The following is a 72,089-nucleotide window of genomic DNA, read 5'->3' as shown; positions in this document are numbered from 1 at the left end:
TGTCCCTGGCGTGTGTGAGTGTGTGTGTGCACGTCTGTGTTAAAGAAGCTGTGAATGCAGATAAACTGAGGCCCTGGTGTGACCCCACACATAACACCCAGCAGAGTACCAGGCCACTTGGAGGGGGTGGGGCACAGCAAATGTCTCTGCCCTCCTATTCTTTTATTTTTTTTCGTGAGACAGGGTCTCACCATAGAGCCATGTTAACCTGAAAATCACTGACTGAACCAGGCTGGCCTCAAACCCACAGAGACCCACTTGCCTCGGCATCTGCCTTCTTGGTACTGGAATTAAGGCCTGTGCTACCATGCCAGGCCTCTGTGTTTTTCTATGGCTGTGGATCAAAGGCTACCATAGTGGTATTCTCTTGGGGCAAGAAAGATGGCTGAGTGGTTAAATGAACCCACCGCTCTTCCAGAGGACCTAGTTGGTTGCCAACATGCGCTGGGTGGTTTACAACTCTCCGAACCTTCAGTTCCAGGGGACCCAACATCCTCTTCTGACCTCCAAGGGAACTGCATACATGTGGTATGCATGCATATATTTAGGAAAAATATTTATGCATATAAAATTAAAATAAAACTTTTTTTAAATTATTCATTCTCTTATAGTTTATAGGAGTCTGAAGTCCCAAGACAAGGCATGGGCAGGGCTGCCTCCTTCTGGCTTTTGACTCTTCCCAGTGTCCCTTGGTTTGTAGCTAAATCATTCCACCTCTGCCTGACTTCCTGAGGTGCCTGTCTCTTCTCCATCTCTGAGGGCCTACACTAACTCAGATAACTTCCTGTCAGAAGCTATCTATATGAACCTATGTGACACCTACAGGCTTGCTTTCCAGATTGGCTCCCATTTGGGGTTCTGATAGGCATATCAGAGGACATAAGTCAGTCCACTATGTGCTATAACCAGGTGTTGGGGGATATTGGATCACACTGTGAACCCTGAATTAGCATTTGAGTTAGTGAAATAAACTTTGCATCTGGAGGCTGAGTTAGCAAGCAACCAGTTGACAGAAAGTAATCATAGAGCATCAGAGGGCATCTGGAAAAGATAGGGGGACACACTGGGAGTAGAAAGGGAGGGATTTGGAGTGGTACAGCTTTTTTGCTTTAGTGGCGCATGAGGACGTGTTGTTTGGGAGACTCCAGCAAGGAGAGAAGGTTAGCTAATTGCTACCCAACCTCTCTGAGCTAGCAGGTTTTCACCCCAGCCTTGAATCTCGAGTTTTATTTATAAATAGAATGACAGAGATTTAGCTAAAGCGATCTTTAGTGGCTGCAGCTGAGCCAGTGCCTGCGGAACAGAATTCCCACCAGGCCATGACCTGAGTGACTGGGCTGCTGCCAGAGAGGCAGCCCCATAATTGCAGAGTCTCAATTGCTGCCTGAAATAGCAACAGATTAAGGCACAGTCACTGTGCCCAAAGATAAAACACTTGGTACTCCAACACGTGGCACCAACACATGGACAGAGAAGTCACGCCAGCTGGTTCTGCAGCAGTTGCTGGGACTCCGGAAAACAGGTTCTTGTTTGGAAATTGTGGGTGGGGCTTGGATTCACAACCAACACCACAGACAAACTGAGAAGTCAGCAGATTTCTAAGACACCTAAGAAGTCCTTTAGGAGAGTGTTAAATAATACTAAAAGGAAAAATCTTTCCCACATTAAGAATGGGGAGCATTGCCAGGTGGTGGTGGCATATGCCTTTGGTCCCAGCACTCCGGAGGCAGAAGCAGGAAGATCTCTGTGAGTTCAAGGCCAGCATGGTCTACAAGAGCTAGTTCACAGAGAAACTCTACCTCGAAAAACCGGAGAAAATAAAAAAAGAGTGGAGAACATCATGATACAGGATGCTAGGACTCTCTACAGTGCTACTATGGACGGTTTGAAAATGGAAAATTTAAATGAAAAGATAATGACATCTCAATTATTTTCAGTTTGATAGTTAATATTTTATCCTTAAAAAGTAGTTTGATAACTGTGCCAAATATGATAATTTAACTGGTAAGATGCAAGCTTTAGAAAGATTTACTATTGATAAGATACAGCTTTAGAAAGACTCATTACTGATAAGATACAAAAGTTAAAAAGACTCACCAATGAAAATAAGAAAAATATGATTGATAATTATAAAAGCCTTAGAAAGACTTATTCATGAAAATAAAAATCTGAAGAATAAGATGCAAGTCTTAGACAGACTTACTACTGAAAGGATACAAGTGTTAGAAAGACCTATGAATGAAAATAAGAAAAATACTCAGATACAGACAGAGGGATTTAGAGCAGGACCTACCATTCCATTGAAACTGACAAGAAGCAGTCTAAAGTTATTAGAACACCGACCTTAATTTATTCAGTTACCATTTAAGAATGACCACCAGATGACAGGCACCCCCGAGGCTATACAGAAGTTAATTGGAATCCTGTAGACATGTTAGATTTGAAGAGATTTAAGGAAGTGGTCCTTTCATATGGTATGCATTCACCCTTTGTGAAGCAGATGTTAAATTCATGGGCAACTAGGAACAGAATTATTTCACAAGACTGGAGAGATTTAGCTAAAGTAATATTAGAATCTGGTCCTCAGTTACAATGGAAAACCTGCAGAGAGGAAGCTAGGGTCAGAGAGCAACAAAGAAGGTGAGAGGTATGGAAATTTCCCAAAATCAGCTTTTCAATGAGGCTCAGTATGCTGATTCTTTTTTTTAATTTTTAAAAGATTTTTATTTATTATGTATATAGGGTTCTTCCTGCATGTATCCTGCAATACAGAAGAGGACACCAGATCTTATTATAGATGGTAGTGAGCCACCATGCGGTTGCTGGGAATTGAACTCGGGACCTCTGGAAGAGAAGCCAGTGTTCTTAACCTCTAAATTATCTCTCCAGCCTGTCTTCATTGATTTTCAAGAAAGATTGATTTCAGTGATAAATAGAATATCAGATCCAGAAGTTAGACAAATATTAACTGAATTTTTGGCTTTTGAAAATGTTAATTTAGAATGCAAAAGGTAATTAGGCCTTTAAAGGCAAGATCAGCACCCATAGACGAATGGGTCTGAATTACAGCTAATATTTGATCTCACACTTACGATGATACTTGGATAGGAGAAGTGGTTTCTAAAAATTTTAAGAAAAATCAAAGGTCAAATGCTTTAATTATGGTAAACAAGGTCATCTGAAATGGATTGTAGGCAAGGTGTTCCTATAAACAATATTTTTTAATATTTATTTATTTATTTATTTTGTATACAAAATTCTGCGGGCCAGAAGAAGGCACCTCATTAAAGATGGTTGTGAGCCACCATGTGGTTGTCGGGAAATGAACTCAGGACCTCTTTTTGGAAGAGCAGGCAATGCTCTTAACCACTGAGCCATCTCTCGAGCCCCCACAATATGTTTTTTCGAGAGAAATATCCAAAGAGAAGGCCCCAGTCTTCTGGAATATGCAGAAGGTGTGGCAAAGGCTGACATTGAACTAATGATTGCAAATCAACAAGGGACAGGCAAGGTAACCTTTTGACATTGGGAAATGCCCTGGGCGGGGGGGCTCTCAAAGGCTTTTGCTTCAGATTTGGTTCAATCATTCCCTATCAGCATGGGGAAAACCCCTCCACAGAGCAATTAAAAGCCTGTTGTTAAAGAACATACTGGTCTGGATTTCAGAGCAGCTTCAGTAGATAAAACAAAATTCTCAGGGGATACCATAAAAACAAGAATTTTGACAAACTTCTATAAATGATCAAAGACCAAAGCTAAAAATACAAATAAATGGCATTGAAATTGAGGGTTTGGTAGATACAGGTACAGATGTAACAATAATTTCACCAAAATCTTCAGCATCCAGATTGGCCTCTTCATGGGGTAAATGTTCAGCTCCTAGGGATTGGAATTTTATCTTGGGTAAAATAAAGTGCAAGATGGGTTAAGCACATGGGGCCAGAAGGACAGATAGAAAAATTAGAACCATATGTGGCTAATATAGCAATGAATTTATGGGGACATGATTTGTTGTAACAGTGGAAAACACAGATTAACATCCCACCAATCTCAGAATCAAACCATAAATTAAATATTCAAAGGTGTTATCAAGACAAGTCATAGACTGTTCAAGGTGTATATAAGCAGGGCATAACAGTGGTTGATTTTTCAAAGGTATCAACAGTCCTACCTTTAAAATGGTTACCTGCCAAACTTGTGTGGGTGGTACAATGGCCTTTGACATTAGAAAAATTATAAGCATTAGAACAACTGGTACAGGAGCAGTTAAATGCTCAACATATTAATGAATCATCCAATCCTTAAAATTCTCCTATTTTTTATTTTAAAAATAAATAGAAAATGGAAAATATTAACAGATTTAAGAGCCATAAATAAGGTGATTCAGTCAATGGGTTCTTTACAACCTGCAATTCTCTTGCCTTCTCTATTACCTAATAGATGGTCTATTTTAATGATTTATTTAAAAGACTGCTTTTCTACTATACCATCACAAGAGAAGGATAAAGATAAACTCTCCTTCACAGTGACTGCTTATAATAATTCCCAGCCTGCTAACAGGTTCCACTGGAAAATTCTTCCACAAGGAATATTAAACAGCCCTATCTTGGGTCATTATTTTATACAACAGTCATTAGAACTAATCTGTAAATTGTTTCCTCAATCTATAATTTACCATTATATGGATGATATCTTATTGGCTGATTTAGACATAGATATTTTAGAAAAAAAAGTTTGATGAAGTAAAGAGAAATTTGCCTTATGGGGAATTGCAATTTGCTCCTGAAAAAAAACACAAAGATGAGATTCTATTAATTATTTAGGATGTAAGATAGGTTTAGAGAAATCACAAATCAGGAGACATCAATTATGAACTCTTAATGATTTTCAAAAATTGCTGGGAGATATTAACTGGCTACAGCTCTCAATTGGATTAACAATTTAAGAACTAAGTAATTCATTTCAAACCTGATGAGGTAATAACGAATTAATAAACCAAGAAAACTATCAGCTGAGGCTGAGAGAGAATTGACTCTGATAGAAAAGAAATTACAGGATGCACATGTAGATCGCTTAGATCCAGAGTTTAACTGCATTCTGGTTATTTTTCCTTCTACCCATTTTCCCACAGGGATTCATATGCAGAGAAAAGATAACATCTTAGAATGGATATTTTTGCCACACAAACAGAGTGAAAAAATTAAAGACCTATATAGAAAAGATTTCTGAATTGATTGTGAAAGGAAAATTGAGACTTCATCATAGAAATTGTGGTACTTTTTATTAATGCTGAAATTGCCTCATTATGGGCAGAAAATGAATATTGGCAAAGAGCTTGCAGTATTTTTTTTGAAAGATTACAAACAAATATCCCAAAAGCAAGAGACTTCAGTTTATTAAAATAATTAAATTGGCTTCTCTTTCATATAATAAAGGGAACTCCAATGTCTGGAGCCCCTACATTCCGTACTGATACAAATAAATCAATAAAGGTAGGTTATAAGTCAGGAAAAATAAGTAAAGTGACTCAAAGCCCTTATGATTCAGTTCAGAAATCAGAATCATATGCTATTCTCATGGTATTGTTAAATTTTCCAAAACCTTTTAATATAATTACTGACCCTCAACATGTAGAGAGAGTTGTTTTGTGTATTGAAACTACTGAACTTATTCCGGGTGGTTTAGAATTGAATGAGTTATTTATTCCACTACAACAAGTAATCAAGAAATCATCAACAAGTAATCACCCTTTGTATGTACACATATCAGGTCCCAACAGGTCTACCAGGCCCTATAGCACAATGTAATGATGTAATTGATCAGCTATTGGTAGGAAAAGTACTAGGAACCTCAGAATTTCATAAGGAACAAGATGTTAACAGCAAATGTTTGAAGGAAGTTTTTTTGAGTTTTTTTGTTTTTTTGTTTTGTTTTGTTTTTGTTTTTTTTGTTTTTTTTTTTTTAGTTTTTGGAGACAGGGTTTCTCTGTAGCTTTGGAGCCTGTCCTGGAACTAGCTCTTGTAGACCAGGCTGGCCTCGAACACACAGAGATCCACCTGCCTCTGCCTCCCGAGTGCTGGGATTAAAGGCATGCGCCACCACTTCCCAGCCTAAGAAAGATTTTTTTTTTCAATCACTTGGCAGCAATTATAAGGAAATGTCCTACTTATTCTTGTATAATCAAGCTCCATTACCTGCAGAAAGTAACCCAAAAGGTACCCAAAGAAATGAAATTTGGCAAATGCATGTATTTCATTCTGCAGAGTTTGGAAAACTAAAGTATGTGCGTCACAGCATAGATACACAGTCCGGATTTCACCGTAGATACATAGACCGGATTTCACCGTAGATACATAGTCCGGATTTCAATGCACAACTGCTTTAAGTTCTGAAAAGGCTGATTCTGTAATTGCACATTTATTAGAAGCCATGGCCATTATGTCTATACCTGTACAAATTAAGACTGTCGATGCTTCAGCATATGTCTCTGATAAAATGAAACTGTTTTTTTTACATATTACAACATAAAGCATATTACAGGTATACCACTCAATCCTACAGGACAAGCAGTTATAGAAAGATCCAGTCACACTTCAAAAGACACGCTTAGTGAACAGAAAGGGGTAACAAAGATCCCAGAGGTAGATCACACAGTGCTTTGTTCACTTTGAATTTTTTAAATACTAATGAAAAGGAACAATGGCTGCAAAAAGACAATGAATAATAGAAAAAAAACTGCTGAATTAAATCAGCCTACATATTTTCAAGATGACCTCAGAAACCAGGATATGTGCTACATTAGAGAAGAGGTTTTGCTTTTGTGTTCCCAGGAGAATAAAAACTCTGGATACCGTCAAGACTGATAAAGATTAGATTCAAACCAGAGAGATCTCTTTATTAGGAGAGGTGATGCTTCATCAAACAGCTTGGTCATTCAATTCAAACTAACTTCTAAACCGACTCCTAAGACTAACAAATACCTTTTATTTAATCAGGTATGATAAAAACAACAATTTTTACTATTAAGAGATTAAAATTCTTCTTTTTGTTTAAAGACTTATTTATTTATTATGTACACAGTGTTTTACCTGCATGTATGTCTGCACATCAGAAGAGGGCACCAGATCTCATTGTAGATGATTGTGAGTCACCATGAGGTTGCTAGTAATTGAACTCAGGACTTCTGGAAGAATAGCCAGTGCTCTTAACCTCTGAGCCATCTCTCCAGCCCCAAGATAATACTTTTTCTGTTGCCAAAAAACATTTTGTCTTAACAAATATATAGCCTCACAAAAAAGGAAATCCCCAAAGTTAGGGTTGGGGTAGGGTTTTATTTTTGTCTTTCTAGGAGAATAAAAACATCCAACTAAGGAATCTGAAGACTACTGGACAAATGAGACACCAGAAGAAGAAGAAGAAGAAGAAGAAGAAGAAGAAGAAGAAGAAGAAGAGGAGGAGGAGGAGGAGGAGGAGGAGGAGGAGGAGGAGGAGGAGGACGGAGGAGGAGGAGGAGGAGGAGGAGGAGGAGGAGGAAGAAGAAGAAGAAGAAGAAGAAGAAGAAGAAGAAGAAGAAGAAGAAGAAGAAGAAGAAGAAGAAGAAGAAGAAGAAGGAAGAGGAGGAGGAGGAGGAGGAGAAGGAATCATTAAGAGAAACTGTCCCAAGAAAAAGAGTAATTTGGCCTAATGGTATAGCACATTCCAATAGGATAAAATTTCATAAGTCTTCCCAAGTATTTGTTGCTGCTCTCTGCAGACACAAAAGGCAATGTTGTGGAATAATCATTTTGTACACTGTGAAGATGTGTCTCTCAGACTGGCTTAAGAAAAGGCTGAATGGTGAACAGCTAGGCAGGATTTTCAGGTCAGAGAAGGTGCTGGTAACAAAGCCTTCAGTCCCAGCAGCCAGGAGGCAGAGACTATGAATCTGAGTTCCAGGGCAACCTGGTCAACAATAGTGAATTGAGGGTCGCAGAGAATTACATATCTTTTTAAAAAAATAAAAATAAAAAGAGCCAGGTGGTGGTGACACACGCCTTTAATCCGAGCACTCGGGAGGCAGAAGCAGGTGGATCTCTATGAGTCTGAGGCCAGCCTGGTCTACAGAGTGAGTTCCAGAACAGACTCCAAAGCTACAGAGAAACCCTGTCTCAGAAAGAAAGGAAGGAAGGAAGGGAAGGAAGAAGGGAGGGAGGAAGGGAGGGAGGGAGGGAGGGAGGGATGGAAAAAGAATAATAAATGATAAATAAATAAATAAAAAGAAATCTTGGATTTTAGTGGTTATAAAAGACAACCATCGCAGTTCCTAGCCTTGTAACCAAGCAGGAACTTAATGGCCCACTAAAGATGGCTACAGATTGCTGTGTATTTGCTGTGTGATCTGAGGGAACCGCAGGGTACTAGCTCCCACCCCGCCACATTCCCCACCTCGTTTGTTGAGACGTGGTCTTCTGTAGACCAGGCTATACAGCCAAGGATGGCCCTGAAATTCTCTTCTCCCATTGTTGGGTGTGGCACCAAGGCTTGTGCAGTACTGGGGTTGAACTCAGGACCTCCTGCATGCTAGGCAAGCACTCTACCATTGAGCTACACCCCTCCACCCACTTTTAAGACAGCATTTCGGGGAACAGACCTGGCTGAACTGGCACGGGCCACCACACCCAGCTTCAACATCCTCAACCTTTCTGTGTGCCGACCCACTGTTAACAACGTTTCCTTTGGAAAAGCTGAGGTCCCCTTTCAAGTCCCATTCTCTGTCTTTTTTCACTGAGAATGTCATACATGTCCACAATATGTTTTGATCAAAACTGCCTCCTACTTCTTCCAGCTCCTCCCACACTCCCCATGCCTCCCTCCCAACTTTCTGTTCGCTTCTTCTTAGCTCACAGAGTCTACTTAGAGGTGCCAAGATCGCCCGCCGTCATAGTCTCTTTTAAGTTGAGGGGCCCCTGGGAAGAAAACTGAGGACATGGCCGGACTCTGGCAGTATCTGTGAATGAGAATGTCTGATTTCTTTTTTTGTTTTGTTTTGTTTTGTTTTTTGTTTTTTAAAATATTTATTTATTATGTATACAATATTCTGTCTGTGTGTATGCCTGCAGGCCAGAAGAGTGCACCAGACCTCATTACAGATGGTTGTGAGCCACCATGTGGTTGCTGGGAATTGAACTCAGGACCTTTGGAAGAGCAGGCAATGCTCTTAACCGCTGAGCCATCTCTCCAGCCCCGAATGTCTGATTTCTTGTCCTCTGCAGAGAAGCAACTGGACGCTCAGGAGATGACTGGATCCTTTGCAAGAAAGAGAACTGCAGAGGAGAGCTGCTCTCCAGTGGCCCCTCATTTACTCATTTCATGTCATATGCTTATCGTGAAGGAAGGAGCGCCACACATGTGCAGAGGAGCAGAGGGCAGTGTGGTAGGCCTTCCTCTCTTTCCTCCATCCGGGGCCTATGGACCAAACTCAGGTCCCCAGGCGTTCAGACAAGAATCTTTACCTGCTGAGCCATCTAGCCAGCTCTTTCTCCGCTTTTTTAAAATTGTCTCTTTGGCTATTTATGCATGTCTATGTGTGGATCTGTCAGTGTGTGCAGCGGGAGCAGGCAGGAGCATGCAGATGCCTGCAGAGACCAGGAGAAAGCATGGATGTGCCGCAGATGGAGTTGCAGGCGGGTGGTTGTGAGCGGTCGGACACCAGTGCTGGACTTGGTCTTCTGCGGAAACAGGAAGTGCTTTCATGGGGGAGCCATTTCTCCAACTTCCTCTAATGGTTTAATAACAGCACTCTGGGGTCTCCTTCAGGACCCACTCCTCCTAGTACTGAGGTACAGTTTGGGTGTGGCTCATTCCTTCACCCAGGAATGTGCAAAGAAGAGCAATCTGATTCAGGAAACCAGGCCCCGCCATCTCCCTGGAGATGAGCATCTCAGTGAGTATCTCAGTGAGCATCTTCTCTGGGACGTAATACCAGAGAGGAGGAAGGTAGGCCTCCTCTTGCCTTCAGTCCAATCTTCCTCTATGTCAGCATTTCCCAACCTGTGGGTCCTGACCCCTTGAGGGGTCAAATGATCCCTTCGCAGGGGTCACCTAAGACTATTGTAAACCACAGATATTTACACGTGATTCACAGCGGTGGCAAAGCTACAGCTATGAAGTAACAGTGAAAATAATTTTAGGGCTGGGGGTCAGCGCAACACGAGGACTGTTAGGGTCAAAGCATTAGGAAGTTTAAGAACCACCACTGCTCTAAGTAGACTATGGGGCAAGGTTACAGGAGGTTGGAGCCAAGTCCTGGCTCAATTTTACTGTGAGTTTGAGGCCAGCCTGATCTACAAAGCTAGTTCCAGGACAGCCAGGACTGTTACACAGAGAGATCTTGTCTTAAAAAAACAAAAATCAAATCTCAGAGCTTAAAATCGGATGTGACCTCCCATAAGTGGAGCTATGTGTTCACATGTAGACACTGCTTTATTATCTAAGTATGGATGTGATTTTGAGACAGGGTTTCTCTGTGTAGGCCTGGCTGTCACGGAACTGGCTCTGTGGATCAGGTTAGCCTCAAACTCAAGAGATCTATCTGCCTGTACCTTCAAGCGCTGGGCTTAAAGGTGTGCACCACCACAGCCTCGGCCACTGCTTTATTTTTTAGATTTATTATTATTATTTTAATCGTGTGTCTGCATGTGTAGGTTGGTGCTTATGAGTTCAGGTACCTCTGGAGGCCAAAAACGGGCGTTGGAGTCCCTGGAGCTGTAGTTGTGGGTGGCTGTGAGCTTCCCAAGATGGGAGGAACCGAACTCAGGTCCTCTGCGAGAATTCTTCCAACTAAGTCATTTCTCCCCGGCTTTGCTTTTTTATCTTTCACTGTTTAATGATGTTTTCCAGGATGCCTTGTTCCTTTCGTGAATGGTTAATACTTACAAGCTGATTTAATTTTGATACTATATTTAATAACCTTCCTCATCTGACAACATGGTGCCCTATGACGGCACGAATGTCAATGTTATTGGCCAGTGAATTATGGAAATCTGTAAACCACTACCCCACACAAAATTAATCAGCAATCACATCAGAGAAGCAGTATCCTCTGCCTGTAACCAAGTATTCAGGGCATCCCAGGGCCGGGACTGTGCAGTGTCCCCCACAGTGAGGGTCTGTGTGAGCCCTTCCTCCCCAGTTTCACAGATTGGAACCTTGGCTTTGACAGTCTCGGGCCATACCTGGTCTGTATCCTTTTACCGACAGCCCAGGAGTGCTGATTAATTTCCTGAACCTGGTAGAAATAATAGGGCCAGCTCATCTTGGCTGCTCTTCCGGCCTTTGTCTCCAACTTGCAACCGCTTCGCTCTCCTTAGCGAACGCTGCCCCCGTGTGGCCAAAAGCTGCATTACTCGCACCAGGAATGGAAGGCGGAGCTTCTCTGCTACGCCAAGTCAGGAAGTTGCCCTAACCTGCTTTAATACAACCAAAAGCTACGGCTACCTGACCTTCCAGAATTCTCCAGAGAGAGAAGCGAGCAACCTAATTGGATGCAGCCTTCCCTTTGGTGTATCTTAACTTCATTGCTGAAATCATATTCTGACCCAAGGTGTCAGTTTACTAATGCATACCACGTAACAGCTGGTCCCAAACGCTCTCTAGCGATGAAATTGACATGAAAATTAAAAATCAGCGGGATGGCTCAGTAAAAAGCTTGCCTCACACGCCTGACAACCTGAGTTGGACCCCCAGAGCACACATAAAAGTGGAAGGAGAAAATCGGCTCCACAAAGTTGCCCTCTGACCTCCAGTGTGCGATCCCATATACAACAATAAACAAAGAAGCACGTGTTAAAACACGCAAAAGTACCCGAGGCTGCTGAGTACACACATGGGTTCAGGAAACACTTGCTATAATTTAGTTTTTTGTTCTGCTTTTTAAGTTTGCTTTTACTATTTTTAATAATATATGTGTGTCTGCATGAGCCCAAGTACTAAAGGGAGACCAGGGGCATCAGATTCCCTGGAGCTGGACCCAAACTCTGGTCAAATTCAGTTTTTGTAGATGGCTTAAGAACCACCTTGAGCTGAGCCACTCACTGGTGGTGGCGGCGCACGTCTTTAATCCCAGCATTGGGAAGGCAGAGGCGGGCGGGTCTCTGTGAGTTCAAATGACTACACAGAGAAACCCTGGCTCAAAAACCTACAAAAAACAAAACAAAACAAAAAAGACCCAGCTTGACGGGCTGGCTAAGAGCATTGGTGTGCTTGTGGGAGACTCTACGGACTGTCCGTCCTCTGGCTTCTTACTCACCCTGACACCACCGCCCTCCAATAAATTTTTAATGTAATTTGCGTTTTTAAAATAACTGCCTTAACAGAAAATAATTTAAGTTTTTCTAGCTGGTACGTGTATGTGTTTTGCCCATGTATTTGTCTGCACACCACTACCTGCCTAGTATCTACAAAGGCCAGACGAGGCCATTAGAGCCCCCGGGATTGAAGCCACAGGTGGTTGTGAGCTGCCCTGTGGGTGCTGGGAATCGAACCCAAGTCCCCTCTCTGCAAGGACTCTCAACAAGGACTCCTAAGCGCTGGGCCATCCAGCTCATTCTTGTTTTTGAGACCGGGTCTCAGCCCTGCATCCCAGACAGAGTCTCAGCTCCTAGACAGTCACAGCTGGGTGTTTTGGCTGTAGACATTTCCTCCTGGAAGAATGGAGCAGGGAGGTTCATGGCACCCTCAGCTGTGTATCCACGCCACCCTGCCCAACCAGCTGAACGCAATTAATTCTGCTCTAATTGTATGGGGGGGGCTGGGAAAGGCTGGAGTCAAGAGGTGCGGAAGGATTGGAGATGGGGGAGCCATCATCCCTACTGTGGAAAGACCTTCCAGCTTTAAGGCCATTCACACCCTGCTGGTGACCGCTCACTCCCAGAGTGAACTTTGGTGGCATGGCACTTGGGTTTGTCATGGAGACCTTAGGAGTAGGGAGGAAGGAATTTTCCCAGAGGGAAGGAATTTTAGCAGCATGGCTTGTGCCTAGAATCCCAGCACCCAGGAGGGGTAAGCAGTTATAATGCCTATGCAGAGGGTTTGAGCCCTAAAAAACACAGTTTTGTTGGGCTGAGCCGAACTCAGCTTGATGGCGGTCTACCTCAGGGGCATAACCCCATGCCGCACACCTCCATGCCCGGTGTACATGGTTCTGAGAATGGAACCAAGGCTTGCCTGCCAGCCAAGAACTCTACCAGTGAAGCTACAGCTTTCTGGTGTGATTTGGTTTGTTTTTGTTTTTATTTTTCGTGAGAATGGGGATTGGTTTTATGAAACTGCAGTGGGAGGGGAGGTCATGTAGCTCAGGCTGGCTTCAAAGATGCTCTTGTAGTCAACTCAGACCTTGAACTCCTGGTCCTCCTGCCTCCTTCTACCACAGCCCCCCAAGTGCTGGGGCTACAGGCCTTTGGGATGGAGAGAATTTGAAAAGCAAGAGCTAGCACCAAGACATGGCATGAGTGGAAGCTTAGCCAAAGCCACCATCAAACTGACGCACGGACGCACCCAGTCATCCCATCAGGAGGAAGGGCCGCAAAGGAAAGGTGAGCCCAGACCCTTGTTTTCCATTATCGATGCTGTTGGTGATTTAACCATTTGCATATCTGACTTGATCTTTTTATTGAGATCAATTTCGTCAGGATGGCGGGGGCTGTGAAAAACACTCGCTACTCAAGGGCAGAATCAGCTGCCAGAGCAACTGTGTATCTTCAAGAAAATCCAAAGTTCCAACAAAGCTCCAACCTCCTTGAGGTCTGAGCTCCTCTACAAAAGGGCACCATACTGCCATGTACCTGCCGCCAGCGCCACCGTGTGGCAAAGACGTAAAGCTGTCCACTTTGAAAGATTTTTTTGCCAGTTCATTACCAAGAATTTCAGACACATAAGAAACTAACACATCCCTACATCACAGTTCTAAGATTCGCGCGTTTCAAATTTGAACAGAATAAGATCTCAACTGATGCCACGTGGTGGTGGCACACGCCTTCAATCCTAGCACTTGGGAGAAAAAAGCAGGTGGAGCTCTGAGTTCAAGGCCAGCCTGGTAAACAAGAGCGAGATCCAGGACAGTCAGGGCAGTTGCTCTCATTCGGCCTCTTCCCGGACCGGGCACAAAGGTGCACAGTCATACATATGAACAAAACACACATGCACATACATCTTTTTTCTTAGATTTATTTTTTATGTGCTCGGGCATTTTGCCTGCACATACACGCATACCCAGTGTCCTCGGAAGTCAGAAAGCAGGCATTGGATCCCCTGGATTGTGAGCCACCATGTGGGTGCTGGGACTGACCCTCTGGAAGAGCAGCAACGTGCTCTTAACCACTGAGCCATCTCTGTGATTCCAGAATAAATAAATCTTTTAAAAAGAAATGAAAAGGTTTAGTTTTGTTAATTCCAGATGTGACTTGTGTGGTCAGTGGCGGTACCATAAGGCCGGGAGTAATGCAAGGTCATGTCTTAAGATTTCTTACACATGTGTGTGCGAGCCTCTGTCAAGCTTATGTGACCCACTCGAGTCCAGGGGCCCTCGGAGGTGAAAGGGCATCAATTGTGAGCGGCTGTGAGCTGCTGGGAACGGGGCCCTGGAATCATCTCTTAAAGATGGTGACAGATACAAGTGAGACAGGGATCCCGGAAGGCATGGAAGGGGAGGCAGAGACAGGCTCGACTTTCCCGCTCTCACATCAGGACCAGTCTCATCCTGGAATGCCCTCATTTTCCTCTTCAAGGTGATATACTGGGGTTGGTGGTGATGGGCAACTGGTTTGCTTGTGAGACAGACCAGATTTAAACTCCCAATTCCCCTGTCTCCACCTCCCACATACTGGGATTACAGTCCTGAGCCACCACCCCCACCCACAGAATACCTTACTTTAATCTGGAATCCACTTACCCCACTTTTCACAGCAGAAGGCAGAGGCATCCCAACTCAGACCCCAAGTAGAGAAGACAGCAGTAGCAATACAATCTGCAACTTCTGATCCTCCCGGCTCTGCTTCCAACATGCATCCAAAGCAGAGAGAGCCCGAGTGGACTCTTGATAGAGTGTGCACTGGTGGCACAGACACCAGGTGTCAAGGACACCATCAGAGAGATGGCAAAGCCTTCCTCGGGTCTGAGGGAAATGCTGATGTGTGTTGGAAATGTCCACTGTAGCCCCTTCCCACTCCCGGGATGTTTATGGGCTACTATCGAGAACAGCCCTACCAAGATGAGCTATGTCTCCTTGAAGCAGCTGCATAGCATAAGCCCCGCCTCCTTCTCCAGCTGTATGCACTAAGCCTACCCCTGAGGGTCAAGCCTATATAATAACCATGCTTTGCGTCCCCCTGGTGGTGGTGTGGTTTCTTTAGCTCAGCCCAGTCCACCCAGTTGCAACTTTTCTGTGTCCACTTAGCGTCCCTTTTCTTCACTGTCTCACTGCCTGAGTCAGATCTATTGCTGGGGCTGTGATGGACGAGGCAAACACACAGAGATCATTGGAGTGCACCACCATGCTAGTTTCTGCGGTGCTAGGGGTACACGCGGGCTTCACCCATACCAGATGAGCACCCTGACTCGTTCTTTTTAAAGTTAAATTGGGTCCCTAGTGTCCCTGGGGAAAATACCAAAAAAGCACCTGCACCCTCTTACACCAATGCCGTGACCACACTGCATAAGGACCCTTTTATTCCAATGCCGTGACCACATTACCTAAGGAGTGGAGAGTACCTCTCTGGATCAAAGGCTAAACTAATCCTCCAGTTGGCTCAAACATGTACATCTTTGAGAACTTGCCCCAGGTAGTGAACAGTAAAGCTGGGAACAGGAATGGTCTTCTCTGTTTACACGGGCTATGAGGGAAATGGTCCTATCTCTCGGGCTTTGGATCCTGTGGGGGAGCCACCCATGAGTTTACTCCAGCATTCAATTAGTATTTTTCAAGAAGCGCCTCTCAAACATCAAGAAAAATCTAACGTGCCGGCACACGCCTGTTGGCACACACCTGTAATCCCAGCCCTCAGGACACGCAAGCAGGAGTTGGACCTAGTGTCTGGAGAGGGATTCCTACCCTCCCGAGCTCCCTGTTCCACGCTGTTCTTGTCCTCAAGGATCCCCGCAGTCCCTTCAGGAAAGGATCTGGACGCCGCCCCACCCACCCACCCACAATGCCTGACCCAACAAGTCTGGTGAAACCTGACAATCTGCATTTCTAACGACGTTGCTATTCTGGGGCTGCTTTAGATGAACAGCTTCAAAAGAAATATAAAGGGCTCCGTAAGTGATCTCGTGAGTAAGACCGGCATTGACTGTGTACAGGAAGCTGAAGTAGTAAGCCATGATGTGTCATCCAGAACCTGGGTGCTCACATCAGTACGAAAAGTCAAAGATTCTAGAACATGGACGGACAACAGCAGCACAGTTCACTAAAGTATGCGATCCACACCCTTAAAAAAGAAAAACGTGTACTTTCATGTTCCTCAGGAGCCCAGGCACCAGGAGCTGGAACTCTCGCGGCCCCCCAGCGAGGCCTGACCTCCATATGGCAGAAGAGCTCAAGCCTGTACGGTTCATAGGGAAGGCGCTACGCAGTGGCCTGGGGCACCTGCAGGCCCATTCACGTAAGAATTTGAGGGCTTGAAAATCAACTCAGTGGTTATGAGCACTAACTTCTTTTCCAGAGGACCCAGGGTTCAGTTGCCAGCAACCACCTCGGGCAGATCCCAGCTGTGTCTCTAAGGACCCAGTGCCCTTGGCCCCCATGGCACTCAAAAAAACAAACAAAAAAAAAAGTGAAGAGTTGGTCCAGGCGTTAAGAGCACAGGCTGCTCTGGCAGGACAGGTTCAGTACTCAGCACCTACGTGGAGGCTTCATGACCACGAATCCCAGTTCCGGAGGGGGCAGCACCCTCTTCTGAGGTCCATGGGCACATACAAAAGTTGATTTTTTTTTAAGTCAATAAAACAAGCAAAAGTTTATTTTTCAAGACAGGGTTTCCCAGTAGCTATGGAGCTTGCCCTACAACTCACTCTGTAGACCAGGCTGGCATTGAACTCAGAGATCGGTCTGCCTTCTGCCTCCTAAGTGCTGGGATTAAAGGAGTGCACCACCACCACCCAGCAAAACAAGCAAAAGTTAGATTTTAAACAGGAACCAGAGACTGAGATCAGCAAGGTGGTCAGTGGGTAAGGGCATCTGCAGCTAAGCTAATGATGAGTTCAGGTCATTTTCTCCTTTTAGGGCTCACGGGGAAGGAAAAAAACTCTTAAAAGTTTACACACACACACACACACAGAGAGAGAGCAAGAACCAAGAACACAATAAAAACCAGAACACCAGAACTGTAAAACACCAAATCTATATTTACATCCACATATAATAACATAACTTTGAGCTGAAATATATCATAAATAAAGCATGTCTACGGTCTGACAACTTAAGTATCAACAATTAAAATCAAACCGGAATGAAATAAATACATTAACAAAAATCCAACGAACTGTACCTCTATCACATGTTGTCTCTCAGGAAGACAGGAAGCCAGTAGTATCCCAGTTAATACTGACGGCAAGAACACACTGTGAAGTACAAAGGGCTGCTCAAACACAAACAAAAACCTGGAATTTTTATGCATTCAGAAAATGTAACTAGAAAAATCTGAAAGCCCCCAGAATTTCAGCCTTAAACACGGTGACGTGCTTTCTAATAGATTTGGTGATTTTTTTTTTTTAATACAGGCTTAATTTTGCCCCCACCCCCCAAGATTCACATTTACCGTCTCTGCGAGCTTCCTGCACACTCGCTGGATTTAGGCAAAGATTGAGTCAATCATCTTGCAAATGTGTTAATCCTCAAAAATAGGCTATCAAAGTGCAGAACCTAGGAAAACAGTCTAGATTATGTACATATGGCTCAGCTTGTGGACGGGAACAGGGCCTAGTGTACATGTTCCTGATACAAAAAGCACTCTGCCAGAGCAGACATCTCAACCAGGGTATCCCCAGCACAGGACCCCCATGTTTCACTGTCAAAGTGGGGAGACGTAGGGTTCTTGGTGCTCTTCGCCCTTCTGTCCTAACAAGGGGTGGGGCAAGAAAAACAAGCAGTGCAAATTTACTTTTCAAACAGTTTCTTAATAAAATATTTTGGGTTTGCTAAACCCAAGAATTGTTGACTAAACTCAAGGCATCAAAGGAACTCAAGTTTAAAATGCCGAGTGAGCCAGCTGATGGCTGTCGCCCCTCAATCCCAAGCTGCCTGTGCACTGAGGAAATCACCCTGGCTGTAAAACAAAAGAACATGGAGACAAGGGTTGGTTACTGGGGCAGCTCTTCTCGCCCTGCCTCCCAGGAGGCTCAGCCGGCAGCTCTCACCCAGACTCCAGGTGAGTTCCCACTTCACACCAGACTCCAGACAAACTAAAAAATTTCCCCAAACCTCTCACTCCCTTTAAAATTGTTTCTCGGCATGCAATTCACACAGGAAATTTGGCATATTTATTTAGACTTAACTCAAGACAACTCTCCAAGAAACTGAATCTTACAGCAGAAATGAAGAACCAAGGTAGCTCCCCATGGAGCTTGGCTCGTCCACTCAACGTCGGCCACTCTACAGAGCTGTAGTTTCTCTGTAGGCACATTCGCTCAGAAGCACCACAGGCCACCCCCAGGCAGGATGCTGGGGTTCCAGAACCTGTACACAACACGAAGACAACGGTATCTTCCTCGCTGAATAGTTGACAGCAGCTGACTAAAGGCGCAAGGTTCAGTCCTGCTGACCTCGGACGCACAGCGCATCTCCAGAGTGTCAACACTTCCATCAGCAAGTTTGTTAAGACAAACAATAGATTGTGGAGGACTCAGCATCATACAGGGCAAGCAAATTTGCTTTAAAACATGTTTAAATGAAAAAGCAGAAAGAAGCAGAAACTGCTCAAATCATTGAGCTCCACAAGGAAGGAAACACACAGTACTTAAAGCAAGTTTACAACATAGGTATGTACAGTTACCTGAGGTGCGAGCATTCCAACGGTTCCCACCCCACCCCACCCCCAAATGATTTCATTTCAGCAGCGCTCAAGTATGCAAAAACTTATTTGGTCAATTCTGTAAAAAAATATTTAGGGACAAAATATATTTTCAGCCCCCATTTGTGTACAGCCCAACTGCTCCCACTAGTTTTTATTGCTATTTGGTACAAAAGTTAACAGAACTTTAGAGAATGTAGTGTTCCTTCTCTGCTCGAGAGTCTCTGCCCAGCACAGTCACGGCTTGTTCAGTAGCTCTCACAACATGGATCAACGTGTGATTCCGTGGAAAGTATGTACTGCATCCAGCGAGACCTACGGGGAAAGGGTTGAAAGGGATTAAGAAAAAGCACATTGTTGAAGGATCAATCGTACGGAATGAGCTGGAGAAATGGCTCTACAGTCACCAGCACTGGCTCTTCCAAATGAAAACCCACGTCAGGCAGCTCACAACTGCCTAGAAGTTCCAGCTCCAAAGGATCAAACACCCTCTTTTAGAAGTCAAGAGCATTTGCACTCACAGGGCACTCACTCACAGATACACACATAAGCATCGTACTTCAGGGCTGGAGATGGCTCAGCAGCTAAGAACACACTGACTGCTCTTCCAGAGAACCTGGGTTAAATTCCCAGTACCCACACCTGTCCATAGCTCTAAGATCTGAAACCCTCACACAGACAACATGCAGGCAAAGCACCAATGCAAATAAAAATAATGAAAAAATAAGTAATATTTTAAAGCACACATGAATCAATTAAGGGAACCTAGAAATAAATGCAAAGGATTCCTCTTACACCCCAACTTCACAACCCTCACAGCTAGAGACTACACAGGAGGATGAGATAATCACACAAAAAACCAGCACCCAGCACTCATCTGCCACAAACTCAGAAGGGTCACCCAGGTGTAATGGAGAACTTCTGTAATATCAGGACTGAGGAAACTGAAGCAGGATCACTAAGTTCAAAGTCAGCCTAGACTTTACAGCAAGACCCTGCTCCCTACTTGCAAAAAGGAAAATCAACCTGGTGCTGAGCAAAAGCCCCTATTCCCGACGCTGGAGCATCTTCTCATCTCCGCATCCCGGCTGGCTCCATCCACGTGCACACAGGATGGTCTCATGGAATTCACCAGAGACAGCTGCCTCTGTCCAGAAGCCTAGCCATTTAACTGCAGTGCTCAATCAGGCTTAAGCCTAAGGAGGTATCTTGACATGGCAGCTGCCTAGGCTGTGACATCTGAACGGACAGCAATGCAGTGCTGGCTGACAAGGCCTCCCTGAGCTCAGGAAGTTGCCACTCATACAAGGCTGACTTGTTGAACCCAAACACACCACTGCTTGCCCCTGTCCCCAGTTCCTTTCCTGGAACAGATAAGGACTTCAGAATACTCTGAATCAGTTCTGAACCAAGAAAGTAGGTGCAGTTTCAGCTCTGTGTAGACCCAACACAATGCGAGGCAGAGGCGGGACTCCGGGAAGCCTGTCTTCTCACACTGGCTTGGAGTATGTGCCTCCCAGCCTCAGGTCCAAGACCCGTCTATTTCCAGCAGACCTATTGTAACCCTTGGTCACTGGGTAGAAGGAGGGCAGCCACGGACTGTGTGTGCGGCATCCCAATTCAGCCTCCTTTCTGAGCAGCAGCAGTTGGGGTGTGGCCCACAGAGCCCTAACCTAACCTAATCGCCTGGCTGCAGTGAGGGTTACAGTACAATTCATCAGATACTCACTACATGGAAAGATTCAACTACTTCATGGGCTACCGTGACTATTTAACTATGGCCAGACACCCTCGGTCCCCGAGTACTGTAAAAACATAACTGGAGCCACTTAGATGGCCATCTGGTGCAGGCACTGGGTACCAAGCCTGCTGATCTGAGTATCTCATGTATGGGAGAAGAAAACAAAGACGCTCTACACGTACCCCCCTCAGCACACAATCTACATACATCATTTAAAAATAATAATCATTAACTTTAAGAAGAAAATTAACCACTACAAAGTACTTAACCACTACAAAGTACTTAAGTAGTTAACACTCACCTTTTTCCCAAAAAATAGGAAATCAAGTTTTTTTGTCATTTGGTCGATAATGTGTATTTCCAATACAGTTCTCGTAGCCTCTCTTCTGAAGCATGCTATTGGACAGGTGCTGATAAGACACGGGCCTCTTTCCTAATGGAAGAGAAAGGATGAGGTCACTCAGAGGCCAGCACCAGCAACACGACAGGAGGTGCAGGTCTGTCTATGAAGCGGGTCTCCACAGTCATGTTTCTACAATAACACCAGAGACTAAGAAGGGGCAACGGTGGTGCACACCTTTAATCCCAGAGGCTGATGCAGAGACAGAGACAGGCAGACAGCCTAGCTTACAATGTGAGTTCAAGGCCAGTCAGGGCTACAAAAGCAGACATTCTCTTAAAAAAAAAAAAAAAAAAAATGCCAGGCCTGGTGGCATTCACCCTTAGTCCTAGCACTTAGAGGTAGAGCAAGCGGGCTGTCTAGAAGACTGAGGCTAGCCTGGTCTACACAGTAAGTTCCAAGACAGCTAGGGCTGCATAGCGAGAACCTGTCTCGAAAAGTAGGTAGGTAGGTAGGTAGGTGACAGACTGATTGACAGAGACAGGCAAGCAATCAAGCACACATACTTAAACTGGGCACCAACAAGATGCTTCAGTTAAGTCACTTGCCACAGAAGACTGGAGACCTGAATGTAGAGGAAGAGAACCAACCCAAGTGTTTACACACATCACACACACGCTAGCAAAAACCAGGCACTGAAGTATACTCATATCATAAAGCAAAACTCTGCAAAACAGGAAAGTGGTCAAGCACTTCTGTTGAAAGACCATGAAATACTAGACACCTAAATCCACATGTAGAAAAACTACCTCTTCAGGGGTAGGGATGTAGGTCAGTTGGTAGTGTTTGCCAAAAGCACCAAAGGCTCTGGGTCAGATAGCCTACACCTAACAAAAGCCACACATTACCACTTCAGCAGCACAGCGTTGGTACAATCCACTGACATCAATGAAACACTCGTGTCTGCAGCAGCAAGTGTCCGGAACGCACTGCACTGAGAGCAGTTCTCAGGGCTTTACACTCTGCCCTTGATACCACTCCGAATCCTAAAAGGTTTGACTGTGGCTGTCTCTTTGGAGTAGCACAAACCCACACCACCATGATTTAGACAGGTCTGCAATAAAGACGGGTGGTCTACCTTCCTCCAAGCACTGGAAAGCACCAGAAAGCTCCATAAAACACAGCCAAGAAAGCAATTCCCCATGGGCATATACAAGATGACCACTACAGGGGCTAGAGAGATGGCTCAGAGGTTAAGAGCATTGCCTGCTCTTGCAAAGGTCCTGAGTTCAATTCCCAGCAACCACATGGTGGCTCACAACCATCTGTAATGGGGTCTAGTGCCCTCTACTGGCCTGCAGGCATACACACAGACAGAATATTGTATACATAATTAACAAATAAATATTGTAAAAATAGATGACCACTACATTCAAGACACCCTCATCAGGAACAGACCCTACAGCAGACAGCAAGTGTACTGGTGAAGGTTTCTAGACCACCACAGAACCCCAAACCCCACCATAGTGGGTGCAGTGTTGGCCATGACTTGTGGAAAAGAGAAGAGGGTTGTGACAAAAGACCTAAGCAGGGTCTCTCGCAGGGGCAGTCATGTTTAGTTTTTTCTTGGGAACGGTCTATATTTAAATCAAATGCCTTGGTCACCCAATGCTGGGATGACAGACATGCACCACCAAGCTCGGCAAGCTAGTACCTAGACTTCAACAGCAAGGAAAGGAACGACTTTTAGCTTGTTTTTATTGCTTTATTCTACACCATTTCCTTAAGAGAAACTCAAGACACTCCTGCAAAGTTAAGCTCTGAAGGCCCATAGTTCACTGCTGCATGCTAGGTGGGTATGGAGGAATGCTTGCTTGCACCTGAGCCCCTAAGGATCCTATGCGATGTGTGCCTAAACTCAGCGACAACCCAGTGCCTGTGGTAATACCTTCAAGGGCTGGGCTGGTGCCTGTGTGCCCCACAGGCCCACAGGTATACAGAGGTCCAGAGGCACTGTAGGGCTTCTGCATGGTCAACACACTGGGCGACTCCACCTCCCCAGAGCTCAGGAAACAGGCTTTGGGGGACAGGACAGATGATGGGTACACAGGCTCTGGTAACAGCGAGGTGATGTTCTTGACCACAGGGTACTTGCGCAGCTCAAAGCCCCTTCTCCCGTTGGGCCCAGGATGTTCTGTATCCAGGGTCAGCACGCTGGATTTCAGTCTTTTGGGGAGTGGCTCACTGAACTCTGCCGTGGCGCTGCCTGCATTCCGATGGCAGTAGTAGTCTCTCCCTTGAGGTACCCATGAGCTATCAACCTTCATGGGATACTCTATGGAACCGTTGCCATTACTACTGCCGAGTGGGGACTGAGATGTGGCAGCTGGCAGGGCCTTGAGCTTCGGCTCAGGTCTTCTCACCTTATCCATAGCAGCAGAGATGCCACCTTTGGGAAACAGCTCTGACTGCTGCTGCCTGGTGGCCCCGAGGCCCCCAGTAGGCTGTGACCTGTGTGACTTCAGGTTACTTGGGGTTAAAGTGCTGTTGTCTGGCCCTGATGTCTGGGGAGCTTTGCTTGGTCCCGAAGTGCCTTGCCGGACCTTCTCTGGGTGCAGGGACTTGGCCTGTGATGAGAAGGCAGGCTTGACCTTGGGCTTGTGCAGGCCGGATAAGGGAGGCACATCTTTGCCCAGCAAGGCAGGAGGACAGCCTGTCCGCCGGCTCCTCAGCACTGACTTGCTACTGCAGTTCTTGTGAGTGTCAGGGTAGTACCTGTGCTCCAGTCTCTGGTGCATCAACAGAACTTCCGGATAAAAAGTCTTAAAGGTACAAAAGGGGCAGGCGATGCTGGGAATGACACACTTGCTCACAGAGATAGCAGGAGAGGGGTGGAGTGCCCCAAGGGACAGATTCAAAGGCCTGTCCTGGCAGTCAGCGCCGGGCTTGTACCTGCAGTCGGCCTCCCACTCCACCTTCTTCCTGTGGCTAGCTTCCCAGGCCAGGGGCCCACCCGCTTCGAGTTTACAGGCAGGGCCACTGGCCTGAGGTTCGCCAGCTGCTCTCCTTTTCACATCCAGATAAGCAGGGGCAGGACTCTTTCGCACTTTCTCGCCTTCGTCAGCTGCATTTTTATGGAAATCCTGAGTATCCTTATGTGCTGGTGAGAGGACAGCGCCGCCCAGAACACTCTGGAAGACAGAAGGCGTCTCCTTAAGCTGCTTGGCAGGCGGGCTGCCCTTAACATCTTTGGCACCATCAAGAAATCGTTTCAAATTTTTGGTCTGTGCACTGTCAGCGGTTAGTAATGCTTCCTGCGTCTCCTGGCTCCGGCCTTCACTCTTAGCCTCGGCTGTAGCATCCGCCAGCTGCCTGTCCTTGTGATGTCTCTCCAGGTGGTACCTCAGAGATGTCTTCTGGGCTGCGGCATACTCACAGAACTCACATTTGTACGGCTTCTCACCTATAACGAGATATTCCACTGTATCATGATGTTTTGGAAAGGCACAAAAAACAGCTCTGCAAGCTAGACAAGCTATCTGCCAATCTTCATATGTAAGACACCTCAGCACCCCAGTGTGCTGCACACTTACTTAAACCTGTCTTTCCCCGAAAAAAACTCACTGCACGCTTTAAATGACCTGACCTTCGCTGCTGCCTAGTGGCAGAGTCTGTGCACTTTTTCAGCCTCAGAAATGGGAGCACTAAGAATTAACCAGTGCTCCCAAGCCTCGAGGCAGGCTAACAACTTCCTAGCCCACACTATCGCTGCCCCTACATACACTACGTACAAATAGCAACAAATACACCCTTGCTTCATTCCAAAATCATAAAGCAATTTAAGAAAGAATGTGACATTAAAACTATTGCATGTTTGCCTTAAGATGAGAGTCAGAATATGGCAGTCATAAACCATCAGAACAGGAGCCACTGTCAAGTTAGCTGCCATGTTAAAGGACACGGCAACAGTGGCAAACAGCACACACTTAAGCCATCTGAACCACACAACAGCACATAATCATTTTAGCTAACACATGCTTTAAGAAACAAGTCCTTTACCTGTATGCGTTCTGAGATGAATATTGAGGTAATAGTTTGAACGGAAAAACTTGCCACAGTAACTACACTCTCTCGAGGACGGGGCGGGCTTTGCTTTTCCTCCATCATCATTTTTATCTTAAAGTAGAAACAAAAATATTTGGGTAAGTCAGGCGAAAGCACATGATTCAGGCGTGCGGACTTCAGTGTTCCTGACACAAAGCATTTGGGGAAACCATGAAATAATTTTTTATTTTAGTTCTGAGTAGAAGTTTCAAAGGCTAAAATAACATACCAAATGCCATAAGACAATGTTTCATGTTTTATGCTGTGTGCTTTTGTTTTGTTTTGTTTTGGAGACAAGGTTTCACTATTCAGCCCTGACTAGGTTGAGACTCAGAAACCCACCTGCCTGCCTCCCTACTGCTGGGATTAAGGGTGTGTGCCACCACGCCCAGCACCACACTTTGCTCTTTGTGTTCCAAAATGACCACTTAATAGATGAAACCTGGTTCATGCTTGAAGGTGGGTGGATGTACCTACTAGCCAGAGAAACCCCCTTACTCAGAAACAACCATTTTATTTAGAGGCAATATAAAACTTCCCATCCACCAGCAGAATACAGTTTGAGATTAAGGAAATTACCACTAGAGGGCAGCAAGCACAAAATAACTTCAACAGCAACCCCTGGCTTGGTTTTGGGCAACCACCTAGGAAAGTCAAAATTTAGCCAAGTTTGGGAAAGTGGAGTTTATGTTTCCAAGCAATCTCAGGAGCAGAAGAGACCTGGCTCAGAGTCAATTCCAAAGGCAAGGCTGAACTGCCTAATGTGAAGGACTCTCTGGAAATGGGCCGGCCAAAACCGGGCTGAGGCTTTTCTCTAATCACCAGTCCCCTAACCTGAAGTGATTTGCAACTGTTAAGACTCCCCTAGTGAGTTTCTGCCATTTATAGCAGGTAGGCATAAATGACCCACCAATGGCCTTCTCTGCCAGTTCTAGCAGTAGGTATAAAGGCCCCACCACAGCCATCTTGAGTCTAGCCATCGGGCCATGATACCGGCAGTGGTAGCTCACAGGTGTAGCAGTCCCACCTGGGTTAAAAAGGCATATTTAAACTAGTCATTCTGCCTTAGAAACTGATTTCCAATTACAGGCCTCTTCCCTGCTCTGCCACATGCTGCCTTCTTACTAATTTGCAAAGGCAGTTGATCCATACAGCTGGGCAAGAGCAGGTGTAATGAACGGGCCTATGCCATCTCCATTACACCGGATCCCTACTAGGGAAGGGGACCCATGAAACACAATCCCTGGCCTAACATGGTACCAGAGGCTTTGAAAATTCAGCCTCTTTTGGAACCTCTTGAAATAACCTAAAGCAGACTGAACAGCAGCACAGTAACTGGTACCCTCACAGTCCCACTGCATTTACAGCTGTCAGGCTACATGTAGGCTTTGTTCCAGCACATGCAAAAGACTAGGTAGGAAACACCTCTAACACACAGGCATCTGGGCCTGCTTTCTAGCCTGGAGCTTGACAGGGACGCTGCTGTTCTGTACAGGGTTGCAAGCGTTTACAACTAATGTTGGACTCATCCTAGGAAGGAAGGAGTGCCAGAGGTGGATAAGCCGATTTTGCAAACAGGGAAATCATAAGGAAAGGTTGGGCAATGAATGTGCAATGAATGGGTCACAGGAACCACAGCCAGACCCTGGCACTCCCACTTGTGGCAGTCAGGCCAGGGAGTCTCCCACCAACTCTAATGGCTGGTAGACTTCCTTCTCTGTGAGCACGAGGGTGGGCATCTCCAGTGCTGTTGCTACAGCAACTATCTATGAGGTCATTCTTATGATGTCACAGACACCATGTGTACTGTAGGTTTCTAAGGACTAAGGAATGGGTCTATGCTCACTAGGTTTCCACTGACTCAATTGACTAAACATCTGTCATGAAAGCAAAGATCCTCAAGCCTATCAGTGGCCAGAAAAAAAACAGGGTACTGGTTCAAATGCACAGATCTAGCCTGTCTGACTCACCTGATCTCATATAGACTGCCAACACACCAGAGTGCCACAAACACATCTCAAGTGTTATTAACCTGTGGATCATGCTCCCCCCCCCCCCACACACACATGGGGGTATGAACTACTTTAAGCAGCAGAGCCCCATTCAGTGACAACGGTTCAAGTGTAGGTAGGTGGGCAGCAGGCTGAGACACAGGTGGATAGACTCCTTGGCTCTAGGCTCACACACAATCATGAGAACCTGGACAATAGCTTGTTTCTATAAACACCATTAAAACACACCAAATTCATGGAGCAGGCCTGAAATGGGCCGACATGCATGGATTTCACCTAGAGACCATTTCGGAAGCTCACTCACAAACACTGGCCTCACCAACACCAAGGTGACCAGAATGCAGCAGCTGAGTCCACAGCAGGACTACTGACTGACTGGTTTGGAAGTCCCCCCACCCCGCTCCTTCTAGGACCACTAGAAACCCATCTGAACCCACATGAACACGGGCCTTGACAGATAGTCCTGGTCTTACAAGTAAAGAACAGGAATGCCGGGAACTGGGACAAAGTCCTTGGTCTCAGTCCCAGAACGCCTATGTCCTGCACCAGGTCACTGTTAAGACTCATTCATTTCAGTGCAGGAGGAGGCAAGCAGCATTCCAGTCTCTACCCGCTGGTGCACTGACTACAAAACCATTTGGACAGCCTTTACTTCCACCCAGGAAACAGAGACATGAAAGAAGGGCTGAGATGCTGACTAGACGGAAGGATCATTCCAGCCTGGCTCCCACGCTCCCTGGCAGCACTGCCTGCAAGGCAGCAGAACACTCACCCAGATGGAGCCCTTCAGGAAGTCCATCCTCAGACCCATCCTCAGAGCCCCCTTCTCGGTCCACGGCCCCACTGTCTTCCAGCGTGCTAGCGAGGTCTGGGGAGCAAGTCCCAGGCTGTCTTCCATCCACAGACATGGTAGGCGATGGGGCATCAGCCCTCCTGTCCTTCTTGTGCACCCTGGAGTGCAGGACAAGCTGGTGGTAGGTTCTGAAGGCTTTGCTGCACTCGGAGCAGTGTGTGGGCTTCTCCTTGCTGCTGGGCAACTTGGGGTCACCATCCCCAGAAGGCACTTCACTGTTGGCATGTCTAGGTTTCTCTCTGTCTTGTGAGAGACCTGGACAACTGCTTCTATTTGTTTTGGACTTTACAGAACCTTCCGACTTACCCCCAATCCAAATTTCTCCAAGTTCCTCTTTCTCTGAACATGAATCGTCATTGTCCGTGCTTCCTTCTTGGCCTGACTCTTTCACCTCTTCCTGAGCAATGGCCACTTTTCCTTTGGTGGCCAGTTGCCATGCCTGGTAGGTGGTGAACGGGTCAAGCTGAGGTATACAAGTGATGGGCTTCACTGTAGTCTCTGGGTGGGATCTGGGTCTCAAGTTCAAAAACTGCAGCAGCTCTTCTCTGGGGGATGTGGGACCCCCTTGTTGGGCATCAGGGGCTGTGCTACTGGCATTGGAGGTGCTCTCTTTGGCATGAACCTTACTGTGCTCAATGAGGCTCTGCTTATTCGGGAAGAGGAAGCCACAAACCATGCAGATCTTGTAGGGAGTGGAGATGTTCCCAGCTACGTGTGCCTGAACCACTTCATTGATGGTGACAGGACTCTCCAAGCCCTGTTGCAACTTGCTCCTGGTGCCAGATTTGCCGTTGTGTGTCCGCATGTGGTTCTTCAGAAACCACGGCTCCTTAAACCGTCTCCCACACATGCTGCACCCGTATGTGAAGGAGTCTTTATGTTTCTTCATATGGCTCTCGACATCAAAGGCCCCTGGGAATGTCTGTCCACACACGTCGCAGCTCAGTTCTTCACTGTCTTTGCAGTTCTTCTCTTTTGGGGGTTCTGTCGGCACCTGACCCTTATCAAGAGGACTTAGATACTTGGCCTCCACACGCAGGACGGCTGGCTCGCAGAGGGTAGGCCGGTGCTGCAGGAGCACGTGTTGATTGAGGTCTTCTGCATGGGAAAAGGCCTGGCTGCAGAACATGCAGTCCAGGGGCATGTGCCCTTCAGCAGGGGTCATGCTCCTCTCCTGTGTGGCTCGGAAGGGGACTACAGCTGGCCCTTTGATGGACACAGCATCATCAACCTCCATTTGGGTGCCTAGAGAGCTGCCAATGACTTCCGGCCCGTCCATGTACACGAGGAGCGATTGAGTAGGCATGCTGCCTGCCAGTTCGGGGTCAGCCGAATGCTGGGGATCTCTGAGTTAGAATAAGGCCACTTGTGAGAAGTCACGCAAACCTCCAGGAGCCCTGGGCTTGTACTACAGTTCAGAGGGGCGTGTGTATTCCGGAGTTTGGGAAAAACACAGTGATGGAAATGGTTCTTTCACAAACAAAGTCTCCTGGCTGTCCTGTGACTCAGACGTTAGTCAGCACAGGGCCCTAGTTCTGTCTGTCTCCATTGGGTGAGCGGCTCAGGTGAGCAAGACGTTGATCCCAGCAATGTGAAGGCAAGGAACTTCCAAACTCTGGAAGGAAAAAACAAGACAGGGTGAGGAAGGCTCAGAAAGAGAGGGCTTGGACGATGAGTCACAAGGTCTTTTCCACAAAAAGGGACTAGACTCAACTGCATCACCTTTAACTAATCCATAATGCATTATTATGCTAAACATGCTTGTTAATTAAATAATTTGCATACTTCCCAGCCGATACACTTACTGAGTAGAATTTCAACAGTAAGGAGAGTTTAAGACAAAGCTCTGCTCACTGAAATATAAAATCCAAGTTTAAACAGGGAATGGTTACGACAGGCCAGCCAGACTGAACTATAGAGTGAGTTCAAAGTAAGCCTTGTCAACATAAAAGAAGTCTCAAAAATAAATATAATACATATAATAAATAAGAGGTCAAGTTTTAGGATAGAATTGCTACAATCCTGCTGTCTCAGACTACGGCAAGATACACATGTGCCTCCTATACACAGGACACAGAAGTTACAAAAGTCAAGTGTGGCGGCACATGGCTTTAATCCCAGCGCCCAGGAGGAAGAGGAAGGTGGATCTCAAGAGTTTGAGACCAGCCCAGTCTATATATAGCAAGTTCAAGAACAGCCAGAGCTACATAAGGAGACCCTGTCTCTAAGGAAAAACGTTATGAAAACGAGCTGACAAAATGAGACTGCTTTAGATAATACCCTAAAAAAACAGTACTCAAAATGGTCACCTACACATAGGACACAAGGTCTCAGTATCTCAGCCCATAGAGATCCAAACCCTCAGCACACAATACAGGAGGTCCCCATTCAGACAAACCTCAGAATGGGCATTCGCCTGGGCCCAGGGTTTTGGACAAGTTTGGGCACTGGATGTGGCCAGGTAGGGTAATGAACTCAGATACAGAGGCCACTTACTTTGCAATGTTCACATTTCTAACAGGCTTCCACAGACCTGGCTTCGCATGGCCCATTCCTCCATCAGAAAACACTCCCTCTTTGTACTCCACCTTCCAGTTGGGCACTGGCCAGTTGGCAGGGAGGATATCACTTAGCACTCTACAGGGTCTGCTGAAGAGGCTGGTTTTTCACCTTTCAAGAACTAACCCTTAAAAAAGTCAGAGACCTTCAAGGATCTGTTTCTACATAGTTCTTCCTCCTCTCCTCCTAAGGTGGTTAATTCCACCTAAAGAAACCAAAGGGCACAAAGACACCTGCCACAGTACCATTCTCCTCCTTTCTGCGCCCCACCCCACTGGTGGGGTGAAGCTGGCTCTTTCCCGCTTCACATTACACAGCTGTGAGATCTGGAGCAGAGTGCGGAAGGGCAAGCCTTCGGGTGCTGTAACTTCTTTGTTTCTGCCTTTATTACAATCACAATGGAGGGTAAGTACCTGAAGTAGTTACCACCCTGTGACGTAACAGAGACCTGAGTTCTAGCCCAAGGTGTCCTGGCAAAGCTAACTCAACCTGGCACTTCCTGTGGTTAAAACTACAGCAAGGCTGACAAGCACTAGGCCCTGTCTCTGGCTGAGGATAGAGCTACACAACCGAAGAGCTGGCAGCAATCTAAGCTGGGACCGAGTTCAGATTTCACACATTCACTGACCTGACACCCGTAACCCGGGCACAAGGTCCACTGGAAAATTAGGTACATACTCTGGAAATGCAGGATTTCAGCTTGCTGACCCACTTCTGTTCAGAGCCACAGGGTTAACTGCAGTTTGAGTACAGTCACTTAGCTATTAGACATCCTTTCCTCTTTATTTTAAAAAATGGTAGAGAAGCAATAATTACATCGAATAAAAGTGAGTTCCAGGCCAACTTAGACTAAAGTATGAAACCCTATCTCAAAAAAGCTAAAAGCAAACCCGCTTGAACTGGGGGCACAATATGGGAGGGCTCATCTGTGAAGCCTAAGCTTTTGGAAGAAGAACCCCACTTCTCTACAAGCTCCCTTTCCGAAAGGTTACCATTCTTTGGTTCAAATCATGACCACTCACCTGGGGGTGAGGGTAACTACAGTCCCAGGAAGGATCTGACCACCTTCACTCATGCAGCCTGCTTCCTAGACAGTGTATTCTGTTCAAATCTGCACTGTCCCCTTGTGTTTGACACTAGGTTTGGAATAAAGTATTCTTGCTATTTCAGGAGGGAAAAATAGCTCCAATTTTCGTATGTGAATGAACTCCTCGGCTCCAGAGGAAGAGGCTGCAGCTAAAGGCTCCAGACGGGCACCTGAGACATGCCCAATAAAGGACAAGGGGCACAGAGTGGTGGCCAGAGAGAGAAACGGGGCCTTATCCGCTCAGAGGTAGAGAGACAAGAGAAGGGTAAAGCTGGAAGCACTTCCTTTTCCTGAGAAGTTTCCAGAGCAGATTCTGATGGTTACAACTATGCCAACTGACGCAGCTTCAGACAGCCTGAGTTACAGCCTCTGAAGACTCAAGCAAGCCTGCCCCACAACTGCACACCACCATCCCCAGGGCTCAGCAGTGACATACTCTCAGGACTTTAGTTCAATCTAAAGCTATCCTAGGAGGAAACACAAATTCAAAAAATTAACATTAAAAAAGGTAAAACAAAATAAATTATTTTTCTACCATAATTTTAAAGATTATTTTTAAAACTTCACCAAATAGGGGCTGGAGAGATGGCTCAGAGGGTAAGAGCATTGCCTGCTCTTCCAAAGGTCCTGAGTTCAATTCCCAGCAACCACATGGTGGCTCACAACCATCTGCAATGAGGTCTGGTGCCCTCTTCTGGCCTTCAGACATACACACAGACAGAATATTGTATACATAATAAATAAATATTTAAAAAAAAAAACTTCACCAAATATAAAAATCCTAGAGACAGAGTTTGCTGGTTGGTTCACTGCTGTCTCTCTGGGATCTGGCACTGGGCCAAGAGACACTTATGTCTTCAGGAAGCAAGGGCCAAACCAGCAGCCACTCGCCGGGCTATGGCCCCTGCCCACCAGATCTGTTGCTAAAATGAACCCAAATGTTCACAGGGTTTCCTCATGAGAGTCAAAAGGCCACCACCCCATGACCATGACTGAAATCAAGACTGTAACACAACTTAAGAACAGATCCCTTGGAACTGGAGGTGGTAGAAAGTCATCTGGGATGGGTGCTGGGAACTGAACAAGGGTCCCATGGAAGAGCAACAAGTGCTGTCAACAAATGAATCATCTTACTATCCCATCAAGATTTTTTTGTTTTTTGGGTGTTTTTGTCTGAGAAAGGGTCTCTCTACATAGCCCCTGCTAGCATGGAAATTTGACTTAGCCTCGAACTCAAACTGCCTCTGCCCCTCAAACACAGAGATTAAAGGTGTGCGCCAGACGTTCCCCCCACACTTATAAAGCTGGCCAGCACAAACAGCTGTGCCGAGTTGGGCAGAGTGTGGCAAGCTGCACAGAATTGGCCTGCCGCACCATGTGTAGATCTGGGGTTCCATTCCCAGTACTGAAAAACAAGAGTGCACCACTTGAGTTCGTCCCCTTCAGTGGTAGTGGGTGCTCACTCTTCTCCACTGACAAGCCTTGCTGAACTGTAAAGTGATAGAATACTTAAAGTGTTAAAATCAATTTGCTGAACTATCTTTAAAGAACTGCAATAGACTTAGTATCTGAATCTATCAAAACAACCGTTCTACTGTAATTGCTACCTAACAAATGGTCATCCCTCTACTTGAAGAGTGCAAGCAAACTCAACTTTCCCAGAAGACTCCAGCCTTCCTCCTGAAGTGCAGAAGGCAACATAAATTCTAGTACTTTAAGGACCGTTTCTTGACAGAAGGGACATATCTGCAATGTTAGGTCTGTTTGTTTGTCAGGAAAGCAAGGATTCTAACCATACCAAGCTTGTTAAAAATACACAGCCCAAAAAAAAAAGGAAAAACATAAATCTTCACTCCCGTAAAGGCAGCACTGACCCTTCAGTCCCACCCCCCAGGCACCTCACTCAACATGTCCTCCAATTTTGAGAGCATCCTGGTCTCAGTTTTCAGTAAGAACCATATGGCTTTATCTCAAGTGTGTCTGATATCACACATCACTAAACACTGATGTGTGACTAAACCAACCAGGAATCCCCCCCTCCCCCCGTACTTGACTGTAATTACCAACTACACAAGACAGTGAAAAGACAAACTGCTCAAACAACAAATCAGGGCAGCTGCCACTCGTGACAACCACTATAGTATAGACATGGAACACCACTGCACACATCTATGTGTGCTTCCCAAGAGCACGCTGTTCCTCATTCCTGAGGATGAGGAAGGCATTTTGCTCCTCTCCCAGGCAGCAACCTGCCACATCCTCCACGTGTCATGCAAGCCAGGCATCCTAACAGATCCTCTAAAACACTCAACACACAGCACTACACTCTGGTCAGTTTATTTTTATCTTTAAAACTACAAAATTCAGGCTGGAAATATGGCTCAGTAGTTAAAGAACTGGCAGGTTACTCTTCCAGAGAACATGGGTTCAATTCCCAGCACCCACATGGCAGCTTACAGCTCTAACTCCAGTTTCAGGGGTACAACAGCCTCTTCTGGCCTGCAAAGGCACACATAGAACTCAAAAGTACAGGCAGGCCAAACATCCATTAGTATAAAGTTTGTGGGGAGAGAGATGTTTGCTAAGATTTACTTATTGAGCCGGGTGGTGGTGGCGGCACACGCCCTTAATCCCAGCACTTGGGAGCAGAGGCAAGTAAATCTCTGTGAGTTCAAGGCCTGCCTGGTATACAAAGCTAGTCCCAGGATCTAGGGCTTAAATAGATTTATTGTGTGTTCTGCCTGAGTATATGTGTGTGAAACATCTACATAGGGGGCCCAGAGTTTAGAAAAGGCATCAGATCCCTGAAACTGAAGTTATGAATGGCTGTAAGCCACCATGTGGCTGCTGGGAACCAAGCCTAGTCCTCTTCAAGAGCAACAAGGGCTCTTAACCAGTTACTGAGCCATTTCTCCAGTCCACTACATTTTTTTCTTAACAGGACTAACTTCTACATCAGTCTACAGTAACAAACAAAACCTATCACTTTTTCTAAAACGATTATTTGTATATGGGAGGGGGGTGCGTACCTTACACCACATATGTGGAGAGCAAAGAGCACACAATTTGTGGAAGCCAGTTCTCTTTCCAACATGTATGTCTCAAGAATCAAAATGCAGGCTATTAGACGGTGGCAAGGGATCTTACCATCTGAACCATGACCACACCCCCTAAGCCTGTTTACTTTTGATCTTTCATTGGTCAGGTCAATTTTCCTAGCAGGTGAGGGGGGGAAAAACACTTTATTAAAAAGTTCAGAGAGAAACAGATTTAAATGTAAATGCTCAGTTTAAATTCAACATCAGCATCATAATATAATCCAAAGGCAAAACACTGCTGCAAGGCAAGGTGATAAGCCCTGGACAAAATCCCATTTCCTGAAAGTCCCTGAGAGCACTCCACTCCCAGCAGCAGGAGGTCCAAGGACTGGCAGCAGGAATACAGTCTGATTCGCCCCCAAAACAGTTCAGGTGTGCTGAGGAAGCCAGTTTTACTTTCAATATTATCAGTGCTGAGATCTGTAAACTGTTTTTCAAACACTCCATATCAATGTGCAAAGCAGCTTATGGGAGAAGTAACTTTTTTGCTAATTGTCAATTAGGCAGGAAGAGACACCGGTGTCCTCGGTTTCTCTCAGTAACCTTGCCTATCAGGGCAACCTTCCATCTGCTTTGAGATCTGACAGGGCCAATCGAACAGAGAGAAGGGTTTCAGCAACTACAGCAGCAAACTCTTGTAAGCTGTGCTCATAAGCTCCAGAGTGCACTGACTCGTGTCTGCAGGGCGCATCCTTAGACACACAACATCAACAACTAGTATAACCATTATGTAGGACCAGGAATTAAACACTATGCCATTTTTTTTTCAGAAGGTTAAATGGACAAGGTCTAAATTAGATCCAATTTAACTAACCAGGTAAAAATAAACACAAGCTTAGGCAATGCCCTTAAAATCCAGTTTTCCTCGACCTCACAGAATGACCCCTTCCTACGTAAAGCTGAATAAACACTAAAGCTGTGTCCAGCGTCTTCATAGATACCTGTTTGCATCTCAAATTAAAAACAAAAACTCCTTTCAATGCATAAAACCAATCACTGCTGACTAGTTTTACACAGCAGCTACTACTAGGAAATAGAAACTGCCAAACTAAATTTGGTCCTTTTAAATATTCACTTATGCAGAGTGTCAAACAAATGTCAAGTTACTAAACATTTAAATTATCCTCCTCTAAGAGACAAAAGAAAGTGAAGTAAAAGGCCACGGGGCCATTCAGTATTACCTTAAACTTGAAGGACGACCATCACCCATTAAAAAGCCAGCTTGACTTGGGAATAATGTAGGCCAAAAAAAAAAAAAGAAAAACCACGAAAAAGAAAAAAATCTAAAATCCATTCGTAAAGAACAAAAGCCAAGGGTCAACTCTTCCTCTTGCTCACCTCCACTCAGCTGTCTTTTCAGGTTTAGTAATTGTATTTCTCAATTTTATCATAAAATTACCAAACTGGCCCCAAATTTCCAGTAACTCAATAATGCTGCTAGCCTGGGCAGGAAGCAATGGCTCTTCAGAATGTTGCAGTCAAGCTTTCCATGGAGCGCAACATAAAGGGTGCTCTATGGTGGCTCTGGCTAACAGCACCCCCCCTTATCTGGAAGGTAGATAGGTCCAAGAACTGAATTCACTCATAGGAAGATGAAGATTTTTTTAAGAGAAAATGGCAGGCGATGTGTGTCCCCACTCCCTCCCCTCCCGCCCGCACACACACTTCCTTAAAGGCAAGATTTCTATCTGTCCTCGTGGTCTGAATTCAAAACCCTTTGGCCCACACACCCTTGTAAATTTGTCTGGCTATATTACTGGTTGGCCAAGAACCTTAATCCAGATCACCTCACCGAAAGACCACTTCTTAGCACTTTTACAGTGACCTCACAACGAGGCTGTGATATTCCAGACTCCCCCACAGCAGAGTGAAAGACATTTCCAAGTCTTTGTGCTATTGCACTTTCTTTCACATGGATTTAAACTATTAACACCGCTCCCCTGAAAAACCTGGAGCTGAGGTGTGTGAACTGAGCGCCTCCATTGTCACAACTTTTATTTACATGCCTGTAGCTAAGCCCTTTCTGGTTCAGAATATTTAATAGGACTGAAATCCTTTAATTCAATTTTGGTAGCTGTTGTATACACATCTTCCAAATTTTTATTTTTTAATCACCCTAGTGAATAAAAACTATTCCATACGCTAGAGGTTGCGACTTAAAATGGCACATTTTGATGGTAGAAGAGCAGACAGTTTACCTAACTGCCTCATGTGTTCCTTGTAATTCAATAGCTGGGAAACCCACTTCTTGATAACTCAGCTTCAACTTCCCAATTTATTAATTACACATACTGCCACGGGATTAAACTGAAATGGGAAATCAGGAACCAGTCATTTAAAAGAAATCATAGCCAGTGACCTCAAAAGTCCACAATGGAAGTCACACGGCATGAGATAGGACAGTTTCAAATTGTTTTCTGATTGGAAACACAGCTTCCTATACAGTATTTTAAGTCATTTGTTTCCACAGCAGTCAGAACAGATCTTTTATGAAGTACTGTTTTTAAGGCAGTCAAGGGTCATTAAAACTACTCCCAAGTTCTTATGAACAGTATCATGTTTAGAACAACTGGAGAAAAAAGAATGTCATTTAATAAAGTGGAAAAGAGCTCATCTTCTGGACCCCCGAGGCTCTAATCAGGCAGCTCAGAATTAAGAGGGCTCCCAGACTGAGGGTGCAGCCCTGCTGTGGCAAACACCATTTCGACTGCAGTGATGGTAAGGGAGAGAAGGTGATTAGCACTTATCTGCCAGGAGGATATAGACTGAGCCGTCCTATGCCTTTGAATTCCTTAATTATTTCATCAGTTTATAAGAGACTTGATGATTAAGTTTTATTTTCAGATTTCCTCTTAAAAAAAAAAAGCCCACTGGAAAAGGTTTAGGGGCTCCTAGAAACCCAAGTTTCTCTGCCAAAAATGGAGGATTACAAAAACGATTGCAAACACTCCCCCCCCCCCAAAAGCCAGAGTCTGAACTTTCTCTGCCCCTGGTCCTCCCCACCACCTGGAGGAAAAGAGAGCTATTATTAAAATAGCATAAAGGGGGAAATTTTCTAAGTGGCATCTTAGTTCCTTTTTTTTAAGTAAGAAGTGAAAGGGAATAATGCGGAGAGAGACAATTATTAAACTTCAATCTCACCAAATATTACAGTGAAAAAGACGGGCTCAGACTGCAGAGTGGGAGCCGGTGTTGAGAGGGGAAAAGATCAAAAGGAGCTGAACTAAAGAACTAGGCCCTTTCCCCATAGTCTTCCCTCTATTTTCTCCTCCTGTATGCATGAGGGTAGAATCTTTAGAGGTCACTGCCTCTTGGATTTTTATACTTACATAACTGGGAAAGTGGCAGGATGGGCAGGGGAGCCTTGGGGGTAACTCCCAATAAATTAAAGATCATGATTCAAAATGAAAATCAAAATAACCAAAAAGGAAAAAATGTGCCACTAGACTGCAAAAGTTTGAAAAACAGTATCTAAAATAAACAGGATTTCTCGGGAAGAAAAAAAAGGCATCTACCATTAAGGACACACCTTAAAAGTTCTCGGTACTTTAAGTAAGCACAAACTAGTGGTGCGGCGGTTTAATTTTTTCAGACAGCAATTAGGTTAGTTCTCTGCACTTGTCACTACAGAAAACTGCTTGGGGGAAGGGGGGCTAGACCTGTTACTCATCCTCGAAGTAAAAATTAGGCGTCCGAAATCTGATTTGATACCAATCAAGGCAGTCGAACCACTAGGGGGAAGGTAGTCAAGAAGAACGCTCAGCACGTCCTTCACTTACAAAGGGAGGTGAAAGGCCCCCTGAGGCCCCTACCTAGCCTCCAGGCCTGGCCAGCAGCTGTGGCTACCCGGCCTCTTCTTTTGTTGGCCTTAATCTCATGTCAAGTTATTCAACCAACTCAAAAGCGATGAAGACATAATTGAATCAACCTGAACTAAATCAGACCTAGGCCTCTTAAAACATACAGCTTAATGGCTCCAACCCATCCCCAAACCAGGAAACCAACTGGCCACAGGAACCAGTGGTACACATGGTGCCCCAAAACCAGGGACCCCAGGCTGGCTACCCTTAATCAACGCGTGCTCAAATATTCCTGTTTCTCAGAAAGAAAAACTAAGGCTCAAGGACAGAAGCCTTCCGTCTGGGAACGACCACCCTATTCCTACACCACCACCTCACCCCGGACTCAAACAATAAAAAGTTAAAAAAGTTTCTACAGCTCGAATGCGGACCGGACCCCACCGGGGGGTCCCAGATGGGCCCCCAGGGCTTCGGCTCACTTCAGGAAGCAAACCTTTTGGGAAAAACCCCCGTCTGGTGCCCCCACCCCCACTCTCCGCGCCCAAGAATGCTCTTCCCGAGCTTCGAGGGTCCGCGGCGGGGGCGCCCTTCACCGTGCGCCCGCCCGCTCGCGTCGGGGCTAAACTGAGGCGCTCGGGGCCGCGCCCTCCAGTGTGCGGTTCCGCCTCCCGCAGCCCCGCACCAACTTCCCACGGGAGTTTGCGGGGCGTTTTAAGTTTGGGCGTGAAACCGAACACCTTCTTCCCTCACTTGCGGGACGCAGTTCGGGCGGGGGCGCGGACCCCCGACGGCCACGCCGCGCCGGGCGGGCCATTGTCTTGGCCGTCCCTCCCAGCCCCACGCGCGGCCCCGGCCGTCGGGACGCGGCCCCGGCGCCCCTTTACCTGCGGCCGTCCGGCTGCACCACCCGGGCCGCGGGCTGAACGAGCGGCAAGGGCGGCGAGGCCTTTGTGCGTCCGCCGCGGGGCCCCGACGAAGCGGGGCCCCGGACGGGGCCGCGCCATGCCCGCCTCCCACGGCCGCAGGCGCCGGGACCCCCACCCACACAGCGGCTCCGGGGGGCCGGGCTCACCTCCGGCGCGGGGCGAGGGAGCGGCGCGGGCGCCCCCTACTCGTCCGCGCGGGGACAGTGCAGGCGCGGGGTCCCTGCGCGGGCGGCCGGCGTCCGGCGGGGGGACTGTTGGGGCAGAAAGTGCTCGCAGCAGCTGTTGCGCCCTCCCCCCCCGGCCGCACCGCCCGACGCCCCGCCCCCAGGCGCGCCTGACACGCCCCCTCGAGCCCGCGCGTGTGCGCAAGCGCGCCCCTGACCCTCCCACCGAGGCCGGCCACGCCCCCACGGGCCCCCCGAGGCGCGAGCCCCGCTGAGCGGCGCGCGCACTCCGCTCCCGCCCCATGGGCTCCCGCGCACGCGCGTCCCGCTCCACCTCCCGCCATCCGGCCTAACGTGGCGCGCTCGCGCCCGGGCGGTTCCAGTGACAGGTATTCTGGAAGGGGGGGCGGCGCTGCGAGCACTGCGCGCAGGCGCACAGCCCATCCTCTCTCGCTGCTCTTCCCCCCCCCACCCCCACCCCCGCCTCCGCCCCGCAAGGTGCGCCCGGGAGGGGAGGAGCCGGTTGCCCCACTCCCGGGTCGCCCAGAATCAGGAACAAAAAAAAAAATTGTCACTGGCTTTGGGGAGCTTACAGAATAGCGGTGTTCAGGAAAACACTTTTCAGAGATTCAATGTGAGATAAGAAGATTAAATTTCTCCAAAGTACTATCTTCATAAAACTGTCTTTTTTTCCTTAAAACCCTGATTTTGCTTTTCTATTATAATTTCATGTCCGAATTTGGACTTAGCATCACAAATCTGAGTTTGCATAGAAACTCACTTGAGTGAAACTAGGCTTAAAAGTGGGGTTAAAACAAACACACACACACACCCTTTATTCCCAACTCACTAAAAACGTTCCCCTACTGTTTTGTTCCTGACTTATAGAAAAGATGAAAGACAAGACAGGAAAAGGTTATGACTCCAAAGACTTGGAACAGATACCCCCTGTTTTAAGTAAGCCTCAGGGAGGAACTATGGCGGCCAAAATCACATCCAATAATTTTTCTGCTGCAAAATGCAAATGAATTCAAATATATAAAAGATCTATTGCTTCATACAGAAAGGCCAACTTGTTTGTTTCTTTTTCAAGGTGCTCCCCCCGTTTCAAAAAGTGGGAAAACAATAAAGCACTCATAACCATTTTCTAAATCAAAAGAAGTGAGGGAGGAGGGGTTAAAAAAAAAACAACCGGAACTGGTAAGCAACGCAGTCGTTAATAAATAGTAAGAATTCAAGAAGCCAGCTTATCAAGGGGCAAGAATCTGCCTTGTAGAATGTTTTTGCTGTCGCTTTACATAACTACCAACCCACATATGGTCTCGTTAGTCTTTTTTTCAAAGGAAGTGAATCAATTACTTACTCACAATTAATTAGCAGCGCTGGAAGGAGATCCTTAAGCCAGCCCTGATTCTCATTCAAGTACAGAAGATATCGATCGTTTTTAGTACTAGGGTTCCTTTCCTCACCACAGATTAATATCTTCTTTTAAAGTATTGGTTAAAGCCTAATAAATACTCACGTTCTACACTAACAGCTCAAACACTCATAAGCAGGAGACTTCATTTAACTTTGTCCCAAAAAGCGATGGGGGGGCAGTTTTGACACAAAACAAAGAAAACTACGACCAAGTAAAGTGGATGGAGGCTGAAGTTAAACCTGTGTAGCCTCAGTCTCCGTGTTAATGGATAACCTTTGCACTCTGAAGCCTAGAATCCTGTAAACACAACAGTGCTGATAGTCAGAAATCCCAGTGTGGAGATGGAGCATAAAGGGAAGTCCAAACTTCTCAGCTGCAATAGGGAAACAGTCAAATATTTTGACAAATAATCGTATGGCTAAGAACAATGAGACCCGGGCTTGTAGCTACTGAGTTATTTCCAGAGCAAAGGGAGAAGGGGGGGGGTGTTTTTCCTCCATGCCCTCACAAAGCCACCACTCTAAGCCATTTTGGCATCAGATGGGCTGTTACTGTTTCTCCTCCCCTCCCTCCCCCACCACAAATAAAAGGGACAATAAAAAAACTTACTATGTTGTAGCTTTTAAAATTGAAAGAGAATTGTCTTCCCTTGTCTATCTGCTAAGAGATTTGTATGTGATCCTGATGTCTGAGTAAAGAATTACAAAGAACCTTCCCTCCTGGAAATGTGCCAACAAAACTGGGAAATCGTTGCAAAATTCTGCCAGTGACGGCTGGGCTTGCAAACACACATCGTGTTTTCCAAGGGACGTGGAGGGATCGGAATTCCTGCCTTAGAATGCTGAGGCTCGTGCCTCGCGTTGATTTGGGAAGCGTGGGTCGTTAGACACAATTAAAAGTCGGAAAGTCACAGGAGAACCCGAGGGATGTTTGGTTTCGTAATAAGCAGCTAAGAACTCCCCACTCCTGGGCGAAGTGGAAACTGAAAAATCGAACGTTGGTCTCCACGGCCGTGGCCCCGCCCACGCGGAACCCAGCTTCGCCATCACTCACTTCCCAGACTGTGCTACCTCTAAAGGAATCAGGTGCTGGAGGACGCAGCCACCGAGGGTGGGACCGGTTTCTCGGTTCCTACTGCTGGAATCTGCACGTGTACCCAAACTCAGGCTCCATCCCACCACCTCCTGAACCCGACAAACCTCAGCCATGCCTCGTCCTTTTCATAGTCCCCAAACAGCCCCCACCCAAGACACATTTCCCAATGTGTGCTTATTTAAAAAAGAAAAAACTATTATATATGATTTCATATTACTGCTAGCAAGCCTGTTCATTAAACTAACATCTTATTTTCTATCCTGATCCCGTTTGTATTCGAAAATCTTACAAAAACACGAGCAAGTCTGCTTTGTTGTATATATTATCTACAGGAATCATCTTTTTGAGACTAAGTCCTAATTAGAAGTGCAGATGGAATATAATCTTTCCTAAGTATTTATTTCACTGTGGAACAGATTACAGAGAAACAATTTGGAAACGAAATCCATGGGGCTGCAGCAGAAGCGGCACACAAGCTCAAAAGAACTCAGTGTACAGGACAGGAAAACCAGAAAAACTGCAGGCAGCAGGAAACAGAAAAAGTTAGTCAAACCTGCATTTACAAATTACAAAGGACATTTGAGAGGGAGTCAGGGCAGCCCTCTTCCCAAGACTGAAAGCACTGAATCAAGGGGAGATAACAAAGCCGAGGGAGGGAGGGCACTCCACTTTTCCCTTCCTAAATTTCAACCCCATGGAAGTCACCCGTTTTGAAAACACTCGGTAAGGTGAGGAAAAAGTAGACAGCAGAAGTTACCTTTCAGGATGGAAGGTGGTGGTGTGCGGAGACCTGGAAATCCTAGGAGCCTGCCAGTCCACCTGGCCCGGAACAATACAGGAGAGGTGGATTGCTGGTTTTTACAAGCAAACCAAGAAGGGAGGGGCTAAGAGTAAAGCTCAATTTAAATAGAGGTTGAGATATAATCCGACTTGATTGACTAAATCAACCTTGATTGGGTTAAGAACACCATTTGATTCTAAGGACATCTGTCCCTTCAGCAACTTTGTTAACCCCTTTAGAGGTACAATTGCTTCTTCCTTTAATATTGCTGTTCCCCAAGGCTGCCTTCTCTCCAAATATTAGTGGAAACTGCCCTAAAGATTTATACATATTTATACATATACATTTATTCTTTTTGAGAGAAGCCCTTCTCAAAACTTCTTCCAGTCAACAGGTTTTCCCAATGGGACCAAGGGAAGAGAGACAGAAAAATAAATACCATTGAAATCCAATCATGGCCACCATCTCAATCAAGAGAGCCATTTTCTAGTCACACACTCAAATGGAAGCAGGCTGATCAAGGCATTCAAGGCTAGCCTGAATACATGAGCGCCTGTCTCAGAAAAAACCAGGACTGGGAATATGGTTCACTGTGGAGTGCTTGCCCACATGCAAGAAGCCTGCATCTTCAGCATGGCATTTTTAGGAGTGGTCACCATGGCTGAAATCCAGAACTGGGCAGAAAGATCAAATTTTCAAAGTCATTCTCAGCCAAACAGTGAGTTTGAGTCCAGCCTGGGCTATATCATAAGTCCTTGTCTCAAAATAATAACACCAGGGCATGGTGATGCCTGCCCTTTAATCCTGGTACTCTGGAAGCAGAGGCAGAGAGGTGGCAGATCTCTGTGAGTCTAAGGACAGTCTGGTCTACATAGTGAGTTCTGAGACAGCCAGAGCTAAGTAGAGAGACCTTACTCTCTACTTAGAGTAGAGAAATGTTTCAAAGAACATTTATTTATTATTATTATTACACATATTATGTATTATTAATATTAATGTGTAATAATATTATGCTAATATTCTTTAATATTTTAAAGCTACAGGAATATTCTAGCTACTGTTCAACCTGTTGCCTCCTTGCATTAGGATCAAACTTTTCTTCCCCACAAACAGCTAAATTAAATTGTATAGACACACACACTTGTAGCATGAATCATAAAAACTCAGAGACAGATATTAGGGTTCAAGCTGAAGATCAGAAATGCAAAACAGCCAAGTGACTAGCGAAGTCTTACCTCTACCAAGGCTGGGCAGCAACTACAGACTGAGCCCTGAGCCTCTGTCCCCTCCCATTTTATATTCTCCTCTAGTGCTAGGATTAAAGGCCTGTGACTCTCTAGCACTGGGATTAAAGGTGTGAGCCACCACCACCTGGGTGTTTCTGCAGTGATCTTGTTTAGCCCAGGCTGGCCTTGAACTTAAAGAGATTCAACTGCTTCTGTCTCCCAAATCCTGGGATTAAATGTGTGTGTCACCATTCCCTAGCCTCTAGTGGCTTAGTTTTACCTCTGATTTTCAAGCAAGCTTTATTTATTAAAACATGCCAGATGGTCTCGTGGCACATGTCTTTAATGCCAGCACTTGGGAGGCAGAGGCAGGTGGATCTCTGTGAGTTAGAGGCCAGCCTGGTCTACAGAGTGAGTTCCAGGACAGGCTCCATAGCTACTGAGAAACCTTGTCTCGAAAAACCAAAAAATAAATAAATATCACTATAGGCATTTACCAGCCAATCCTACTTGTCTCCTAAATTTTCAACGCTGGCGCTGGGGATAAGGCTGAGTAAAGGAGAACTCACCAAACATGCAGAGGAACGCAGGTTCAATTCCCAAGCACCTCAAAAATATTTTAAATCTCACTTCTGTCAGTTATGTGTGTCTCTAACCCCAGTGTGGTATGGGGTACTCAGTTCCTCCTCCAGTCAAACACAGTGTCCATGTTTCTGTTTCTCAGCTCTATCTAGCTGGGCCTCCAAGCTTCCTCCATAACACAGGACAACCTTCACTGAGGATGGCCGAGCCTGTCACCACCCTACTCAGGGTCTCCTATGGCCCTGGGCGCCTCCCTGGGCAGCCTGGCTAGCCTTTGGGTCTAACCTAACTCTTATAGTCAGGTCTTGGCAGGGTTCTCACTTCCAATTCTACACCTACCAACCAGCAGTTTTCTCAGACTGGGGCTTTCCTCCGCCTGCCCTGCCTCTGCCACCATCAAGTCCCAACCCAACTACTTTTCCTTCTCCGAAGGATCTGAGAGGGTGGCCTGGACAGGCACACCTTCCCCTTCACTGTGGCTCAAATCCTCAGGTCCCAGCCCTAAAGAGTCACACAGCCTTGGACGATTATTTCATCTGTTAAGGTTCCGATTCCTTACCTAGAAAAGTGAGTGGTGAACGTGGCCTGGTGGCCCAGGGCAGTGACTCTAGCCTCTCAGAAGGCTGAGGCAGGAGGATCACAAGTTCAAGAACATCCTGGGCAACCTGAAACCCTATCTCAAAATGATCAAAACTAAGTAAAGGTAGAGGTAGGTGAACCTCTGTAAGTCTGTGGCCGCCCAGGTCTGAGTGAGGCTCTCTGATAAAGAAAGGTGGGGCAGCATGAGGCCGGACTCAGCATTCATGAGGTAGAGGCAGGAGGGTCAGAGTTGACCTGGGTTACAAAATAGGTTCTAGGCTAGCCTGGGCTCCAAGAGATGCTGTCTCAAAAAATTAACAAAACCAATTAGTCATGATGCTGGATGCCCAAAATACTAAATACTTAGGAGGCTGAGGTAGAAGTAGACCCTGCCTCAAACAAAACAGGGCTGGGGATGGAGCTCAACAGTAGAGCACTTCCCTAGCATGCGAGAGGCCCTAGATTACATACCAGAACTGCAAAAAGAAAAATTATGATGTAAAGGAAGATGAGCATGACAAGAAATATAATGGCAATGCAATTATCCAGATTTCCTGCAGAAATAATACATAATCTCTCTAGGACTCTGGAGTCTTAATGAGACCCACTGAACAAACCCTTGCAGCCCAGGCTTCTGGGTCCAAAGCTGGCTGGGAGCAAAGGAGGCAGAGTGAGAGGAAAACAATGAGTCCTTGTCCTGGGCTCATCTCCTGAGACAGAGAGAAGGGAACTGAAGAGACTCCCTTCCCGGAAGGAAATCAACCCATGGTCATTATGGCCAGGTGTGGGAGTCTAGCTCCATGAGCTGAGAACCTGGGAGGGATAAGTCAGGAGAATAAGAAATACCCAGCAAGAGGCACTGCCTCCCTTCTCTCTCTCTCTCTCTCTCTCTCTCTCTCTCTCTCTCTCTCTCTCTCTCTCTCTCTCTCACACACACACACACACACACACACACACACACACACACACTTAAAAATAAATAAATAAATAAGTACTGGGGCTGTAGCCGAGCTAGGAAAGCGCTTGCCTAGCCTATACAAAGCCCTGGGTCTGGTCCCTGGCATGGGATACAGAGGATGTAGAGGCTCAGGTCTATAATCCTGGCGTTTGAGGTGGAATCGGAAGGACCATCGGTTTAAAAAGAATTTGAAAAACAGAAGAACAAAAGGTATGGCTGGGTGGTGGTAGCTCACACCTTTAATCCCAGCACTTTGGAGGCAGAAGCAGGTGGGTCTCTGAATTCAAGCCAGCCTGGTCTACAGAGCAATTCCCAGGACACCCAGAGCTGCACAGAGAAACCCTGTCTTAAAAAAAAAAGTATACACACACACACACACACACACACACACATATGCATTAACAAGACCATGGCAAAGCCTGGGGGGTTGAGTCGGGCTGCAGTAAGATAGCAAAGGCTAATTCTCCTTTCTCATTCAGCACTCTACAGCATCCCTCAGAGCTGTTAACCCTCTAAGTCTGTGGCTCCCACCCTTCCTGAGTCCCCTCAACCGTCTATACTGGTCTCCACATGCCCCTGGTGCCCCTTTCCTGTCCAGGTCATCTGCCCCATTCCAACAGCTCAAAAACACATCTCCAGTGGTTTCATCCCCAATTGGTTCAATATTCAAGACTGGGACCATCACAGCCCTGCCTCAAATCCCCAGTATCTCTGAGAATAAAAGCAAAATCTGCAACAAAGACTGCAAAACTATAGAGATGGCTTGGTGGCTAAGAACCTGACGAGGCAGGCGGATCTGAGTTCCAGGCCAGCCTGGTGCACAGAGCGAGTTCCAGGAGTCAGGGTTATACAGAGAAATCTTGTCTCAAAAAACCAAAATCAAAATAAAGAAGGAGGAGGAGGAGGAGGAGGAGGAGGAGGAGGAGAAGAAGAAGAAAGAAGAAGAAGAAGAAGAAGAAGAAGAAGAAGAAGAAGAAGAAGAAGAAGAAGAAGAAGAAAAGAAAAAAGAACCCTGCTGCTAACCTACAGGACCTACATTTGGTTCCCAGCACCAACATCAAGAGACAGCATGGACAACCAGAGCTACAGAATAGAGGAAGACCCTGTCAAAAAAAGTTTTAGTATATATTTTTATTACTTATTAATCTTTTCACAGCTGTGGAATTTATTTATTAGGGTAATAACATAACTTTCTTGGAATAACAAATATAACAAATCTTTGCTTAGGCAGCACCAGAGCCTAAACTTCTAACAGTGAGAGTCTCACTATCTAGCCTCTGGCATGCCTGGAACTTCTAAGACGAGGACTAGACTGGGCTCTGATCCTCCTGATTGACTCCCAAGGGCACATCATCACGTCCTGCCTAACACATATTTGACACCGTTTCCCGGATGCTCAGCCCTGTGGCGTTCGGGAGTATCTCCTCTCTCCTCCCACTCGGGACCATCAATACTACATGTGCTCACCAAGATGTAGTCATGACTCCTGTCATGCCCATGTCTCTGCTCTTCAAGAGATGGCAAAGTGTTTGAAAGTGGTAGGAACAGTCATTTAAAAAAAAAAAAAATCGATGTCCTACCCAGGGCTCTCCCCATGGAGCAGAAGGCAATAAATGTACATACTCAGCCAGGAAGGGCGTCTGTGATGTCATCATCCCTGTCAACTTGGGAGCTTGGGAGGCAGACCTCAGCACAAATTTAAAAGCAGCATGGTGTACAGGCTAAGTCTCACTTGTCTCAAAAAAAAAATCTGTTGAGCCTGGGAGATGGCTCAACAGATACAAACACTTGCTGCCAAACCAGACTGAACAACCTGAGTTAGGTAAGGTTCCCCAGGCCCACATGGTGGAAGAAAAGAAAAGAATTGGCTCTCAAAGGTTGTCCTCTGACTTCCATTTGCACGCCACGCCACTCATGTGTGCTAGTATATAAACACACACACACCCATATGTATACATATACACACACTAAAGAAATGTAATTTTTTTTCAAAAAAAAAAACAGTAAATAAATATCACAGACCAAAATGGTGTCACGTGCCTGCTATCCCAACACTTGGAGAACAGAGGGCCGAAGAGTTAAAACAGCCTTTCCTCCTTGAGACCTGATCAATGTCCCAGGACCTGGTGTTGCGATGGAGGCCTGTAATCTCAGGGCCTGGGAAGCTAAGACAGAGGTTTGCAAATCTGAAACTGGCCTGAGCTATGCAGAAAGACACAGGTGGGCCTGGTAGCCCATGGTAGCCTATAGCCCATACCTATAACGTCAGCACTGAGGGCTGGAGGCCACCTTCAGCCACAGCAACTTTAAGAGCAACCAATGCAGGTACCGACGTCCCCGCCCCAAAACTTCTTTTACCTTGCCCCTCAAAGGTGCTTGCATGTCCTCCTAGGTCACATCCCTCTCAGGATCCCTTCCTCCTTAGTCCCATCATCCTTGTTCCTCTGGTCTGTGTCACCTGATTCTCACCCTCCTGACCCCATCTTCCTCCCAGTCACACAATGACCATCACACTTCTATTCCATATGAAAATCTCCTATTTTACCAGAACACGCCTTAGTTCACTCTCTGGACACCAGGATGCAAGCCGATACTGTGGCCCCAGCCAACCTTGCAGATGATTCACTTAGTAAATATTTACAGTCCATTCCTTTCTCCCAAGCAACTAAGCGAGGTAGTAATTACAAGTGTCCTGCCTTCCTGAGGCGTCTATTTTAACAGAAGTACGTAGAACCATGGAGTCTACCCAGAGGAGGACACAGCTCGTGTAGAAGAGAAGCGAATGCAAGCACTGCAGCAGGGAACAATCTCTAAACTTGGAAGAGCCGCATTTCGGAGTGCCGGGACAGTGGCTTAAGTCAGCAGTGAAAGAGCTGGATCACCAAGGCAAGAACTGACACAATAATCTAAGTCTGCCAATTTCATTTACAAAAACAGCTTTGCATATGTATGGATATCTACAGGCACGCCTTCCAAAACAGAAAACCAGGAACTCAGGAGCTGCTCTCCTGCACGTGCTGGAAGTCAGGAAAGGCTCCACAAAAATCACTACATCTTGACTGAGGAAAGAAAAAAAAAAAATCTGGTGATAAATGTTTTCATCTTTTGCATGTAAGGTATTTTATATTTCTCTAGATAATTATAAATTAGTGGCCTATACGCACATAATTGCATGACATAAGACAAAAACAAAAAGACCAACACTCCATCCTCAAATTGCAGCATCTGAAAAACTGAACTCAGAGTAGAATACAAATAAGTAACTAAATCAGGTGTGGTGGGGCACCTGTAAGCCCCCAACAGCAGTGGAGACTGGATGGTCAGAAGCTCAAGGTCATCCGAGGCTATTGCACAAACTTGAGGCCAGCCAAGACTACTTGAGAAACTGTCTCAAAAATAAGTGAAGTCCCTACCATCCTGGTCTACAGAAAGAGTTCTGGACAGCCAGGGCTACATAGAGAGACCCTGTCTCAAAAACACACACAAAAAAAGTTATCCGAGGTTGGAGACCTGAGTTAGGCAGGAGAAAACATTCCCGGAGATCTACCAAACAGCATGAATGTGGCTGATTATGTACTAATGTGTAAAATAATAATGGTATTGACAGTACACACCTTTAATCTCAGAACTCTAGGTGGAAGGAAGTGGACCTCTGTGAGTCTAAAGCCAGCCTAGTCTATACAGCAAATTTCAGGACAGCCAAGGCTACATAACAGAGATCCTGTCTTTCAACACTAAAATGTATGTATACGTAAGTGTATGTGCAAATACATATATATGAGTATATGTATATACATATATAGTGTGTGTATGTGTGTGAGTGTGTGTAACGTATAAAGAGAGTTTAAATATTATCAAGTATGGTAGTACCAGCATATGATCCCAATGCTTAAGAAGCTGAGGCAGGAGGATCACCAAGTGTTCCAGGCCAACCTAAACTGTCTAGTAAATTCTAGGCCAGGCTGGGATACATAGCAAGACTTTGTCTTTTAAAAAAAAAAAAAAAAGTAAATATATAAAAAAATCTAAATGTTAAGAAAAACTTTTTGGCTAACTGTGGCAGCATATGCCGTTAATCCCACCAACTTGGGAGGCAGAGGCAGGTAGAAAACTCACACTACAGAGCAAGTTCCAGGAAAACTGAACTACGGAGAAGCCATGTCTCAAACAAACAAACAAAAAATTTTTTTCAAAGCATACAGCAATATAAATATATAAATAAGATAATGTAACATAATTTCTTCATTTCCTCATTCTACTGCATACCTTTAAACATGGCATTGTATCCCACAGATAAACATAGGCCAATCAAAAGGAAATAAACTGTGCTCTTGTTTTTGTATAAAATAGCCTGGGCCAGGCGGTGGTGGCGCAGGCCTTTAATCCCAGCACTTGGGAGGCAGAGGCAAGCAGATCTCTACAAGAGCTAGATCCAGGACAGGCTCTAAAGCTAGAGAGAAACCTTGTCTCAAAAAACAAAAACAAAAACAAAAACAAAAAAAAAACCAGCGTGGGCTACAGTGACACCCTAATTCAAATGTGTGTGTGTATATGTGTGTGTGTGTGTGTGTGTGTATATATATATATATATATATATATATATATATATATGTTTATAAATGTACTCACACACACACACATCTAAAAATACTTTTTTTTTTTGCCTCTCCACCAGGTGTGGAGCCGGCATATACTTTTTTTTTTTTTTTTTTTGTGCATTGCATCCACGGCCTTGTGCATACTAGGCAAGAGTCTCTGCCACTGAGGTACATCCCAGCCCTAGAAATATAATTTTACAAACATTTGATGAGCATTGTATTTATTCCTTCTTGCTGTCTGCCCTTGCCTGACTTTCAAATTCCCCTGGTACACCAAGTACCACATACATGTACAAAGCAATATACAGTGCTTGCAGCTCTGTGGTTACAGAGCTTTGTAGAAGATTCTGAGTTTAGAGAAACCCTGTCTTGAAAAACCCAAATAGGAAAAAAAAAAAAAGATCTGGAGTTTAATTCCAGCACCTAAGAAAAGCGAAGCCTTTGTGGGCTGTTTAACAGCCCTGTCAGTGTCCCCATTCTTCCCTCAATACTAGTTAGGATCTAATACTGTTCATATCACATGTCCATTCTGGGCAGGATGAAATGGCACATGCGTTTGATCCCAGCACTGAAGAGGTAGGCCGATCTCTGTGAGTTCGAGATCAGCCAGGTCTACAGAGTAAGTTCCAGGACAGTCAGGGCTACGCTGAGAGACCCTGTCTTGGAAAAAATAAAAATAATAAAATAAAACAAATTCCAGTATGTTTGAGGATAGGCACTTTGTCCTTTCTGGTTTCTTGCTGTGTCTCCAGCACCTAGAATGACGTGTGGTACATTCTTGTGGTACATACTAGTGTAGCATGTACAAAAAGCCCTGGGTCCAACCTCGCGCGACAATTTTTTCTTTTAAGGGCACTCACTATGTAACCCTGGCTGACTTGGAGCTCAAAGAGATCCACCTGCCTCTGCCTCTCTGACGCTAGGGTTAAAGGTGTGTGCCACACCTGGTCTTAAATATTTATATTCTGTAAGAACAACCTGCATGAGTAGATGAAAAATGCAGGGGCATGGTTATGTAATTAAATACAAGATCCGTTGTTGAGACACTTCCTTCCACGACCCGGAGTAAGCAGATCTCCCCTTCAAGGGCCTGCCTTCTCTTCAGAGGGTTAGGTTAGTCCTCACAGCCAGGGGAAGCACTCTGGAGACTGCCTGCCTCGAAGGCTCAGAAGCAAGCAGACAGGGTCTGGAAGGCAGAGTCAGGAGAGGGCCTCCAGGGACACACTGAATGCCGGCAGTTTTTTCTTTTTGTAAAAGTTGGAAGTTAGATCATTCCAGGTTTAGGGACCAAACACTCAAAGAACAAGGAGACCAGCCTGGCATGGAAACCACTTAATAAACTGACCTAAGGCAATACCAATCAACTGCCTGGCATCTCCTGGCCATGGTATGGGCACAGAACAAACTGGCTCAATGATTAAGTAGTCTCCTCAGACAGTAAAGCAGACCACACCTGCTGCAGCCACACACAGAAGTAGGTGTGTCCAATTTCCAGGTCACCTTTACAACAAGAAGAAACAAAAAGAGAAAGAAAAAAAGAAACAAAAAGGGCCAGGTGTGGTGGCACACACCTTTAATCCCAGCACTGGGAGGCAATGGCAGGTGGATCTCTATAAATCGGAGGCCAGCCTGGTCTACAAAGGAGCTCCAGGACAGCCAGGGAGTAGCACAGAGAAACCCTGTCTTAGGATAAAGGAGGAAAAGCAAAAAACAAAAAAAGAAAAGAAACAAAAAGGAAAAACAAGAAAACATGTCCTGAGGTCATACTCGGAGCCAATATTAACTAAGTGACTTTGGTAAACTTAAAATCCCAGTCATTTAAGAGACTGAGGCAGATGGATAAAACATTTACACAATCTTGCCTGGCTACAGAATAAATTCTGAGTAGCTGAGGTATGTAAATCTTCTTAGAGCCAGGCATGCTGGCATACACCTGTAATCCTAGCACTTGGGAGATGGCGGCAGAATTAAAGAGTTCATGGAGGGCAGGTGGATCTCTGTGAGCGCCAGGCCATCCTGGTCTACAGAGTGAGTTCCAGGCCAGGCTCCAAAGCTACAGAGAAACTCTGTCTTGAAAAACCAAAAATAATAAGTATTCACCCTTGGAACCTCTCTCCTCTCTGACTCTGGGAATCTTTTTTCTCTTTTCCTTTTATAAAGTTTATGTTCCCTCTGTCTAAAACAAAAAAAAAACAAAAACAAAAAAAAGGCAAAAAAGTAAGCCAAGTATCCTATTAATGCCTATAAATCCCAGCAGCACTAGGAAGGCCGACAGAGGAGGATCAGTTCAAGGCCAGCCTGGGCTACGTGAGATCTAGTCTCAAATAAATACTCTTGTATATAAAAGAAAATAGGCAATCCAAGATGAGCAAACTTTCTGATTACTACCTTCTCTTATTTAAGGTTCTCTGGCAGAAAGGAAACCATATGGTATTTCAGACCCAATCAAAACACCAATAACATTTATGATGGGTTTGGGTCATCACAATCAGCAAACACTTCCTGAATAGGTCTTCCGGGTCAAAACAAATACAATCTGAGACAAGGTTAAGAATGGACTCACCCCCATAAGACTATAAGAACCCCTCCGTTGTATGTCCTTGATACTGACTTAGACTTCTGAGGTTCAAACCAAGGCTTCGCTAGCCCACCTTCACCACCTGGATGTTAAGTCTCGCTGCCTCTGTTTCTCCCATTTTACAAGCTGAAAGGGTACTTGGGGACACTCTCTGTGTTGGGGATTTTGGCCCACACCAAGCACTCCATAAGACAAGACCACCACCTTAAAGACCACTGATTCTACGCCTGTAATCCCCAGCCACTCCGAAAACAAATGGTTACAAAATTCAAGGGCCTGCCTGGGCTACAGAATGAGTTCAACGCCAACCCTCTTACAGTGTAGCCTGTCTTGAAATACAAAATGAACACAGAGCTGGGGCGGCACTGGGTTCGACGTCACCAAGTAGTCAAACTGACACAGAACACCAATGGCCAAGAAGCAGACAACCACAGCCACATGTTCTTGTTCACTGGGGAGAGGGGGTGGGCGTTGGATTTGAGCCTAGATTTGCTGACTCTAAAGGCAATCCTCAGCTAGACCGCCCGGTATGGAACACAGCAGGTGCAACTGTCCGAAGCACATACCTTACTGGGGAAAATCGTCAATGAATTCACCACGGAGAAGCACGAAGAAATTCCTCTGCAATTCTGGTCTCGGGCGGAAGGCAGCCTGCTTTAAAGACCAGCAGGAGGGCGGGCCAGCAAAAATGCTACCAATGAGCCTGCGAGGACCTGACTTGAGCCAACCCTAAACACGAGATTAGGGCGTGGCCGCACGAACAGCAGACCACCGGAAATGAGCGCTGCAGCTCTCATGGATTTCCGGTGCTCAAGCCTGCCATGGCTGCTCAGCCTGGTTGTGTGCTGTTGGTGGAACAGCTGGGATAATGGGTTAACATTGAGGGCAGAGGCAGCGAGCGTGTTATGTAGCCCAGGCTGGCCTCCAAGTCACTCTGTAACTGGGGCTGACTTGTGTGGATACCTCAGCTTCTGCAGACCTGGGGGTCAGGGGAAGGGGGACCCCAGGACGGTATGGATGCCAGCCAAGTGCTCTACCACTGAGTCACATTCCTAGAAAGGCCTGAAATCTCAAGATGAGGCCTGCAGTGACGGCCAGCAAAATAGCATCAGCCACAAATCTCTGCCTCTTTCCCAGTACACAAAGAACTTTGTGATTCAATCGCTTTGACAATTTTTCCTTTCAAAATTTTAGTTTAAAAAAAAAAAAAAAGTTGGCCGGTGGTGGCACGGTGGCACATGCCTTTAACCCCAGCACTCAAGAGGCAGAGGCAGGCAGATCTCTGTAAATTTGAGGTCAGCCTGATCTACAAGAGCTAGTTCCAGGACAGGCTCCAAAAGCTACAGAGAAACCCTGTCTCAAAAACCAAATAAGTAAGTAAGTAAATAAATAGATAAATAAATAAATAAATAAATAAAAACTTAGTCAGGTGGCGGCGCAAATGCCTTTAATCCCAGCACTCAGGAGGCAGAGGCAGGCGGATCTCTGTGAGTTTGAGGCCAGCCTGGTCTACAAAGAGAATTCTAGGACAGTCAGGGCCACACAGAGAAACTCTGTCTCGAAAAAAAAAAACCAAACAAACAAAAAAACAAAACACTTTTTTTTAATTGTTGGAAAAAAAAAAAACTTTTACAAAGTATATGAAGCCAGGGCGTCTTAGACCAGACTGGCCTCAAACTCAGATCCACTTCCAGAGTGCTGGGATTAAAAGTGTGCCCCACCACTGCCCAGCTAAGAAAAGGGGAATTTAAAAGAAAAGGGCTTTTGAGAAGTAGGAATGATCCATATGCAAGAAAACGTGAAAGAATTAAAGAAAACCTGCTTTTTTTTTTTTAACAAAGAACTACTACCCTGGTATCTTATCATTGTTCTTCCTCACATAAAGAGTTTTCTTTCTCTTCCTCAAAAGGGTGGGGGGAGGGGTGCAGTCATAAACCTCCAAACCAACAGAGCTGTATTTCCTGCAAGAACTTGTGAGCCAGCGATATATCCCTTAAAGGAAACAAGAATGCTAGGAACAGAATAAACAGCGTGATTGGAAGTCCGCAAACAAAAACAGTGTGTCCCCAAGAAAACAAAGTAGAATTTGTGTAAATGGCTCTGGCTTAATCCTCTACTGCCCAGCACAGTGGGACCGGAGAGGGAACCCCCCTTTCCTGAGGCTGCCAAAAGTGTTCAGCAGTGTTGCTTCATGAACCAGCCATATGGAACCAGCCAAATACAGTATTCACTGTAAAAAGAAAAAAAGAAAATAATAATAATAATAATAATAATAATACCAGTAAATGGAGAGAGCCCTGGTCACACTGCAGTGGCCTGTGGATCACAGCGTCACCTCTCCTACCCTTCCAGGCCCAGGTGGAAAACGTTTCATTACCACATTTTCGACAAGTCCTCCGGTTTCCCCTTTTAATCTAACTCACTTTGTGGTTGTTTGGCAGTGCTCGAAGCCCGTGTTTTGATAGCTAAAGAAAATGTGTGTTTACTTTCCGAAGAGCGCGGTCACGTGACCAACACAAGCCAGCCTCCTGCAGCCAGTGATTTATAGGAACTCTGAAAACCTCCGACTTTGAGCATCTTCTAGGGCCTCTCTCAGCCTTTGTAAATGAAATGTAAATTGGTACAGTCCGTTTCTACACATAGCCGGGAGGCAGGCAAGGACCTTACAGACATCCGTACAGCTGGGTGCACCGGTAACAGTGCTGGATTGGAGCCGAAGGACCCAGGCCCCAAAGAGAAAGAGTTCTTAGGAGAGAAGATGCAGGAACAATGGCTGAAAAGAGAGAATGCAAGGCTTCCCCAAGTCAAAGGAGTTACCCCACACTTGCAGGCACTGCCATTTTTAAATCAAATCCTGGATTTAAGGGCTCATTTAGTAAGCAGTTTGCAACTCTTGCAGAGGTTCAAAGCTCAGATCCCAAAACCCACCAACGGCTACTCATGACCTGCCTGTAATCCTAGCCACATGGAATAACCACGACCTTCTGGCCTCATCTGGTACCTGCACACCTGTGCACATACACACAGAGATACCCATAGTTATATATAAAAATAAAATTATCTGTAAAGATTAAATCAGAACTTTTATGTAATCCCAGTACTTGGGGTACCCGGGCTTTCAGGTCATCCTTGCCTACATAGAAAGTATCAAGACGGTTTGAGTTTCTGGAGACCTTTTCTCTAATTAATTAATTGAAATTTTAATTTTTAATAGCCCACTGGGAAATGGTTTTGATAACAAATGGAAAATCCAAGATGCAATAAGACTTTTTAAATTTTACAAATCTTCCAAATCGAAGCCAGGAGGTGGTGGTACTCATCTTTAATCCCAGAACTCAGGAAGCAGAGGCTGGTGGATCTCTGTGAGTTTGAGGCCAGCCTGGTCTACAAGAGCTAGCTCTGGGACAGGCCCCAAAGCTACAGAGAAACCCTGTCTCGAAAAAACAGAAAAAAAATAAATAATTAAATAAATAAAATTTTACAAATCAAAGCCAGGAGGTGGTGGTACCCATCTTTAATCCCAGCACCTGGGAAGCAGAGGCTGGTGGATTTCTGTGAGTTTGAGGTCAGCCTGGTCTACAGAGTAAGTTCCAGGACAGCCAGGGCTACACAAGAAAACTTTCTCTCGAAAATAAATAAATAAATAATACGAATTAAGATAGGCATAGTGGCATACTCTTTTAATACCAGAATTTGGGAGGCAGAGGCAGGACTTGAGTCTCAAACAAACAAGCAAACAAACAAACAAAAAAAAACCCACAAACCGTTTTTTTTTTTATAAAGGAAGAAGAAGAAGAAGAAGAAGAAGAAGAAGAAGAAGAAGATATTAGCACATATGAAAATGTTTAACCCCGTTGCACAAGTGGTCCAAGCCTGAAATCCCAGCCCCTAAAAGACTGAAGCAAGAGCGTCAGCGAGGCTGCATAATGTGACTCTATCTCAGAGAGAAAACCAAAATAAAGAAACAAGAAATTTAAACCAGCCTAGCAGTGGTGGCACACACCTTTAATCCCAGCACTAAGGAAGCAGAGGCAGGTGAACCTCAGTGAGTTCAAGGCCAGCCTGGTCTGCATAGTGAGTTCCAGGACACCCAAAACACCTCCCCCACTAAACAAGAAAAAAAAATATAAAGCCAGGGAGATGGCTCTGTTGGTAAAGGCACTGGGTGCCAAGCTGCATGACCTGTGTTCAATTCCCAGGACCTACAAGGTAAGAGGAACAAGCTCACTCCCAACATCTGTCCTCTGACCTCAGCTGTGTTCCGGGGTTTGTACATCCAGACAAATCATAAAACGTGACGAACAAAGAAAAAGTGAAGACACTTTCTTATTATGGAAATTTTTAGTATGGATTAACTATTATGTGATACCAACAAACTATCTGTAAAATATATAGCATGCGCAAAATTCTCTAATAATTCATAACTATATATATATATATATATATATATATATAGAGAGAGAGAGAGAGAGAGAGAGAGAGAGATTTATACAGAAACCTATAGAAAACTGGCACGATAAATAAGAGCTGTTATTAAATAAACCTTTGTATACTCCATTCCGGGCTCTTGTGGACCTCTGTTTTGTTTTTTGTTTGTTTATTCTCTATTTTTATTTTTTTATTTTCTCTCTTGTGGACCTCTTTAATACGCCTACAAATAACTTATAGTATTTTGACAAATTAAAAAACAAAGAAAAAAATTCCCGAATTATAAGAGATTGGAAACATTTGTGATTAACGTTTTGAAATTGTAGTACCGGGTTGGGTTTGGGGAGGACTGTTCTACTATTTTTGCTTTTCTATTTACAAACATACACTTCAGATTTGTTCAGAATATCTCCAAACAGTCTTCTTTTTCAATAATGGAATACGAATAACCTTGTCTCTACTTCCTGGTTTTCTAATTATTTCCCATAAACCTGCCGGGAACAGACTTTGAAAGGAAAGATGATGTCTTTGCCCAAAACAAAAATCTAGCCTGGTGAGATATTTTCCCTGTTGGAAAGTCCTACTGACTGAAAACCGATGCCTGTTACCGGTGCATGCGATGTTCTCTTGGGACAGCACTGTGCCATCAGAACTATGCTGTAAATATGACCAGATGATAAAAGCACAAGCTGCCGTAGCGAACCCTTTCAAAGATCAGGAACCATTTAAGCCGGCACACGCACGCAGGCAGGCACGCACACGCTGCGCCTCCTTCCTGCTTCTTAAATGTTAGCTGGCCACAGCAGCTTGGTTTTCTTTCTAAACTTCCAGGCAGTAAGCAGAGAGCTGGGCAGAGTTCTACATACCTCGGTGCTGACTCAGAAAGGAAGGGTTCCACATTCCTTAATTAGCAGTATCAGAAGCAGTCCACTTCCGCCAGAGCAGTTCCCATTTCGCCCAAGACACAGTGTGCTCAACACACCACAGGTCCACATACAGGACAATGGGGAAAAGCCTAAAACACAGACTGCGCTGCTTAATTTATTGCGTTCTACTCTATTCTGCGTTACACACCATTCTCTTGTTCTTAATGCTTACCGGATGAAGCTTCAAGACTTCAGACATACCCCATGTATCTGGAGATCACAGTAAGGAATAGATAATTACTCGACCAATTTGAAAATACAGCTATCTTTGCAGGGTCACAGTACTCCAGTGGCAGAGGCATGGGGATTTCTGTGAGTTTGAAGCCAGTGTAGTCTACAAAGTGAGTTCCAGGAGAGCCAGGGCTACATCGTGAGACACTGTCAAAATAATAAATAATAAAAACAGCTTCCTCAGCTATTCATAGGCAAATGATACTAAGCCAGGTGGCCAGAAGTTTCCTTTTTAGTACCAGTTACTGGAATCAAGTCTATGATGCCTTCTGAAGACAAAGCCTTGAGGAAGATTGCCAGGCGAGATTACATGGCTGTCCCAGGTGGCATGTTTGATCAGATTGGGAAAATGGGTGGCAAAACTACTGTAAACTAAAGGAAAAAAAATCATATTTTCACAGAATATTTTTTTCCTTGTAAATACTGGATTTGAATACAGCCAGAGTTACTTCGGATAGAGTTCAGAGGAGTTTGTTATGTGTCGATTTCGCCTTCTGTAGTTTTTTGTTTGTTTCAAACAACAACAATAAGAAAAAAAAACAGGTCTCACTGGGTAGCCCCAGCTGGTGGAAACTCGTGGTACTTCTTCTACTTCAGCCCCTTAAAATGGAATTATAGTCAACCTCAAAAGGACTAGGTTTTCAAAGAAGGACCACGACTCCTGTCCAGAGTTTTTGTGTGGTTTTGTTTGTTTGCTTTTGCTTTTGTTTTTCAAGACAGGATTTCTTTAAGGCCAGAGTGCTGGAATCCTGCCAGGCCAGAGTTTTGGTTTTTTTTTTTAAGTAATAGGGGTTGACCCAAAGGAGACAGATTTATCAGGCTTTTTATAAACTGGTAAACTATTTTGAAAAATATCAGTTTGTACATTGGTAGAGCCCAATTCCCCGACATATTGTGTTCCATGGTCCTTCTGTGTTTGTTCATGTGTTTATTTTCAGACAAGGTGTTCCCTCAGGCTGGTCTGGAGCTTGTGACCCCCCTGCCTAAAGACTGTGCACCTTACGCTGTCCCGTTTCCTCATTTACTTGTTCTTCTTCCTCAAACTGTGTTTTCCTTCTGATAGATTTCTGTTTGCTTTAACTGTGAATAAGGCAGAATGATTTGTAGCAGTAATCTCCACACTTAGAAGACAGAGGCAGAAGGAGGCCAGCCAGGACTACACAGCAAGGCCGTGTCTCAAAAAGAAAACACACAAGCACACACACGTTTAAACCAGGCATTGAGGCACATGCCAACTGGTAAGGAGGATTGAATAAAGATTTAATAAAGTCAGCCTTCTTGGAAATATTGGAAGATCTTGCCTCCAAACAAGAACATTTAGGTTGGGTGTGGTGGCACACACCTTTAACCCCAGCAGTGGCAGGTGGATCTTCTACACAGCAGGTTTCAGGCAAAGCCAGGTAGTGAGGCCAGATTTCAAAAAAATAAAAGACAAATATATATGGACATATACATACACACATATGTGTGTTTTACATATATACCATATATATACATATCTGAAATACATTTATTTTATTTTATCTGTTTTCCTTTTAACTTATTTTGAGACAGAGTTTTGCACTGTGACCCAGGATGACCTAGAACTCAACAATTGTCCTGCCTCTACCTCCCCGGTGCAGGGAATTAAAGGTGTGAGCTTCCATGCTTCTCTGAAATACATTTACTTAACATAAGAACTATGTGAGGTTTAACAGACAATTGTGGCGAACCAATGACCTCGGTGAGCTGAATTAAGGATGTACATTAACAGTTGAACGCCAGTTTAGAATGTTAACAACCAGCACCAAAACAAATAAACATGTATATAGATAAATAAATGGATAGATTGATGAATGGATCCTGGAATTTTTATATTAGAGGCACATGTAAAACCCATAGTTTGTCACTTGCCCTGACTCCATTTCCCTTGTAAGACACAATCATAGGGCCAAATATAGTGGCTTCCGCCTGTATCCCAGCACTCTGACAGGCTCAGGAAACATCTGAGTACTAAACTTCCACCCTTATGGAAGCATAAGTCACAGACTTGCATTTTTCGCATCATTTATTAGATTTTGTAAGCAGATCCCTTGGGTAGACCTTATATATTTAGTACATACAGTACAGGTCCTGGGAGGATGGCTGAAGGAAGAATGCTCGTAGGTCACAGGAAGGGACTTGAGTTCAAATACCAAAACAAAATAAAAAAACATTTGCAAACATACTACATTACTAGACAAAATCCTTAACCAAAGACATGAAATCGGTCAACGTCAAAGAAATCCAGTTTGAAATGATATTGATCTAACCAATATGTGGGGGATAATGCTTGCATCTAACAGAAATTTTGCTCATAAAAAAAAAAATCTGGTTGGTGGTTGGTGGTGGCACACGCTTTATTCCCAACACTTGGGAGGTAGAAGCAGGTGGATCTCTGAGTGAGGCCAGCCTGGTCTACCCAGAGAGTAGCCAGAGCTACAGAGAAACCCTGTCTCCTAAACAGAACTAAATAATCAACAATGATGGGATCTGAATTAACTCTCAGAACTGACTCCTTTTACCCCTGTCTGTGTATTAGAAAGCATTTTGTTTTTTTTAATGAAGTAGATTTAGGGATTTTATTAAAATTATTTTAATGTAAACCTAAAGATAAGGGTTAGGAGGAAAGGGGGCCGCTCAGACGTATGGGTACATTTTCCTCAAGAGAGAAGAACTAGAAACCAATTTTTACCCTGTTATTTATTTTTCCAAAGCTACTGAAAACCTTTCAGCTCTCTGCATTCCCAGGTTAAGCAGGACCTGTCAACCATCAGGGAGACACGAAATGTCTTAGAATGATTCAAAGATTTCTTTTCTTTTGTTTTGGTTTTGGTTTCTTGGGACAGGGTTCCTCTGTGTAACCTGTCCTAAAACTGGCTTTGTAGACCTTGAACTCACACAGAGATCTGCCTGCCTCTGCCTCTGCCTCCTGGGTGCTGGGATTAAAGGCATGTGCCAACACAGCAGTTATGATTCAAAGCTTTGAGACCTTCATGTCCCTGGGCTCCATCTGAAGCAATGTAAAATAACAAAGAAATAAATAATAATAATAATAGTTATTATTATTTATTTTATTGATATTTATTGAGCTCTATATTTTTCTCTGCTCCCCGCCCTGCCTCTCCCCTCCCCCCTTCAATCCTTCCCCAAGGTCCCCATGCTCCCAATTTACTCAGGAGATCTTGTCTTTTTCTACTTTCTACTTCCCATGTAGATTAGATCTATGTAAGTCTCTCTTAGTGTCCTCATTGTTGTCTAAATTCTCTGGGATTGTGGTTTGTAGGCTGGCTTTCTTTGCTTTATGTTTAAAATTATTATTATTATTATTACTATTATATATAGCATAAAAATATTATTATTATACATCTAGGAAGTGTGGAATAGTTGCCTACTATGAACAAAGCCCTGGCACCACGTATATAGTAATATAGCAATCCAAACCTTTAATCCCAGTGCTAGGGAGTGGGAAACAAGAGGTTTAGAAGTTCAAGGTCATGTTCTGCTTTACCGCATATTTGAAATCAGCCTGGGCTCCTTGAGATCTTGTCCTCAGAAATTAACTAATTAACTCTATGCTTTATTGTCTAGGACACAAGGACACCTACCACGGCTGGTAGATTCTGTTCTGCTCATCTAGAATCCAGCGGGAACCGTGCGCATCGGCAGTTAGTCATCCTCTGAAGCTCTCTTAGCTCAGGCACTCCAGGCTCCTTGGCCAGGCAGCGGTGCCTGCAGAAACTGCCGATGTTGTCGGGACTGTTAGATAGCAACCTTGGGCCTCCTGGCCCTACTGATATTTCCTCACCTATCTTCATTGGTTGAGGTTATTTCCTTAGTCACAGACAGGCAGTTAACTGGGAGGCTGTCAATAGGAACTATGAAAATAATGAATTATTTAAACAAGAATGTAAAGTAAATATACGCTCTTTCTTTGGGGGAAATCTGTGACCTTTTTTTCTGTTCCTTAAGTTTTGGGTGGTTTTCAGAATAGTGACCTGCTGTTTGCATCTTTCCCGGGACATCTGAAGGTTTAAGCCCTCTGCAAACTGACCAGCCAGCAGCACTTCCTAAGATTGGAAGGAGGAGGTGAGAGTTTAGGGAGATTTGGCAAACAAGCCTGCCATAATCTGGCAAGGAAGTGCTGAGCAACAGTTTCTGGGTCTGAGTTTATTGGAACATTTGAAAGCAATTAAAATATCTTTTTTTCCCCACTTATTTTTGTATGTTTTGAAGCACACACAAGCGTAGAATTGAAAACTGCTTTTACAGTGGAAATGGGTTATCAAGCTGACCAGAGATGTTTCTATCACCGGGGGTAGACTGTCTATAATTCATTCTCCTACATTCTAATGGTCCCTAGAAGACTATCTGCCTTGCAGTAGTAGCACATACCTTTAATAACTGCAGATGGGAGGCAGATCTCTACCCCAAGGCTGGCCTGCTCTACACGGTGAGTTCCAGGACAGCATATATATATATATATATATATATATATATATATATATATATATATATATATGTTCCTCTCAACCCAACACTCAGGAGGCAGAGGCAAGAAGGCAAGCTTAAGGCCAGCCTAATCTACCTAGTGAGCTCCAGGTCAGCTAAGGTTATGTAGATTGTCTTAAACCAAAACAAACTTACAAATAGAAACACAAGTGCTCGGTGAAAGTCTGTAATCCTACACTCTGCAGGTGAAGACGGGAGACTCAGAAGTTCAAAGTCATCATCCGCTACAAAACAAGTTGGAGTCTAGCCTGAGCTAAGTCAAACCTTTCTCAAAAATAAGTAATCACTGATAGAGAGAGCTCTTGCCCACCATCCATGAGACCCTTGGCTCAATTCATGACACAGCAAAAATTAAAATAAAATATCCAGGAGATGGTGGCGCACACCTTTAGTCCCAGCACTGGGGAGGCAGAGGCAGGTGGATCTCTGAGTTGGAGGCCAGCCTGGTCTACAGAGTGAGTTCCAGGACAGGCTCCAAAGCTACAGAAAAAACCCTGTCTCAAAAAACAAACAAACAAAAATAATGATAATAATTAAAATAAAATATAAATAAGTTTTTGAGCATTATGTATGTGTATATATTATGTATGTGTGTGTGTGTGTGTGTATGCATGTGGGCTCCTGTGCCATGGCCTACATGGGGGTCAGAGGTCTTCCCTCTCCTTTCACTATATGGGTGCCAGGAACATAATTCATCTGTCTCCTCAAGAAGCCGGTTAAGCACTGAGCCCTAAAACCAGCTGGTCCTTGCTTAGTCTAAGTCTGGAGTTAACTGACCTGTACTGTAGCTTTGCTTTTGAGTAAAGCTTTGTTCTTTCTTTCATTTTTGTTTTGTTTTTGAGACAGGGTCCCAGTACATAGCCCTAGCTGGCTACATAGTTCAGTTTGTAGACCCAGCCTGGCCTGAAAGTAACCAAGAGCCGCCTGGCCAGCTTCTGCTCTGAATGAAGTTTGTCACTTTGCTGAAATAAATAAATAAATACTTTTAAAACTAAATCCATTCTCCTCTTTGAACAACCAGGGCCCTTGCTCATTCTGGTGTGTTTTTGAACCATTTCCAACGCATATATGATAATTTCAGGTTTTCTGGTGGTTTTCTTATTGCTTTTTTTTTTTTTCTCTCCCGCAAACTACCAGAGATTCCGGTTTGCCTTGCCGGGATTAAAGAAACACTAGGTGTAAAGGAAAACCCACAGCCGCGGTCTCCCGGGTGCCCTGGCTCTTGCCTGTGTCCATCTGTCTGCCCGAGTCTAGCTTGCAGAAAGATGCAGCGACCGTCTTCGACCTTGGCTCCACGCAGAGGCAAAGCTCGCGAGTGGAAACGGAACCAATCCCGACCTAACCCAGCAGTCCTTGGGGACAAAAAGTGCGGTTGTGCAATTTTCTCAGTAAAATGACCCGAGGCCAGTGGCATGTGTGCCGGTCACACTGGAGACTGTTTCTGGTGTGTTTTGGATTCTCCACACTCAGCACTTAAGGACTGTGACTATCGTCTTCTGCACTTCTGCGACTGTATTTTGAGAACATGTGGTGGAAATTGGGATTTTTTTTTTCTTCTTCCTCCTCCTCTCCCCACCCTTCTTCTGCCTTCAAAACAAGATAAGCCTGTATGCAAATAGATTCCGAGTAACCTTAGACACATCCTCAACCTTATTTATTGAATTACAGAGTCTTCCCAAATAATTTCTATTTGCTTACCTATAACATTACCAATATTCCACATCTGAATCACTGAGGACGGCTCATGCTTCCAGGCTGCTCTCAGTCACACTAAAGGGGAAATGGCGTCCTCTGTGTAAACCTTAAGAGAGTCACAAAACAGGCAGGATATCTTAAAAATCTCTCTCTGTCTCTCTCTTGCATTTTTAAAATTAATTTTTCTAGAATCGCAAAGAAAGTAAGGGTTTCCTTGTGGCATTTTCATATTCCTGTGTCACGACATTTAGTTCTTATTGGTTCAGGGATATTTAGGGAAGTTTTAACATTGAAGTGAGAACTGGGTGGGGGATGTAGCTCAGTAGCAGGGTGCTTGTCTGACTTGCCACAAAAATAAATTTATTAAATTCTTTTTTAAAAAGATGTAATTGTGACAAAATGATTTAAAAGTAACATTTAAAATAGTTTTATTCATGTAGTTTATCTGTTTAAAGAAACATACAGTGTGTCATTCCTGTAAACACAGTTGCTCTCCTTCTGGGGTTAAAAACACTAGTTTCAGCAGCGCAGGTCTTTAATCCTAGCACTCCCCAGCACTCGGGAGGCAGAGGCAGGGGGAATGGGTTCGAGGTCAGCCTGGTCTACAAGAGCTAGTGCCAGGACCGGTTCCAAAGCTAGAGAAACCCTGTCTTGGGAAAAACAAACAAACAAACAAACAAAAAACCAAAAAGAGAAAAACACTAGTTTCTTGAGGAGAAAGTGTACTTTTATTTGTTGAATAGTTTAAGATGGAAAGACACCCCTCACCCACCTGCTGTAAACAGCCCTTAGTTAAACTCATTGGGTAATAAACAAAACAGAATGCATGTTTTGGGAGGTGACAGAGTGGGGGTGAGGAAGGGACAGAGGAGGTAAGGAGTGAGTGAGTAGGGCCAAATGCATTATATACATGTCTGAAAAGGTCAGAATGCAACTCATCTTTATAAATAATTAATATGTGCCAATCTAAAGGACAAACTAGTGAACAACTCTATGACAAGAAAACTAGAAAAATAATAAATAAATAGAAAAGTCAAAAAAAGAAGAGAAAAGAAAAGAAAAAGAACGACAGCCTCAAAGCGTTTGTCAGAGAGAGAGAGACAAAGACAGAGACAGAGAGACAGAGCAGGAAGCCTGGAGGAGGGAGGGTGTGACAGTTTTCTTCTCAAGAGCCCACGTTATCGGGTGAATGAACTCCCTCTGCAGGATGTAAACACGCAGCCCGGGATGCCTGGCTGCTCCAGGGGCTCCTGGCTGTTTCAAAAGCTTCCCAAAGCCAGTTCTTCTCCAACGCCAATTACGGCGCTTTTCTGAAGGGAAACACTGACTCGCTCATGAAATCATCAAGATTTCGAAACCTGCTTACACCATTCTCTCTCTCTCTCTCTCTTTCTCTCTCTCTCTCTCTCTCTCTCTCTCTCTCTCTCTCTCTCTCTCTCACACACACACACACACACACACACACACACACACACACACACACACACCCCTATGTCAAAAGCAGATGGTAGCCTAAACCTGGAGAGGCTTTTCCAGATTTGCTCAGGACTGGGATGGTTGAGGGAGGGGGAAATGCCGAGGGGGAGGGGGGGAGGGGGAGGGCGGGATCCTGCAAAGGCAGAAGCTCAAAACCTCCCCTTACCCTGCTGGTCCACCTCGGAGGGGCTTATCGCTATCTCTTTGGGGCCTGTGATTAACTAATTCTGGTGCAGTAACTATTTGGCCATACCCCTGGCTGGCCTCCAAGTTTCACGGGGAACTGTAAATGGGCGTGGCCCTCAGATAGGCTGGCCTGTGTTCCTAGGAAGCCTCACAGACAGTACAGCCTCAACCCTTGCTGGATTTGGCTAGAGATGGGTTACAGGCAAGGGTGTGTTTGGTTGACTAGGGAGTACTGACTTCTTTGATCTCTTTCTCACTCCTGCCTGAGCTCAGGCTAGCACATTGTGACCAACAGCAGTCAACAAATATTTGTGTCAGGAATAAGTGTGAGAGAGCTGACTTTTAGCTTGGAACAGTTTCATCCTGTCTTTTTCCTTAAGGGAAGAGTGGTTTAGGATACTTTATTATTTTATTTATTTATCTATTTATTTTGAGACAGGGTTTCTCTGTAGCTTTGGGGACTATCCTGGAACTTGCTCTGTAGACCAGGCTGGCCTCAGAGTAACAGAGATCCGCCTGCCTCTACCTCCTGAGTGCTGGGATTAAAGGCTTGTGCGACCACAATTCTCCCACACCAACCTGGATGCTTCATTTAAATACTTATTTTTGTTTATTTATTTTTTGAGAAATGCTGTCGTGTAAGCACAGGCTGCCATCTATAATTTTATTTTAGCTGAAGCAGGCTTTGAACTCCTGATCTTTCTACCTTTACTTCTTGGAATATGGAGGTGTCAGCTGTGGGGCTTTATGGAATGCTGAGAGTGGAGCCCAAGTTTTCCCACAAGCTGAGCAAACATTCTACCAACTAAACTAGATCCCTAACATTGTTTCTGTACACTTTTTTTTTTTAACTTTTGAAACAGGGTCTCTCTATATAGTCCTGCCCAGAACTCACTACTATGTAGACCACGCTGGCCTCAAACTCACAGAGATCCTCCAGCCTCTGTCTCTGGAGTGGTGGGATTAAAGGTGTGCACCGCCACGTCCAGACCTTAATGTGCATTCTTTACAGGATTATTTTTATCTTATGTTTTTGCCTTCAAGCACTTTGCACATTCTTGGTGCCTGGGGAGGCCAGAGGACATCAGAACCCTGGCACTGGAATTCTGTATAGCTGAATAGTTGAGGGCTGAGATGATTTGGTGCTGGGAATTTAACCTAGGTGCTGAGTCTGAGTCTCCTTTATTCTCTCTCTCTCTCTCTCTCTCTCTCTCTCTCTCTCTCTGTCTCTCTCTCTGTCTCTCTCTCTCTTTGGTTTTTCTCTGTAGCTTTGGGGCCTGTCCTGGAACTAGCTCTAGTAGACCAGGCTGGCCTTGAACTCACAGCCTCTGCCTCCCAGAGCTGGGATTAAGGGCATGCGCCACCACTGCCCAGCAAGTCTCCTTTAATCTTAGAACATAATTTTGGACCAGACATGATGGTATGGACCTCTAATTCCAGAAATTTGTGGGTAGAGGCAGTTTCAGGCCAGCCAGAATTACATAGTAAGAACAAAACAAGGGACTGGAGAGATGGCTCAGTGGTTAGGAGCACTGGCTGTTTTTCCAGAGGACCTGAGTTTAATTCCCAGCACCCACATGACAGCTAACAATGGTCTGTAACTCCAGTTTCTGGGGAATCTAATACCTTCACACCGATCCACATAAAATAAAGTTAAATAAATTATTAAAAAAAGAACAAAACAAGCTGGGCAGTGGTGGCACACACCTTTAATCCCAGCAGTCAGGAGGCAGAGGCAGGCGGATCTCTGTGAGTTCAACTAGGTCAGCCTGGTCTACAAGAGGTAGTCCCAGGACAGGCTCTAAAACCACAGAGTAATCTTGTCTTGTTGTCTGGAGGAAAAAAAAAAAGAACAAAATAAACCAGATTACATAAATTTCTGTAAAATAATGAGCTGGGGGCGGGGGGAGATCCTGCAAAGTGGAGCAGCTGAAGTTTCTGAATAGTTGGTGCTGGAAGCTTCCGTATTCCATCTTTAGCAAAGACTGTAAAATTCCTCCTTCTGATAGCACCTTCTGTTTGCATATCAGTGTCAAGAGGATTTCACAGAGGACTTCAAGGCTCAGAGGGAAGGAGACCCCCCCCCCCCACTTGATAGACTAACAGTGGCTCAGAAGAGACAAAATCAGCCCTATGAGATTCCAGGACTCCGTTGTAACATGACTCTCTCTCTCTCTCTCTCTCTGTCTCGCTCTTCCCCCTTACAACAGATAGATCACCTGTAAGAGAAGGAAGTGGTTTAAAGTGTGGGTCTCCTGTGACATGGCTTCCATGGCTTCCTCTTTCCTTTTCCTCCCCGAGTGCATTCTGGTATTATTTTATCCCGGCTCCTCCCCCTCGAGACCCTCTGTCTATTCCATCCTTGTCATCCACTAACATCTTATTAATGATCCCCACTGAGTTTTAATTTCCTTTGTGTGGGTAGCTGTGTGTTTGATTTCACATGTCTAACAATGATGTAAGACTTGAGCTTTTCCCCTTTCATTTAGGGAGAAATGAAGAAAAAGAAAAAAAAAAACCTCATCGTTTTTCTAGTAACTCACCCAGTGGGTGGTTATACTGATACCATGGGAAACACACTGTGGGGTTTGATGACAAACTCTGTGTAATGCTTAGGTTGACAAAAAAAAAAGAACGGGGTTGGGGGGGCTATCTCAAGTGAGTACGTAAAACACCTCAACACCTCGGGGACTGGACTTTTTTTTTCTTTTTTTACAATCTTGGGAAGGAGAAAGAAAGCTGTGTGGGGAGGAATTCTGCTGTGTTACTCAGCTAAAAGTCCCTGTGCCCTGCCTTCCTGCTGGGCTGGGCTGGGTGGAGTCAGCTTTTCCCTCTCCCCGTGGCGTTCTCTCAGGCTGTCCTCCCAGTCCAATCTGCTTTTCGAACCCTGTGAAGGAAAGCTCCGCTCTCTGGTGTGTGATACACCCCTCCGAGGTGGCAAATCCCTCCCCGAAGTGCTGGGCTTCTCTGGGTCCCATTTGTAGGGCACTAGCCATTTGGGGAGGAAGAAGAGGAATTGTCACCAACTATTGCATAAGGGAGGCCATGGCTTCCGGGGCACTCCTTCATTCCTGGTGCCGTCTTCTGAGCTTCATCTATATTCTTGTTTATTTGTTTGTTTTTGTTTTTTGAGGCAGGGTTTCTCTGTCTCTTTGGAGCCTCTCCTGGAACTCACTCTAGACCAGGCTGGTCCCCTAGAGACCCACTTAAAGGTGTGCACAACCGCCATGGGCTTCACCTGTGTTCTTTTAGTTAATCCTAAACGCAGACCTACGTGGGACAGCAACTACGAACGGCCCCAGTCACAGAAGGGGGAATACGGGGTACAGGAATGACAACTGACAAGACCAGGGCCATACCGCTAAACTTAGCAACACTGCATGGACGACTCCCGGCTGGGGTTGCCAAAGGCAGAATTAATGTATCTTTCTCCCATCTTCTCTTCTCTTCCCCCTCCCCCCAGTAGAAGGAAGTCAGGGAGAGTCAATTCTAAAATAGGCTGAACAGGGAATTGGAACCCACCTGAATGGATCTTCTCTCTGTTTTTTTGTTTTTGTTTTTTGTTTTTGTTTTTTGTTTTTTTTTTTAAATGTGGATCCCACAGGCAGCTTATAACATACATTCACAGTGGCTCCCTTGTCAGGTCAGGTCAGCCAGAGCAGCTGTAGCTTCTCTATTCAGAAGCAGGACAGAGGGCTAGCAGGATGGCTGGCTCAGTGGCAACGGACATTGGACACCTGCCCCACAACCTAAGTTCCATCCCCAGAACCCACACGGTGGAAGAAGGGAACTGATTCCCCAAGTTATCCCCTGACCTCCACACTTGAGCCACTCACATGAACAGAAAATAAGCTTTTAAAAAACGTAAACTGTGTGTTTCTTTGAGACAGGGACTCTGTGTTTAGTTCTGCTGTCCTGGAGCGACTAGTACAGAGGTCAAGCTGGCCTTGAGCTCACAGAGTTCTTCTTCCCTCTGTCCCCCCCCATCCCCCACTCCCGTGCTGGCATTAAAGGTGTGGCCACCACACCCAGTTGTAGACTATGTTTTTAAAGCAGTGGCAACCAAACAAAAATGGAAACGAACAAAACCTACCAGAACAAACTTTAAAAAATGTCAGCTCTAGCCTTAATATGCTTGGAGGGGTGTTTCTCTTAATTGCAGCTCCTATTCGCTCAGCCACTAATAAAAAGGTGGGGCTTTTTTGGGGGTGGGGGTGACTAGGGGGCTGGAGAGATGACTGACTCTGGTCAAGAGGACCAAGCTTGTAGGTTTCGGTCCCGAGCAGCCACATGGTTGCTCACAACCACCTGTAACTCCAGTCCCGAGGGACAGAACACCTTCTCATTGGGCACCAGACACCGTGGTGCAGAGACATATAACCAGGCAAAATATATTCACAGGAAGATAAGTGAATAAATAAATAGTAAACGTTTTGCCTAATTTATTTTATTTTTTGTTTTTTCGTGTTTTTTTAATTTTTTAAATTTTTAAATTTTTTTTTTATACTTTTTTGTCTTCTTGCCCTCCCACCTTTTTATACATTTTAAATACATGAAAGTGTATCATACGTCCTTGTAAATATTTCTCATCCGTTTTCGGTATATGAGAAATGCTTTTTCAATCTTTAAATATCCACGATATGGCAAAAATGTTATTTGTTATGAGGTGAGGGCTGAGGCTGATCACCTCAGGCAGGCAAATTGACAGGTCAGTTTCCTTGGAGACTTTAGAAGCCTTCAGTGTTCGCTTTCTGAATCCATGTGATTGGTGCTGGTGGACAGGGTCCAGGAGGAAGCCCCGTTACACACACACACACACACACACACACACACACACACACACACCCCAACTTGATAGTGTTCCGGAAACTCCTTCTTCTGGACCAAATCCTCATTATCACTTCCCTTCTGCTGATCTTTCCCCACCTCGTCTGAAGAGGAAGTGAGCAACAAAAGGTTCACTTTTACACAGACAAACACTCTTTCCTGTTCTTTTAAATCTTTCTTCTTTTGTTGATTTTGTTTTTGTTGTTATGTGGTTCTGGGGATAAGCCTGCAGCCTTGATCCTTATAAAC

The 72,089-nt window shown here is 45.1% G+C and overlaps 1 protein-coding gene across 7 annotated transcripts; it reads right to left on the bottom strand.

Moving 5' to 3' along the window:
• Positions 1 to 17,356: 17,356 nt before the first annotated feature.
• Znf217 (zinc finger protein 217) lies at positions 17,357 to 62,874 on the bottom strand. Of its 7 annotated transcripts, none has more exons than XM_048441173.3 (6): positions 62,753 to 62,874; positions 28,010 to 29,705; positions 25,181 to 25,297; positions 23,070 to 24,584; positions 21,083 to 21,214; positions 17,357 to 19,355 (listed from the first exon to the last, which is right to left on the bottom strand). In XM_048441173.3, the coding sequence occupies exons 2-5, from the start codon at positions 29,394 to 29,396 to the stop codon at positions 21,105 to 21,107; spliced, it is 3,129 nt and encodes a 1,042-aa protein (XP_048297130.3). In that variant the 5' UTR covers positions 29,397 to 29,705; positions 62,753 to 62,874; the 3' UTR covers positions 17,357 to 19,355; positions 21,083 to 21,104. The 7 variants fall into 7 exon arrangements, with proteins under 7 accessions (XP_048297130.3, XP_048297136.3, XP_048297137.3 ...); XM_048441179.3 differs by lacking the exon at positions 62,753 to 62,874 and adding an exon at positions 54,108 to 54,211; XM_048441180.3 differs by lacking the exon at positions 62,753 to 62,874 and adding an exon at positions 42,997 to 43,102.
• Positions 62,875 to 72,089: the final 9,215 nt, after the last annotated feature.

Source organism: Myodes glareolus, chromosome 10, assembly GCF_982192425.1.
Source record: "Myodes glareolus chromosome 10, mMyoGla1.1, whole genome shotgun sequence".
NCBI lineage: Eukaryota > Metazoa > Chordata > Mammalia > Rodentia > Cricetidae > Myodes > Myodes glareolus.
Note: the sequence above shows the minus strand (reverse complement) of the source record. Positions and strands in the feature narration are given on the sequence as shown.

What these genes read in the sequence shown, in the direction of transcription:
- Znf217 (XM_048441173.3), bottom strand. Translation starts at nt 29,396, where the DNA reads ATGCCTACTCAATCGCTCCTCGTGTACATGGACGGGCCGGAAGTCATT. An exon ending in TCCTGAAGGGCTCCATCTGG is followed by an intron (nt 25,298 to 28,009) that starts GTGAGTGTTCTG and finishes TTCTACTTTAAG; the next exon opens with ATAAAAATGATGATGGAGGA. An exon ending in CACCAGCCCAGCCCTTGAAG is followed by an intron (nt 21,215 to 23,069) that starts GTATTACCACAG and finishes CTCTTCCATTAG; the next exon opens with GAAAGAGGCCCGTGTCTTAT.